The sequence below is a fragment of the Arvicanthis niloticus genome, chromosome 2 (assembly GCF_011762505.2).
Source record: "Arvicanthis niloticus isolate mArvNil1 chromosome 2, mArvNil1.pat.X, whole genome shotgun sequence".
Lineage (NCBI taxonomy): Eukaryota > Metazoa > Chordata > Mammalia > Rodentia > Muridae > Arvicanthis > Arvicanthis niloticus.
In genome coordinates, this window is record NC_047659.1 from 141280105 (window position 1) to 141350368 (window position 70264).

Genomic DNA, 70264 nt, shown 5'->3' on the forward strand with positions numbered 1-70264 from the left:
GACAAACTACACACACTGGTGTCTTCAAAGCCTGCCGCAGTTTCCCTTCTGAGGACCTACCTTACAGGGAGGGGCCCTGGAGACTTTCAATTCTCTACTGCTTGATTGCTTCCTTGTGTTGAAGAGTTTGGTAAAGGATCTTCCTGCAGAAACTGGTTCATTAATTGTCCCAGTCTCTGTGTCACAATCTGATGTTAAGAGAAAGTTTTAGGCTAATTTACTGTTTAAGAAATGTAATAGTCTGAGCGCTGTTATAATTTTAAGGGTTTGCATGAAAAATTTAGACAGCTCTCTCTCTCTCTCTCTCTCTCTCTCTCTCTCTCTCTCTCTCTCTCTCTCTGTGTGTGTGTGTGTGTGTGTGTTTGTGTGTGTGTGTGCCTATGTGTGTGACACACACATAGGCACACACACACACAAGCAAAAATTGAGTTTGGGAAACCAGAACACTCATCTAAAAGTTGTCACTGTCCTGTAAAGAAGTTGATTAAGCACTTGCCACACAAGCCTGAGGACCTGAGTTTGGTTCACAGAACCGACAGGAAAGTGAAGCTTAGTAATGTCCATCTCCAACCCCAACACCAAGAAGGCAGAGACAGGAGATCCAGAGGGCTCCATGGCCAGCCAATCTAGCTGGAACTGCTAGATCCAGGCTCAGTAAAAGATCCTGTCTAAAACACACACACACACACACACACACACACACACACACACACACCAAACAAATAACAAAATAAAACACCAAAACTAAAAGCAGTGGTGAGAGGATTAAGGAAGATGTCTGGATGTTTATCAACCTGTAGCTCCACACATGTTGGCTTAGGTGAGAACACATGCATACATAGATAACACACACATCACCAAAATACAAAGCATAAGTTTCCTATCGGAGAATTCTCACCTCTCATGGTCAGTGATTCTGTAGCAGATAGATACTGTGTGTGTTTGTGGTATGTGTTTGTGTGTGTAATATGGGCACGTGTGTATGTGTATGAGTGCATGCATGCATGAGTGTGTGTGGTATGTGTTTGTGTGTGTGGTATTTGTGTGTGTGTGGTGTGTGTATGTGTGTATAATGAGTTTGTGCATGTGCGTGAATGAGTGTGTGTGTGTGTGTGGTATGTGTGTGTATGTGGTTATATGTGTGTTTGTGGTATATATGTATATGCATGTGTGTGTGTGTGTGTGTGTGTGTGTGTGTCCATCTTCTAGCTCTTCCCCGGCATCATGCTATCCTGGAGGTCACTGCTTCATGAGCCGGATGTCCCTTCATCCTTCTGCACTTAGATGCTTGGCTCTTATTAGTGAATACTTAAGGGTCTTTAAATTACAGTGGAGGACACACTGTAATGCATAACCTTGAACAACGCTATTCTGTCCCCGGCAATAGCTCCCGGAATTAGAACTGCAGGCTCCAAGGCCAAATGCCTTCCACATTTAATAGATTTTCCAAATTGCCCTCAAAGGGGATTTACCGGTCTAATTTCCCTTCAATAAAACCACCGAATATTTTAATAAGGCCACTGTGTTATTCCCAGAATTGAAGCTATTAATTTTTCTCTTTATTAAAAACGTAAACCCATAATCATGAAGTGCTTCCTGGCTCAAGAAGTTCACGTCTATGCCACAAATATTCTTACAGGTCCAAGTGAGTGGTTCAATCCATACCTTCACGCTTGTTCAGACACTGTCCAAAGGCAGGTGCACTGGGTGGAGGCTTTCGGAGGGCTCCTCTGCCTTGGCTTTGGCCACCCCACCCTCTCAATCATTAACATGCTATCAGAATCGAAGTTCCCTTTCATCCCAGAACAACCTCATCTGAACAGCCCAGAACAAACACCTACTTCAAAGATCAAAATTCCCGGGGAAATGGAAAATGCCAAGGCCAGAACCCATTCACATTTCAGGTACTTTCAGGGAAGAAATACTAACTCCGAGTTCCCAATTTGCCGAAGCAATGGCTCATTAAGGCAAATTGAGATGAGGCTGCGACTGCCCATTTCCCTTCACTCTGAGCAGAACGCCCCATGCTTTCCAAATTGGACACTCAGTACCAAGAGCATCTCAGAATAAAAGGGAGTCTGGGTAGAAGCAGAGGGAGAGGAAGGTGAACCTGGATGCATCAGAGTCGGCCTGAGTATTTTGAAGAACTAAAAATTCAACTAAGCTGGCTTTGGGGGAAAAATGCTCTTTTCTGAGCAAGATCATTTCACCAGGCAGTTTGATTCCAGTGCGATGTGGTCACTATTCCCAAACGACCTCCCCCCAATAGCTCTTGGGTCTCTCCTTCATGTTAGCATCCTCAAGAAAGATGGCTGACAGAAATTGAAGAATAAAAGCTCAAGATGAGGGCATATGCATTTAAGAATGCATGCTGCTCTTCCAGAGGACTCAAGTGTGGTTTTCAGCACCCCCCATCAGGGGGCTCACAACAGCCTATGACTCTGGCTCCAGGAATCTGTCCACCTCTGGCCCCAGAAGGCACTAGTACTCACATGTGCATATAATGCATACACACATACACACACACACACACTTTATTTAAAAACCAATATGCAACTATTTGTGAATTCCAGAAATATGTCTCAGTAGTAAAGCACCACAGACTGAGAATCAAAGCATAGAAAATAGTATGCAAATAGAATCCAAAGTCAAGTTGGCATAGTAATTCTGATATTTGATAAAGCAGACTTCAAATGAAAATTAGTCAGGAAAAAAAAAAAACAAAGCCACTTGTAATGGTGAGCTTTGATTGTCAGTTTGACACAATCTAGAATTACCTTGGGAGGGAATTACTGAGAGATTATTTATATTGGGTTGGCTTTTGTGCATGTTTGTAGGGGATCATCTTCATTAATTGATGAACAAGTTCATTGTGGGTGACACCATTCCCTAAGTAGGAGATTCTGAATTGAGTATGAATGGAGAAGTCAAGCTCAACACAAGCAAGCAAGCGAGCGAGCAAGCATGCATCCATTCATGAGTTCCTCTCTGTGAATGGCTGTTTATAGATGTGAATGGCTGTCTCAAGTTCCTGCCACTGTGACTTCCCCAAAATAATAGATGGAAACTTGGAGTTGTGAGCTAAAATAAACCCTTTATCCCCTGAGTTGTTTTAGTCAGGGTGTTTTTCCACAGCAACAGAAATGAAGCTAGAAACACCACTACATAGTAATAAAGGCTGGAATTCAGCAGGAAGAGGTAATGATTATAAATATATGAACATGAAAAACTAGGAGTCCCAATTTCACAAAATAAACACTAGTGGTCACAAGATGTCAGGTAAGTCCTGTTGGAACAGTGATGGATGACTTCATATTCCTTTCTCATTTCTAGTCAGACCATTCAAACTAAAGATCAACAAGGCAAACACAGAATAAACATAGAGCAAATCCATGGAACAAACAGACTTAACAGATGTATAACCCACGGGGTAGTATTGTAGACATGAGTCACCACACTTTGACTTAACTCAGCACGGTTTCTGATAGAAGACACACTCTTCACTGGTTCCTGGCAAAGTCTACTTTCTGTGCAAGGTTTTTTTTTTTTTTTAACTGAGTATCCCTGATTGACATTGGCTGGTTGTCTGCATTCCTTGTCTTAGATGACTCCCTCTTCAAAGCTCACCGAAATACCATTTCTACATTTACTTTAAAGCCTTCCAAGAAGCCTTCAGTAAGTTCTCACCCATCTGATATACCTGCTTCAGGTCTTCACACAATTTAAGATTCACAGTGAGCTTGTGCATTTACATACAACTTACGATTCACAATGAGGATGGTCACTGACTGGCTTACTCGTTGATGTTCAGTCTTAAATCAGTCAAGGATGATCCTGGTTGCCATATGTAATCTCTGCATCCTCAGCTGCTCCTATCAGAGGGCCAAGCCAAGAAAGTGCTCAGTAATGTGTGTGTGTGTGTGTGTGTGTGTGTGTGTGTGTGTGTGTGTGTGTATGCATGCATATGTGCATGTGTGCATACATGTGTCTATGTGTCTGTGTATGTGCATGCATGTCTGTGTATTTAATATTTATTTATGCATTGGTTTGTTTGATGAGTTTGGGAAGGCTTGGAAGGAGGAAAAGAAAGAAAAATGATACACTTATATTTTGATTTCAAAGATTTTTTTAATGTAAGGACATGAGCAACTGCTTCTGACATGAGACCAGAAAGTCAAAAGTGGCAGAGCCCTGCTGACACTGGGTTACATCACCCCTTGTTGTGGGAAAAGTCTTCCTGGGCATTGTAGGATGCCCCTGGTATTCCTGCCCTGTTCTTGCTAGAAGCCACTATAACTTCTCTAACACTTCATCCCCAGATATTCCAACCACACATATCCAGTGCAGGATCAAAACCATCTTCCCCTCTACCTCTCACTCCATGAAAACTGCAAAGCTCTCTGTGTGTTAGTGTGATGGTTTGTATATGCTCAGCCCAGGGAATGGCACTATTAGAAGGTGTGGCCCTGTTGGAGTAAGTGTGTCACTGTGGGTGTGGGACCCTCATCCTAGCTGCCTGGAAGCCAATATTCTGCTAGCAGCCTTCAGATGAAGATGTAGAACTCTCAGCTCCTCCTGCACCATGCCTGCCTGGATGCTGCCATGTTCCCACTTTGACAATAATAGACTGAATCTCTGAACCTGTAAGCCAGCCCCAATTAAATGTTGTTCTTTATAAGAGTTGCCTTGGTCACGGTGTCTGTTCACAGCAGTAAAACCCTGACTAAGACAGTTAGTTACTTTCTTTCATTGCTGTGGCAAAGTTCCTGACAAAAGCAACTTAAGCAATGAAGGATTGATTTCAATTCATGGTTTGAGGTGTGTCTTAGTTAAGGGTTCTATTGCTGTGAAGAGACACCATGACCATGGCAACTCTTATAAAGGAAAACATTTACTTGGGGCTGGCTTACAATTTCAGTCCATTATTGTCATGATGGGAAGCATGGCGACATGCAGGCAGACATGGTGCTGGGGAAGGGGCTGAGAGGTCTACATCTGCATTGGGCAGGCAGCAGGAAACAACTGTGATCCACTGAGCTTGGGCTTGAGCCTCTGAGACCTCAAGGCCCATTCCCCTCAGTGACAGAGTTCTCCAGCAAAACCACACCCACTCCAACAAGGCCACACCTCCTAAGAGTGCCACTCCCTATGTGCCAAGAATTCAAACACATTATCTATGGAGCTATGCATATTCAAACCACCACAAGGGGATACAGGCCATCATGGTGGGAAGGCATGACATGTGAGGTCATGTCACACCCATGGTCAGGAAGCAGACAGAGGTAAATGCTGAGGCTCGGGTCACTTCTGTTTTTATTTTTGTTTTATTCAGTGTGTGACCCCAGCTTATGGAATGGTATCCACATTCAGGATGGTTCTTCCTCTGTTAAGCTTCTCTGGAAACTTCCTCATGGATCCACACAGAGCTGTTGACTAGTGAGTCTAAATCCAGTCGAGTTGATAGAAAATTAGCGTCATGGTGTGACAGAGTCTAACCCCTAACGTCACAGTCTCAGACTTGCGAGAATTTTTAGCTGGAACAAGAAAATATACTACCAATGTACTCTCCTTGCCATCCCGTCCTGTATAAAACTGATAAATTCTGTTTCCAGAGAAATAAAGAGGAGAAGGAAAGAGGACCCAGCAGGTCTCCACAAGACAATTCTGGCTTCAGACACACATGTAGCTAGGGGAAGTCCCTGAAATCCAAGCTGAAGAAACTACTGTGTAGTTTTCCAAGAGGATGGCTTGGTTAACTTGTGCAGCCTATCTAAGGTGAAGTCCCTCTGACAAAGAATTCGAAAATATCAGCCTCCAGCAATTAGGATTTCTAACATTTGAAATGAAAACACTTGGAACACAGCGGGGAAACAAAGCTATGACCCACTGAAGGGCACACTTCCTCTGTCAGTCAAAGTTCCCCATTGAGCCAGGCCTGGTGACTCACACCTGCAACCCCAGCTCCGGGAAGATTAAGGCTGGAAGACTGTTGGGAGTTTGAACCCAGGCTGGACGACAAGCCAGTTTGATCTAGAAAGTGAGGCCATTCCTCAACCAAACAAACTGTGCTCAACTGAAGAAACATGGGGACCAGGCTGGAAGATGCTCAGTGGTTAAGAGCACTGGCTGCTCTTCCAGGGGACCAGAGGTGGATTCCCAGCACCCAAACAGTGGCTAACAACCATCTGTAACTCCAGTTCTAGAAGATCTGATACCCTATTCAGGCCTCAACTGAGGCCCGAGGCACCAGGTACACAAGTGTTATGTAGACATACATGCAGACAAAACATTCATACACATAGATAAGTTTTTTTTTCTTTTTCTTTTTCTTTTTCTTTTTCTTTTTCTCTTTGGACAGGATGAACATGCACTTTAATGAGAATGGTCTCCTCAGCAAGTGCATCTGTGAGCAGAAGCTGCATGGCGTCAGGACTTTGCTTCTTGCTCCACAGGCTTTAGATGCCACTGCACAGCCACCTCCCCAGTGCTCTTGAGGCCAGTGCTGGACATGGTCTCTTCTGTGGGAAGTCCCTGAGGCAGCTGCAGGGGCTGGATGCATATCAAGAGTTTAACCATTTTCAGCTTTGCATTCTTGTGAATCTCAGGGCTGTGTGCCTTCTGTAGTCTGAACATCTTGATCGTATCTTTTTCCCAATATGGACACATCTTTGTACTTCTTATTCTTGTAACAATGTGCAGTTTATGAGGGTTCTGGGGGTCCCCACCATATTTTTCATGATCTCCAGGTCTAGGCTGAAACACTTTATCTGGAATTCTTGATCTGGTAAATTTGTGACGAATCCATTCTGTACCAATGAGAGATTCTACACTTTTCTTCACAGTCTGTAGTCTGCCTGGAGGCCTCTGAAATACTGTGCGCAGAACCCCAGCCATAAGTATGGTAATTCTTCTCTTTAGAGGCTCTGCCACAAGATCAGGGATGTTTAACACCAATGGTGACCAAAGTGGACAGCATTCCAGTCAGGACTGCATAGTGGGAACCAGAAACCACTACATCCACTCCAAACGTCCCCGCAACCCAAGTTTTTTTTTTTCTTTTAAAAAAAGAACTTTAAAAGAGACACATGGACCTCTTTCCCTCCCGTGTGTGTGTGTGTGTGTGTGTGTGTGTGTGTGTGTGTGTGTGTGTGTGTGTGCATGTGTTCACGTACTGGCCTGTATGTATGTGTGAGTGTGTATGCAGTGGCATATGTGCATGTGTGTATATCAGTGTGTGCATGTGTGTGTGCATGCGTGTATGTGAGTGTTCGTATGTGTGTATGTGTATATGTGTGCACATGTGTGTTCACATGCATGCATGTGTGTTGGAATCAAGCCTACAGAGAGCAAGTATACTTCACCAAACTTTTTAAGTGTCCCTGTGAAACTGCTTTACACCCAGAACCTTACTCTCTTCGAGAGTCTCTTCTATGGGTTTTCTCTTTAAATTGCCTTGTTAGTAGACCTGAGTCTCCCTGACTAACAACCTCAAGGAACAGCACAGACTCAGCATCCAACACAGCATCTCAGGCCTGCCCTTCCTCCCCTCTCATGGGACAAGAAGGAAGGATGCTGGGATGGTAAATGTCAGGCTCCCTCTATGGGGCTGCTCTATTGGGCAGACCATCCAGAAGAAAGACCAAATGCACACACAGGAAGGTTCTATTCAAGAATGTTCAGGTCGGGGTTCTGGAGCCTTCTGCTTGAACATGACCTATTATTTATAGACCAGGAAACATGCTGGGCTTAGGGTGCTGTTGAGGGTAGCTTTTTAAATGTTTGCAATGAATGAGACATTTTCTTCTGATAAAATGTCAAAGAGAAATTCAATAAAAGGAAACTGTGGATAGAGGCCTTTCTTAGCAGAAAAATGAAAGCTCCGAGAAGCCACTCAAGCCAATGGTTAGCCCGAGGCTGCTCCAAAAACGTCACCTCATGGAATGACTAACATCGCGGTGCTCTGGGTGACTGGGCTTTGGGCGTGGATGGACTTCCGTGGACTTCTACATGATCCAGAAGCATCTAGAACTAACTGTTCCATTTGTCCCCCAATTCTCCTAGGAGCCTCTTCTGCTGTTTGGGTGCAGAATTTCCTGCCAAATAACCCACACCTGCGTCCACACAGAGCAGGAACCTCAGGGTCCCAACTGTTGGTGGTTGGGAGACCCAGAGTTGGCTATCTTGTGGGGTCTGGTTAAAGCTTGGCTGTGCCTGTCTATCATGGTTGGTTGGCACACACGCGCATACAAGCTTGATGAAGATGCAGCGTATAACAGAAAGTGGGGCAGCAGGGAAGGGCAGAGGTCAGCTCCCCGCAAGCCGCAGTGGGGTGAACTCGGAAGAGTACAGGAGCTCTGCATTATCTACTTTTCTCGTTGTTATAACAGAAGCTACTTTAAGAAGAAAGGTTTATTCTAGCCGGCGTCTTGAGACAGTATCATCCTTCATGGTCAGGGGGCATGGCAGCTAAATTGGCTTAGTCTAGGGTGGCAGTAGGCAGTGGCTTGTTAAATGTCACCAACCAGGAAGTAAAGAAAACTCAGGCAGAAAATAGGCAGCCTATAACCATCAGGTCCTCGCGCTAACTCTGAGTGTCCAATATCCTCCAGTTAGGCTCCGCCCCTTCCATGGCCTCCCAAACAGCACCCCCTGCTGGGAACTAAGTGTTCAAGTACAAATTTGCCCATATTTGAACCGTAACAAACTTTAAATTCAAAACTCCTAAGTCATTATAGAAGTATTTTATCAGAGTACAAGAACTGGGTGCAGGCTATTTGTTGGGTCAACGAGTAACATGGAAACATTTAGATGTACAGAATGTGGGCCCATTTGTGCTCCAGAGAAACGTCCACACCAGTGTCAAGGGTGGGTGAAATATCAACACAGTCTCTGGTGGAGGTTGCAGGGAAGGGCTGATTGTCATGCCATCGAGGCCCTTAGCATCTCATGATGCAACAAATATGGGGGCCCAGAGTGACACACAAGACTGAGCCTCAAACCACAGGTCGTACAATGGTTAGTGCCAGTGGCTTGACACAATCTAAAATCAACCGAGATGACAGTCTCAGTGAGGAATTGTGTAGATTAGGTTGGCCTGCCCACATGCCCATGGGGACTTTTCTCAGTTGGTTTAGCTGAAGAGGGAAGGGCCACCCTGAAATTGGCCAGCACCTTCTCATGGGCTGGGCCCTGAACTGAGAAAGCTGAGCTCTGGCAGTCATATAGGCAGTAGTGCTATCTCTGATCTCGACTGTGAATGTGACCAGCTGCTTCCGGTTCCTACTGCCCTCACTTCTTGACTATGATGGGCAATAATCTGGGATAATCTGGGAGCTAAAACTAACCTTTATCTCCCTAAGTAGCTTTTGTCAGTGTGTTTCATCATGGTAACAGAAACTAAAAACTGAGACGGGTGTCCTTAGATAAGACTTTGAGGGACCTGGGAGAGAGACGTGAGGGTCCACAAAACAGGGCCCTGTGTGCTTCAGGAGCTAGGGACAATAGAGAGAATAACGGGAGTCTTGGAGGATATCATGGGAGTGTGGGCATCCAGAGCCAACAAGTGGCAATTCCTAATCTCCTCACACCAGATGAGCCCTCAGAATTCAGGCAGCACAGAGAAGGAGCCAGGGGCCAGAGACACAGCCAAGAGCCCAGCTTCAACGGCAATGCATTGAAGGCAGACAAACTCAGGGTCTCTCTCTTGCATGCCTGAGTGATGCACACACAGCTTGGGCTCACGGTGGCCTTGTTCCCAGTCTGGAAATAAGATATAGCATAAGATGCTCCACCATGATGTTTGAACCGTGACTGCAAAGACCACCTTTGCCTGAATCGGTCTACACAGGATCTGGAGCTAGAGTTGAGAACTATGACCCTTGGTATATGTGCGTCAAGTTCAAGCCTTCCCTGGAGAACATTTAGACTTCTTTTTTTTCGATCTGGGACAGAATCTAGTTTGTTGGTTGCCTGGGAGACAAAATGTACTGCTTTGTAGTGCTTCAATGTTAAGAGGGCTTCTGTGTTGTTCTGCAAAGAATCTATTTACCCTGCACCAAATTCCACAGCCCTCATGGTGGTACAGACTAGGGTATTCTCTTTCGTTACAAACTTCTTAGGAAATGAAGATGATGGGGACTTGCTTCTGTTAGCTCTTGCTTTTTACCAAATTCCAAAATAGTTGCAGCCCAAGGTTGAACGCATCAAATCCACAAGGTCATTGTGACTTTGTATTTCATATTAGGCCTGATCACCATCAGCTAAGTACCAGATCTGTGCAAGCTGTGCTTTCATTGCTGTCTCTCTAGTCTACTCAAGCCCTCGAGATGAACAGTGCTGTTCCCAGGGAAGAAACTGAGGCTCAGAAATAAGGGACAGTGCATGAGAAAACAAGATTGTAATCCAGTCCTGCATGATCCCGAAGCTGCCCTCCGCTGCAGCAGGCAGCACCCACGTATACCCTCCAGCCATGTGAGGTTTCATGGCGGGCTGGCCTCAGGCCCCTGCTCCTGATGGTACACATATGGGCTGTGTGCAAGCTTCAGCTCCAGCCCCTGCATCTGCAGAGAAAATGTGAATCTAGATGTCACTTAGGGTAGCAGGAAAAAACTGACATGGATCTTCCTGTGTGTATGTGTACATGTAAGAGTATTGGTCCTTGCCTTCTAGCCTGTTTGAGACAGTCTATAGTTTGCCACTGGTTAGACCAGAATAACCAGCTTCTGGGTACTCTCCTGTCCCCTCCCCCAGCCTCCCCCTCTAGAAGTGCTAGGATTGCAGACACTAATGCTAAGCTTTTATTTGGGTTCTAGGGTTTCAAAATCGGGTCCTCATACTTACACAGCAAGTACCTTTACCCACTGAGCCATCTTCCCAGTCCAGAACTGCATCTCTTATTTGACTGATAGATGCATGCCTCCTCTCTCCGAGCATAACGTTTCTCGATAGCTCAGCCCTTTTCTCCACTGAGACCAGGCGACTTTAGGTTGCACCAAGCTGACATTTAAAACTAGTTCCATGAGCCTAGTTCCTTTATAACTTGGCCAGCATGAGTCACTGCTCTTTCTCATGACAGTCATCCTAGTTGGTAAGTCTTGATTTTGACTCAGAAATACTGCGTTGAGGTAGATGTTCCGGCCACGTGGAGCTGTCCGCGGCCGTGGTGCTGAAACCGGAGAGGAAACGCGGTTTGATGCCTCATAGCTTCCACCAAATGTGGGCGGTGCGAGGGAGGGAGAGGGAAAGGAGAGAAAGATAAGAAGCGAGTGAGGATTCATGCATTCCCATCTGCTCTTGACTGTGGATGTGGTGTGACTAGCCACTTGAGTTCCTATCTCTACCAGCCTCAAGGATGGACCCTGGATCATAGAACTAAAGGCCAGCTAAACCTTTTCTGCCCCCTAAGTACTTTTGTCCGGGTATTTTAGGCCAACACCAATTGTCCTCTCACCCTTACCACTTGAAGTCCCTCTTGTCTGCGTTTTACCTTCTGTAGCTTATATCAAGATCAGACACCCTGCGTATTCCAGTATTCTCTTGTTTCACCCTGTCTGAGAGATACTCACCCAGCCTGTTCTTGGAACCCCTGCCCTAAGGAGGTTGGTCCAAGTGTCACCCAAACCTTAGACAGTCCCTGGTGCAATCCACACATATTAGGTGGTTGGAAGGAGTAAAGGATGAACAACAAAAGCCAGCTTTCTAAGTGTGGGGCCATGTTTTGTACAGATGGAAGGTACTGCATGTATTTTGATGGTATCTAGGTTGATCTGAATCTTCTTGCGCCATGGGTACCATGGAGACCTCCAAGAAGCCGTTGCTCTGAAATAGAATTAAAAGAGGAAATTAGTCATTTCATTTTAAAATATGCACGCATCTGTATAATTAAATGTAAAAATAAAAAGCCTGGAAAGATAGACATTCGTTCTATAACCAGCATTTTTTTTTTTTTTTTTTTTTTTGGTTTTTTTAAGACAGGCTTTCTCTATGTGAACCAGGCTGGCCTCAAACTCAGAGATCCGGTTGCCCCTGCCTCCCAAGTGCTGGGATTAAAGGTGTGCGCCACCGCCACCCAGCTTGTTTTAACTTTTTAACACTCAAACTTCTGATGATTTATCCTGCTTTTTCTCAGTCAGGCTGAGGGCTTTTGGAGGCTGCTGTGATGGTCCAGGCTTCTGTATAGAGCTGAGAACCTAGGGAAGTAATGAATGCAGCTGACCTGTCACTCCTTCAAAAGTCATGCAGTATACACACATAGAAAGAGAGAGAGAGAGAGAGAGAGAGAGAGAGAGAGAGAGAGAGAGAGCAATGTGTGTAAAAATAGAAGATAGTATTAGCCATGTCATACCTGGAGGCCATTATACCATGGCACATGACAAACAAGGATTGTCTTACTTCCTGTGTCCAGAGCTGACACTCTGCAGCTCTCCTTCCAGGTCCCTCTGAATCATGTGCCCTCTGACCCAGGCCCTAGGCATTCAGGAAATATTCCTTAGGATCCAGGACCCAGCATGTCCATACCTGAGCTGGAAGAGAGGAGCTCACACCTTTTGACAGAGCCACTGTCTAACTCGGCTCCTCATAGGTATGGCTCACTTCTTCTGGGAATGTTCTAGAACTTCACGGTGTTTTTCTTGCTGTTATTAGTTTGTCTTGTTTATTTGGTTGGGTTTGAGGCTATTTCATTATGTAGCCCACACTGCCCTTAAATCAGCTATGTATCCCACGCTAGCCTCTAACTCAGGATCCTCAGACCTTGGCCTCTACAGTGCTTGTACCACAGGTGTGCCCCACCATGCTCACCTCAGCCTCTCCTTTTCCCCACAGCATCTGCTTTTGTAAAACACCTGTTAACTCCTGTTTCTCTTTCTCTGTTCCCCCTCCCTCCCATCCACTTCACAACCTGTCAAAAATCCCTTGGCTTTTGTGCTTCTTAACAGCTTTTATAATCCCTTCTGAGTTCACGGTCTAAGTCTTTCACGTTTGCCCTGCAGCTTGCCTCTAAATGTTTAACACCGATAAATGACTTCTGTGTTATTGTAAGATTGTGTGAAGGGAGTGGGAGTGGTATTGCTTTTAGTGCCTGGAAAGGTATCTATTGTTACTGGTTACCAGTATTTTCATGAAGTGAACACCAGGCATGTGTTAGCCAGCCTCCAAAGGGGTCCCCACTAATCCTTACCTCCTGGAATCCACACCTTTATGTGGCCTCAGCACTGAACGGCGGCACTTAACTAATGGATTATTACAGGCCAGCGGTGCATGGGTCTCAAAGCGAAGTTACAAACAGCATCTTGACCTCTGCTGTGTGCTCTTAGGGTGACCCAGCGCTCTGCATGGTCTAGAGAATGACCTGGGATAGCCGTGCTTTCAGTTCTGAATGGGTGAGTTTATTAAGTGTATAGCAAGCAAAAGTAAAAGGGATAAATAGCAAGTGAGGAGTAGATGACAGATGATAGACAGACAGACAGATAGATAAAAGATAGATATAAATATATCAGTGACAGATTATTGATAGAGATAAATTCATACATCGGTGACAGATTATTGGTGAGATAAATACATCGATGACAGATTATTGATTGATAGAGATAGATATAAAGACGGACAGACAGACAAACAGAAAAACATCAAGTCAGGTGCTCACCATATCCAACAGAAAGAAGCCCACTGAGGAAGCTGAACTATCAGCTGGAGTTCTCAACCAAGCATTCTTGCCACAGCTGGACATCTCACTGGACATCTCACTGCTGAGCATCTCACTGGACATCTCACAGCTGGACATCTCACTGCTGGACATCTCACTGCCAGACATCTCACTGCCAAACATCTCACTGCTGGACATCTCACTGCCAGACATCTCACTGCCAAACATCTCATTGCCAAACATCTCATTGCTGGACATCTCACTGCCAGACATCTCACTGCTGGACATCTCACTGCTAGACATCTCACTGCTAGACATCTCACTGCCAAACATCTCACTGCTGGACATCTCACTGCCAAACATCTCACTGGACATCTCATTGCTAGACATCTCACTGCTGGACATCTCACTGCCGAACATCTCACTGCCGAACATCTCACTGCTGGACATCTCACTGCCAAACATCTCACTGGACATCTCATTGCTAGACATCTCACTGCTGGACATCTCACTGCCGAACATCTCACTGCTGGACATCTCACTGCCAAACATCTCACTGCTGGATATTTCACTGGACATCTCACTGCTGGACATCTCACAGCTGGACATCTCGCTGCTGGACATCTCACTGGACATTTCACTGCTGGACATCTCACTGCTGGACATCTCACTGCTGGACATCTCACAGCTGGACATCTCACTGCTGGACATCTCACTGGAAATCTCACTGCTGAAATCTCACTGGACATCTCACAGCTGGACATCTCGCTGCTGGACATCTCACTGGACATCTCATGGCTGCACTCCCTTTCCACCATGGTGGAGCATTCCATGGTTGAACTTCTCTTGTCTCCTTAATCTTCCATTACAGGAACTTTTGTATTATGAGATAGACAATAGTAACTTCAGTCAGAAACAATTTGCCTTCTTCTTTAGCTGTTCTTGGAGCACGATATTTTTGTTCCTGGACTCTTCTACTCTTCTCTCCCTTTCCCCCGTGACAGAGTTGCGGGACCAGCCCATCCCCAGACAAGGAGCTTTGGAGGACACTTTGAGACAAACGTGGTTGGCTCTGAAATGAGGAAGGAGGCAACCCTGCTTCAAGAGCCAGCTTCTCAGCGAGCTCAAGGTGCCTGGCCCATGTGCTGGTGCAGCCTCAGGGGCTTCCTTGAGCATCTCGCTGCTCTGACAAAATGCCTGATGGAAGCAACTGAATTGAAGAAAGATTGATTTGGGCCCGTGACTTAAAAAGGAATACCATCCCTCATGGTCAAAAAACACAGCGGTGGCAGCATGAAGCAGCTCGTCGCGTCTGTGGTCATTAGGCAGAAAGAGATGGATGTTGGGTGCTTAATGGCTTCCTCCCTTTCCTCCCTTCTTTCTTCTGTCCAGCATCCTCGGCCAGGGAAGAGTTCGAGCCATCCTTAGGGTGGACCCTCCTCCTCCATTAAACCTCTCTAGAAATGCCCTCACAGTTTCTGCCTAAGCTGTCCCCTTGGATGGTTCTAAATTCAGTCAGACTGACTATGAAGATTTACTGTGACACAGACCCATCGAGTTAAATCCTTTCTGGGGGGGGGCAGGAGAGGTGACTCAGTGGTTAAGAATACTTGATGCTCTACTCACAGTTGAGAGAGAGGGCCACTAGAAGGCTTCTGTGACAATCCCACCCCGCCCCAGAAAATAACAGCCTAGACAGGAAGCCATGGAGGAGAACTCTTAAAAAGCATGGTAAGGATGCCTAAGTGAGAGCTGCACAATTGATTGCTTCTGGCGAAGAACTCTTAAAAAGCATGGTAAGGATGCTTAAGTGAGCGTTGCACAATTGATTGCTTCTGGCAAGGGTGTGGGTGGAGAAGGGCTCCGTCTTCTTTAAGGGGATGGCCACTGGGAGTTTGACCGGGCTCCAGTAGGTGTATGGGTAACACAATCAGATTTGTGTGGATTTGTTCTGTTGTTTTCTTTCTTCTTTTTTCTGGGGGGTGGGGGCAAGGGTAGTCACAGGGTGAGGAGTGGAGGTGGAAGAACTGAGAAGTAAGTGTGATTAAAGTTCATTATGTGAAATTCCCAAATAATCAGTAAAAATATTATGTTGGGGGAAAAGTGCTTAAAAAACACACTGAGTCATTATGAATTTCATCCTTTTATACAGAAGCTGTTTCATATGTCTTGAATTTAAGTGCTTATATTCAACCTCTTAATTAAAAGTATATGGACATATTTATGAAGAAATAAAAAAAAAATACTTGCTACTCTTCCAAACAACCATAGTTTCGTTCCCAGCACCCACTTCAGGCGGCACCCAGGCCTCTGTAACAGTAGCTCCAGGGAACTGCACACTCTGTTTTGACCTCTGCCACAGCCATACGCCTATGGCATACACAGAGAGATAACACACGCATACACATAAAGATAAACAAATACGTAGATTTCGTCTGAACAGCTGACCAGACAGAATATGACTGATAAAAAAACGTCAGTACAACTTTAAGTTCCTCCGTGGCAGGGGAGCTCACTACACAGGAATTGATAATCGTTTTAATTTACTAGAGAGTCAGCCATGTTTCAATAACACAAAGTTTATTCTAAATGACAGCATCCTAAATCAGATGGAGGTCTCTCTGTCAGAGTCAGTCCTTTCTCCCTGTGAGAAGTCAGCTTTTCTTATCAAACAACTCTCTCCTGAGAGCCAAGAGTGTAACTTAGTGATAGGGTATCTGCTCACCATGCATAAGGCCTGGGCATACACACACACACACACACACACACACACACACACACACGAACACGAACACGTACACATGCATACACACACATGTACATTCACATACATGAACACACACACACGAATACGCATATACACATTCACATACATGTACACACATGAACATACACATGAACATGCACACATACACACACACACACACACAATTCTAGAGGTCAAATCAAAGCCAGTTCTCCACACTTTCTAGGTCATACCCCAGCATCTCAGAGACCTTTAAGATTCTCTACTTAATAAGAGACTCACCTAGGAGCTCACCACTGGGCAGCACTGCCTCCTCCCTCCCCTTCCAGTGCACTCCAGACAGTCACATTGTTTGCCACAGACTCAGAACCTGTGACTTCAGCTCAGACACAGAAATGTGTGGTTCAAAGAAGCCCTTCTACTGTTCTTGCCCGTGTGATGCTAGCTAGGTGGTCCCCTGTCCCAGGTAATGCTAGGTAGTCAGTCCCCTGTCTTAGATGATACTGGGCAGGTGGTCCCGTGTCTCAGGTGATGCTGGACAGGTCCTCCTTTATCCCAGATGTGTTAGGCAGTCCCCTGTCCCAGGTAATGCTGAGCAGGCAGACCCTTGTCCCAGGTGATGCTGGGCAGGTGGTCTTCTGTCCACACCTGAAGATAAGACGCTCTAAAAGCCGATGCTGTTCTTATCCCAGCCCCTGCTCTTATCCCAAGTCATTTGCTCAAGCAATTGCATGGCACAAAATGGGAACGACACTGAATGCATTTACCTGCACAAACGAGCTGTCTTGTGGAATAGAAATGACATTGAAAGCTTTTATGATCACAAAGGAGGGCCTTCTACAAGTCTGAAGCTGGAGGACAGCAAGCTGTGCCACACTGTGTGACATCACGAGGTGTCACATTTCTCTGCCTCTCAAGGCCATCCAGCAAACACCTCAAGGGTCATCTGCAAGAGGCAGGGGCCACTCCCTTCTTCAAACTTTTTGTCCTCTTTTCTACTTTGGCGACTCTAAAAGAATCACATCTGTTTCTTAGTGGTTGGCGTTTATGACCAAGATTATATTTAAGACCTTTTTAGTGTCTCCAAAACTAATGTAAAGGCTGGGAAGACGGCTCAGCTGGTAAAGCACCTGCTGACTTAAGACACGCGAGCTATGAAGCTAGAAAGGAGACAGTGAGAGGGGAGAAGAGGTCTTAGGAAAAAGGGGACATCTTTAAGTGAAGCTAGTAAAATACAGCCTCACTTGTGAGGTCAAGGCAGAAGGGGACACTACAGGGAAGAGAGAACCCAGCAAGATTGGGGCAGGACGGGGGAGACAGTGGGCAAAGGAACTAAAAGAACAAAGTATGTTCAAAAGTCATAATGACGCCAAAATTCAAAAGCATATATTGCTTCTACACTTTTCTGACATGATACTTTGTCCTTTTCAATTATGGAGAGATAGAGAAACAGAGACAGAGAGAGAGACAGAGAGAGACAGAGACAGGCAGAGAGATAGAGAGAGACAAAGGCAGAGAGACAGAGACAGGCAGAGACAGAGAGAGACAGAGGCAGAGAGACAGAGACAGGCAGAGAGACAGAGAGAGACAGAGGCAGAGAGACAGAGACAGGCAGAGACAGAGAGAGACAGAGGCAGAGAGACAGAGACAGGCAGAGAGACAGAGAGAGACAGAGGCAGAGAGACAGAGACAGGCAGAGAGACAGAGGCAGAAAGACAGAGACAGACAGAGACAGAGACAGGCAGAGAGACAGAGAGAGATAGAGACAGGCAGAGAGACAGGGAGAGACAGAGGCAGAGAGACAGAGACAGGCAGAGAGACAGAGAGACAGAGACAGGGAGAGACAGAGACAGACAAAGACAGACAGAGAGACAGAGAAAGACAGAGAGAGGCAGACAGAGACAGACAGAGAGGGGGTACAGAGAGAGAAATACACAGAGATTTTACATCCCCCAAGTCAATTAGCAGATTCTTCTGTGTGACAAACCAGCACTTCACGATCTGCAGAGATGGCTCCGGCTCAGCAGACATCATCAGCTACCCAGGGGCACTTAGCTGGGGTGTCAGCCTCCAGCAGGCCAACCAGGCTTGAGCATGAGGTGGTCACTGTTCTAGAAACAACAGCAGGAACAGGGAAGGCCTTTGTGGGCTGAGTTTAAATCACACGGGCCATGACTTCTGCTCAACCCTGTTGATCAGAGTTTGATCTACATGCTAAGCCAGAGCCAGGGGATGGAGAAACAGACTCCAGCCCTGGGTGGGAGGAGACTTATCTGTCCATTTTGACAAGCTTCTCTATGAATGGGTCACTTGAGGGATGCAAGCCAGGGAGTACTGGTCTGGAGCAAGGGAGCAATGGCTCCTCAGACACACATGGTCCCCAGCACAGCGCTTCACTCTGTTGATTTGCTCAATTACATAAGCTTTCAGTGCACAGGACATGGAAATATTGACCACTCGCTATCCCAAAGTGACTTCCCACCCAGTATATCCCAGATCTCAGACTGACTTCCACCCAGTATATCCCAGATCTCAGACTGACTTCCACCCAGTATATCCCAGATCTCAGACTGACTTCCACCCAGTATATCCCAGATCTCAGACTGACTTCCACCCAGTATATCCCAGATCTCAGACTGACTTCCCAGCATATCCCAAATCCCAGCAACCTCCTGCCCTGGTCTATTCTAAATTCCAGAATGATCTCTACCCCAGTATATCCTAAATCCCAGCGTGACCTCTGACTCCAGTATAATCCAAATTCCAGAATGACCTCCCGCCCCATTGTACGTCAGTTCCCAGAGTGACCTCTACCTCAGCAAGCTGCAAAGAGCCAGCACAACTCCAGCTGCACCCTGAAAATGCTTTGTTTTCCCAAGAAATCTCTCCATTCTTCTCACCCTGCGTCCTTCTCTAACCAACAGCCAATGGAACAATCTGCACGGCTAAAGGGCCTTAGTTGGTAACCTATAACCCGGATTGTGAACAGGCACTGCTCTGGGATGGGATTTACATGCTACCGTGTTGGTTCCTCGGCTTGCCTCTCACTCAGGGTCTCTCAGGCCCAGAACCCGTGCCCTCAACTGCAGATCTGTGCATGCTGTGTTTGCATAATACTCTTTGGAGATATGTTCATTGATTTGTACATTTTGTACAATCACCGGTTCGTTTTGAATATGCTGACAATGTTCAATAAGGAAATAAACCAACAATGGTTCGTTTCTCTGCATTTAGCCCTGTGTTCCCCCAGTGTGATGGAGGAATGGCAGCATCCCACAAGAAGCAATTTGCAGTCGCACAGAGGCGTTTGGTTGAAAGGTAGAAAGACTCCATAACTCAGGAAAGTCGTCTTAAGTACTTACATTTGCAAATTACAGCTTTCACAAAACTACTTGAGGCTGTATCGCTGCCTCTGTGATCATGGCCATGGGAGAGCCTACAGCGCCACCTTCTGGGCACTGATGTCTGCTACAAGGGTACCCAGCACTGAGAGCCGCTCTAGTGGTAATTGCCCAAGACAACGTGCACCTGATAGGCTCAGAGCCTCCATCTTCCAGGGCGTGGCCTCTGCAGTCCCCTGAAACCTCTCACCAAGTGCCTTCCAAAAGAGTGAGCAGCTCTCATCCAACAAGCATGCCGGAAATGTACAGGAGCAGGAAGGGCTCCCAGGAGCTGACCAGTCACGTGGGGTAGCACCCTCATTCTCCTTCACGTTTCTGAGGCCTCAGTTCTCTCATTTGAAAATTTAAATGATAGCTTTTGGGTTCTGGTGCCCAGAACCAACAGCAGGTAGTAACATTAAGCTTGAATTTCCTCATGGCCATATCAGCAACAGCACTCCTTATAGTGGGAAGAGCGGGGCACCATGGGATTAAGCACCTGACAAGCGCTGAGAATAGTTGTAAACCTTGTCATCCCGTAGACGCGGGGGTATTTCTGCTCCATTCACCGATGGGGGGGAAACTCATTAAATAGCTTGTTCAGTGTTAACGAGAGCCCTTGGGAATGTTCTGTTTTCCTCTGAAGGTCCGATGGTTTTAGTACAAGCAATAAATAGACAATAGGCAGACTCACAGGAGAGAGACGTGCAGGTTTATTATTGTGCAGAAGCGCAGCAGCTAAACAAGGTATGGGACTCAGAAGAGAAGGGCAGACTGCTGAGGTTTAAATACCTCTTTCTGGCAGGAGGGAATGGAGGCACTGGTACAGAGAAGGATTCAGGGTGGACGGGTGCAAAAAGAGTCAAAGCTGGGGCTGAGTGCCCGGGATGTGTGACTCTGAGGCTCCCTTCTTGCAGGTCAAATTCAGTCTTCCCTGGTTAATGAAGTTTCAGGCAGACTGAAGGCTGGAGCTGAGGCAACGTGCTCCCTAGTGTGCATGAAGTCTTGGGTTCCATGTGTGCCAGGCAGGGTGGTGCAAGCCCGTCGTCTCAGCACTTGGGAGGTGAAAAAAGGAGGATCAGAAGTTCAAGATCATTCTCAGGTACTTAGTGAGTTTAAATGCATCCTGGACTATATGAGAATCTGTCTAAATGAAAGGAGGGGGAGGAGGAGGGGGAGGAGAAGGAAGAGGAAAAGAGTAGGAAGAGGAAGATGAGGAGGAAGAGGAGGAGAACTAAATGCCTTCTCCTGGCAGGTCTAGTCTAGTAGAGAAGGAAACTTTGATTATCACCAACAGCTGGGAAATTGTGTAGCAGGGCCATAGGGATTTGAGAATTTCTTGCGGTACATGTAATCATATTCTTTCCTGTGCCCCAATTCTTACCAGATCCTTCCCCACTTCCTACTCACCCAACTTCATGCTCTTCCTCTCTCTTAAATAGAGAAAAAGAAAGAAAGAGAATAATCAAAAAAAAAAAAAAAAAAGCTACTGAAAAACCCAGAGTCCAATTTGTATTGGCCAACGACTCCCGAGCTCGAGTCTTGGCCTTGGCTGTGGTGGGCGTACCCAGTGTCACTCCATGGAAGGAAACCTTTCCCCTCCCCCAGCAGCTCTCATTTACAAACAGCTTCTTGGCCAGGGCTAGGCCTTTTGTATCCACAGCCACTCCTCTGTGCTGGGAATTCAGTCTAGCTTGAGTTTATACAAGCTCTGCCTGTGTTGTACCGTCTCTCAGAGTTCATTTGTGCAGCCAGCCTCCTTGCTATGTTCCCAAAAGAAACCCCACCATTGTTAATCTGTGTAGTGGTTTGGATGATAATGGCCCCATAGGTTCATATGCTTTGTGCTTGGTCCCCAGTAGGTGGAAATGCTTGAGAAGGATTGAGAGGATGGGCTTTGAAGTTTTAAAATTTTACACTACTCCCCAGTTAGCGCTCTCTCTCTCTCTCTCTCTCTCTCTCTCTCCCTCCCTCCCTCCCTCCCTCCCTCCCTTCCTCCCTCCTCTCTCCCATCACGTTTGTGCACTGAGATGTAAGCTATTACTCTACCTCTGGGCTAGCCTACCTTCTGTCATGCTCACTGCCATGAGGGACGAGGACTCTTAACTATCCCTCTGAAACTGTAGGCCTCAGACAAAACTCTTTCTTCTATAAATCTCCATGGTTATGGTGTCTTGTCATAGAAATAGAAAAGTAACTGAAGCAGCAGTTGGCAGCAGTTGGGTATTGCCGTGATTGCCCTGCCACGATGCTTTTTAAAGGGATGCAGAGACTTCAGGACTTTGGACTGGGAAAGCAGATGAATGCTGTGACATTGAATGCTGTGAGCATGGCTTACTTAACGGGTCATGCTAGTTGGAGCCTGGAAGGCTATAGTGCTGAGACCAACGTGGACTATGGAGGCCCTGCTCACAAGCTTTCAGAGGACACCAGTATTAGCGACTGGACTAAAGACCATTCTTGAGATACACTGTGTGGTTAGTTTTTGCCCTTAATGTGGGTCAAAGGGAACACTCCTCCATTGCTGGTGGAGGGGCAAACTTGTGCAGCCACCATGGATATTAGTATGACAGTTCCTCAGAACGATGGGAACCGATGTACCACAACATCCAGCTATCCCACTCTTAGACATATACCCAAAGGATTCTGCCACAAAGGCACGTGCTCAGCTGTGTTTGTTGCCATTGTATCCATAGAGGCCAGAAACTGGAAACAGGTTTAAATATCTCCCAATAGAATGGATAAAGAAAATGTGGTACATTTACACAATGTACACTTACATTGTGTACAATTACACAGTATAGTATTACCTAGCTGTTAAAAAAAAATGACATAATGAAATTTGCAGGCAAATGGGTGTAATTAGAAAAAAATCATTCTGAGTGAGGTAGCACAGAGCCAGAAAGATAAATATGTTGTGTATTCACTTATATGTAGATATTAGCTGTTAACTACATGATAACCAAGCTACAAACCATAGACCCAGAGAGGTAAGGCATATCAGTGGCTCTCAACCTTTGTAATGTTGTGAACCTTTAATACAGTTCCTTACATTGTGGTGACTCCCAACTATAAAATTATTTGTGTTGCTACTTCATAACTGTAATCCTGCTACTGTTATGAGTCATAATATAAATATTTTTGAGATAGAGGTTTTCTAAAAAGGGTTAAGAACCACTGGTATAGAAGAAGGGGCCGGGGTGGGAGATATATGGAAGTGAGGAATAGAATAAGTTTTATGGGTGTGCTTTAGCCCTGAGGGGGACAGGAACAGGAGGATCAGAGGTGAGGAGGAGGGGAGATGGAAGTGAGGGAGGGAATGCACAGAGAGACAGCTAGAACTGAAAAGAGGATCTGCTTGCTGCTAAATCGAAAAGTTTGGGACAAATTTCATTGACAGATATTAACTCTGTCGCACAGTTATTAATAACTATTCTATTACATGTCTCTAGTGGAAAACAGCAGGCAGGGCAAAAAGAAATACCAAATGCACAGTCTGGGGAGAAAAAGCACACCAGGGAATTTAATGTGAAGCCAAGGCTTGTGCTGAAAGAGACAGTGACCCAATTCCATGTGAAAGAAAGAGGGCGGCCCTCCAGAGCAAGACCCCTCCCAGCTGGTGGAAAGGAAGAGGTATGAGAAAATTTCCATTCCTACAAAGCAGCATCAGATCAAAGCTTATGCCAAGGAAGGGGTCAGGCTTCATTCCAAGCAGGAAGCAGGCACACTTGGCAGCTTGGACCATGAGGTTCTGGCCTTACAGTCACGAGGGATCCAGGAGTAAAAGCTTATAGAATCGTTAAGGGAAGCTGCTGAGCGCAGGCACCCCTCGTGGAAGCCCTGGGGGGGGGGGGTGTCAGAGCCTACAGCTGTGGGAATGTAACCTGGATTGCATTGAATGTTGGAGGTGTCAATTCCCTGAGATGAGAGAGAGAGAGAGAGAGAGAGAGAGAGACAGAGACAGAGACAGAGACAGAGACAGAGACAGAGACAGAGACAGAGACAGAGAGAGAGCACTCACACAGAGTGGAACCAACCCAAGAGAGATGGAGGGATGCTGAGCCAGAAGGGTGGAGCCGTCTAAGTCCTCTGACAGTAGACAGGAGCTTCGAAATTGGAGTTTGGACCTTGCTTTGACCCTGTATCTCCTCGGTGTTCCCCCATTTCTCCTTCTTGGAATGAACTGAGAGGATGTCAAGATGCGGTTATTGAATAACTAAATAAACTCACTCCCAGTCGTAGGGAAAGCTCTCTCTGCCTACGTACTCTCCAAAGCTTTCATGACGCGAGTCTGTGAAATAAACAGGCAATACGTAAACCAGCCAGGGAAACCCCACTTTCTGCATCTGCGCACGAGACTCACGCAGATAGGAAGCTCACAGTCGAGAAAGATGGCTGAAGCTCATACACCGCTCTGAGCACAGAAAGGGCTGGGTGCCCGGGGTCTCGCGTCAGAAAAAGTCATCACAAAGTCACAGAAGTGACAGCATGATGCAGAGAGAGACACAGCTGGGTCTTGTCTCTGGGAACAGGTCTCGTTATAGAAGCCTCTCCCTACTGCTGCTGTCCTAATGGGATTCTTTCAGAGGTGGTCGTCGCTTTTGCAGAAAGTCACCTTTTTAGAGCTGTCCCCATGTCTGCAGTGTCCCCAAAGAGCCAGCTCAAAATAGATCAAAGAAGTGAGGGGCACATTCTGCAGACCAACACCGTCACTCTGTCAAGGGATGGTGGAACACAGAGGTGTCCTGGGTTCTACTAAGTTTGATTTGAATTTTGTTTTTTGCAATGAGCAAGTTAGAGTGATGATGATGGTGGTGGTGGTGATGATGACGATGATAACGATGACCATTATGATAAATTTAGTTTTTAAATCTCCCACAGTTGTGGTAGAACAGGCTGGCCAGCTTTTCTGATATCGACTTTAGCCCGTCATACCTATGCTTCTCAGACCTGACTCAGAGTTCCCTCCGCCGGGTGTTAGTAATGACTCCCACATCACCATTAGTGAGCATCTCATACAAAACACCCATCAGACCTTACCGGCCCAGTTCTTCTGGATCGTCGTGCCGGAGTACCGAGAAATGATGGGCTCTTTCTGAAAAGCTGTATAATTCTCGGAATGCCCCGTAATTCTGTCCTCCAGTCAACAACTCCCCTGCTACTGATGGGCTTACAATCAGCACCTCTCCCCAAACAGCTCGTTCCAGGTACCTCCAGCTTAGACCAGACAGGCCTATCACCTTCTTCTCAAAATAGATGAGTGAGCAAAGCTGCAATGGACCAGTATGCGCTGATTTAATGGTCTTGGGGAGATGGCATCCTGGCTAATGTTGTGCCCACACTCTAAGTGTTCTCTCTCTGGCGCTCTTCCCTCCCCCTTCCCTTCTCTTCCCCCTCCCCTCCCCCTCCCTCCTGCTTTCCCTCCCCCTCCCTCCTTCTTTCCCTCTCCCTCCCCATCCCTTCCCCTCCTTCCCCATTCCCCTCCCACTTTCCCATCTCCCTCCCCTCCCTCTCCCCTTTTCCGCTCTCCCTCCCCCTTCCCCCTCCTTCCCCTCTCTCCTAACACAAGTCCCCTAAAACAGAGACTGTCTTTGTGCCTAGTCTGCAGAAGAGGAAAGTGAAGGTCAGGTGTGGACAGGTTTGCTTACAGGGAATGTGTGACCTGCAGCTTAGGCAACCAGAGCCCTAAGCCTGAAGCTGTAAAAAGCCTTTGTCTCCATGCACTGGGCTGATCTTCCCCCTGATTTGTAGAAACAGAAAGAGAAAGGCCACGGGGAAGAAACTGGGAGGAAGACCAGAGCTTTCTGAACAACTCTCCTTGTCTATGTTCTTCCCTTGTGGTCTGCCCAGGCTAAACACACTGGAGATAGCACCCGAACGATGGCCTCCCACAGCGTTTGCTACAAGCAGAGGAGAGCAGGCATGTAGCCAGCATCACACTAGGAACTGGTCAAGTCAAAACCCAGCCAGCTTGTGTTTATAGCCACGACTCTTCCTCCAAAGCAAGGAAGAAAAATGAAGAGAATCTGGAATTCAGTTCATATTCAGGACTGGGAAGATGGCTCATGGAAGGGCCCAAGTGTGAGTTCTCCAGAGCTCAGGTAAATTCCAGGTGTGCATGATGTCCCATATGCTACTCCAGCATCATGGACCAGAGGCAGGAGATTTCCAGAGCAGTCTAGCTAGCCAGAATAACCACATCAGTAAGCTCTGGGTTCGATTGAGAACCCTGTCTCAATAAGGTGAAAGGGTAAAGAGAGATGACTCTTGGCATCAACTTTGGGCCTCCACATGCATGTACACACACCTGAACATGCATCCACAAGTGTGCTGACGCACACACAAACATGCATACAGACACAGGCACGACACACACACACACATGAAAATGGAATGGGAGGGTCTGTCCTAATTCAAACAGGGAAAACTCTTTCACGGGGCCAACCACACAAGAACAATGCAGTAGCAACATGGGGACAGTGGTCACACTAGCTTGCAGGGTGGGGAAGCCCTGTGTCCAGGGTGTGAAGTGTCCCCCACAGGTTCATGTATTTGAACACTTGGTCCCCAACTTATGGTACTGTTTAAGGGAGGCCTTGGAACCTTTAGGAGGTGGAGCATGGCTGCAGGAAGTGGATCTCTGGAATAGGGGTGTTGGCCTACTTCCATGTCTATCTCTGCTTCCTGATGGATGAACCCAGATGTGAGCAAGTTCCTGCTACCAACAGCTGGGACCTCTCTTTTTGCCATGCCCCCCACCATGATGGATTGGCTGTATCTTTTAAGCCATGAGCCAAAAATAAATCTTTCCTCTTGATGTTGTCTTAGCCTCATATTTTGTCACAGCAGGTAGGAAAAACCACAGGCAGTTCTTGAACTTGCAACATGAAGGAAAAAACCTTGAGTTCCCGTGATGGTTTATATATGCTCCGCCCAGGGAGTGGCACTATTAGGAGTGGCCCTGTTGAAGTAGACATAACCTTGTTGGAGTAGGTGTGGCCTTGTTGGAGTGGGTGTGGCCTTGTTGGTGTGGGTATGGCCTTGTTGAAGTGGGTGTGGCCTATTGGAGTGGGTGTGGCCTATTGGATTGGGTGTGGCCTTGTTGGAGTGAGTATGGTCTTGTTGGAGTGGGTGTGGCCTTGTTGGAGTGGGTGTGGCCTTGTTGGCATGGGTGTGGCCTTGTTGGAGTGGGTGTGTCACTGTGGGTGTGGGCTTAAATACCCTCATCTTAGCTGCCTGGAAGCCAGTATTCTGCCAGCAGCCATCAGATGATGTAGTAGAACTCTCAGCTCCTCCTGCACCATGCCTACCTGGATGCTGCCATGCTCCTCCCTTGATGATAATGAACTGAACCTCTAAACCTGTAAGCCAGTCCCAATTAAATGTTGTCTTTATAAAACTTGCACTGGTCGTATGTTCACAGTGTATGTTCACAGCAGTAAAATCCTAACTAAGACAGTACCCATGCATCATAAGATTGCTTTCCAGAAGTCACAGAGATGTGTGTGTGTGTCATTTCCACATTGCAACAAGAGAGCTGGGGTTCAAGGGTTTTTAAGAATTATTGACAATTATGGGGGGTACACATGTGAATGAGAATGTCCAGGGAAGCCAAGAGGATGTTGGGTCCTCCAAGGCTCAGGCGACAAGTGGTTGTGAGCCAGCCAATATGAGTTTGGGAAATGAACTCAGTTCTTCTGCAACGCAGCAAGCTCTCTTCACCTCTAAGACATCTCTCTCCTGCCCCTCAAGCTCTCTTCCAATCGTGGGACCACATGGCTAGTAGTCACAAGCTCCAGAATTTAATTCTGATCTGTTTGCCTCCAGAGATCCTGTCATGTAGCCATCCTAGGATATTGTCTGGGTAGGGAGAAGAATCGGAGCACATGATGGCTGTAGGTATGTGACATGTACTGACTGAAGAGATAAGTGAATGTGGGAGAGTATCTCAGAGAACGGGGTGCTGGCAGGAACTGAGGGCTCGGGACATCATGAGTAATGGGAACTATAAAAAGGCCAGTGGATTCAAGCTGGGCGCTGACAACCAGCTGGAAGAAGAGACCATCCATGTACTTACTACCAAGAGATGGTCTTAATCATGGGACCAGTGGTGGTTTGAGTGAGAGTGTCCCCCATGGGCTCAGAGATTTGAATACTTGGTCACCAGGGAATGACACTTTTTGAAAGGATTAGAAGGTGTGGACTTGTTGGAGGAAGTGTGTCTCTAAGTGTCTTAGTTAGAGTTTTACTGCTGTGAACAGACACCATGACCAAAGCAACTCTTATAAGGACAACAACATTTAACTGGGGCTGGCTTATAGGTTCAGAGGTTCAGTCCATTATCATCAAAGCAAAAGCATGGCAGCATCCAGGCAGGCATGGTGCAGGTGGAGCTGAGAGTTCTACATTTTCATCTGAAGGCTTCTAGTTGAAGCCTGACTTCCAGGTAGCTAGGACAAAGCCCACACCCACAGTGACACACCTACTCCAACAGGACCACACCCTCTCATAATGCTACTCCCTGTAGCGCGCAGCCTCGCCGATAAGGAGCACGCCACACTCAGGATTCTTCTGACAGCATTTATTGATAGCTCTCTTAATAGTGAGGTGGAGGAAGGACCCCTAGCTCAGAAAGCCCGCTGCTTAAATAGAGCTTTGTGAGACGTGCAGATCCCTCATTGGCTCAAATCTTTCATCCAATTGTCATACTCTGTTTTCGCGCCATGCGCAGGCGCATTCTCAAGTAAAGCTTCCGTGAAGAACCAGGAAGCAGAAGCCTGCGCCATCTTTTAATGGCAAATTCGGCTCCTCACAACTCCCTGGGCTGAGCATATACAAACCATAACACTAAGAGTGGTCTTTCCATAAAGGTAAGGTACCAAGCCCAGAGTCTCTCTCTCTCTCTCTCTCTCTCTCTCTCTCTCTCTCTCTCTCTCTCTCTCTCTCTCTCTCTCTCTCCCTGCTGCCTGAGGGTCCAGTAGAGCCCTCGGCTACTTCTCCAGCACCATGCCTGCCTGTGTGCTGCATGCTCCCTGCCATGCTGATAATAGACTAAGCCTCTGACACTGTAAGCCAGACCCAAATAAATGCTCTCTTTTATAAGAGTTGCTGTGGTCATGGTATCTCTTCACAGCAATAAACACTGATGAAGAGAGCACCGCAGAGTGTCCCACATCTTTGGAAATAACTCTCAAGCACACTAGTCTCAACAGCAAAAACACAGGCAACGCTACTAAAAGGAGCGGTGATGTCAGAGTATCCATGAACACGGTCTGACTCCATTTTCATCCATTCCTGGGTAAGTACTTCAGCAGCAGAACTCAGGCATGTGCTGGCCTCCTGACCATCAGGTGGTGACTTGACAGACAGCCTTGCTGGGAAGAGCGAACAGCAAGCAAAGGGAAGCAGAAGAAAGTGGTAGTAGCCATGTTGTCATGGCCCCTGCCCTTGTACGGCCCAGGCCCATAAGCATTTGTCTTACTTAACCTTCTGCTATCTCAAACTGCTGATAAATAGACCTTTCCTCTTTATGAGTCTCTTGCCTCGTGTATTTCATTGTGGTAGATGACGCTGACCAATGTTCCTTCCGTCTCAGCAATGCTCTGAGAGAGATTCCACAGGGACATGGTTACCGGGAGTTGGCAATTTACAGGGATGTGAGTACTGGGAGCCAGGGGCATGAACACCAGAAGGCAGGGCCACTCCTGCCTCAGAGGCCACAGAAACTGGGCTGAGCACCTGCTTCCAAGGAGCTTCCAGTGGGATAAGGGATAACATTTTGCTCTGCCAACCACAGAGAACCAGCTCAGAGTCTGAGCCAAACCGGGCTCCTCTCCCTCCCGCTACAGAAGGAAATCATTTTCTATAATGAGGTCGTCAGGCTGCTCCCTCAGAAGGAAGGCTTGTCATCCGTCACTCAGCCTCTGCCTCATTACTCGTGAGACGCACGGCCAATTTTCCTGGGTACGGATGTCTTCCCTCTGTGTCGCACAAGTGTGAGCCTGATCTGCAAAAAGCCATCCCCTCATAATCTGACCATCAGAGAGGCATTGGGGGGGGGGACGGACGGGGAAGCTACCAATCAAAGTTCTGTTCTAAATTGCAATAAACTTGAGCTGAATCTTGAGATTTACAGCTGCTTGTTTCCATCGGCTTCCCAGGAGAGTGGCTGTCCTGTCTGTACCTATGTTGATTTAATATCTGCGTGTTTGCTTATGTGTGTGTGTGTGTGTGTGTGCGCGTGCTCACTCACACACTTGTGTGCATGTGTACAAGTGTGTAATCACACGCACACACACACACACACAAAATAATACACATGTGTAGGTCAGAAGAAAATTTGCAAGAGTCAGTTCTCTCCTTCCACTAGGCAGGTCCCAGGGATCAAACTCAGTCTGGCAGTCTTGGTAGCAAGCTCCTTTCCCCGCTGAGCCATCTCATTGGCCCAACTCTTTGTTTCTCTTCATGTCATCTCTCTTGCTGTATCTGCATGAGACCAGACCTGTAAGAGCTGCAGGAATCTCGCCATGTCTTACCACAGCTTCTCCAGGATGGCACACAACACCCAGGAGCCACATGAAGAAGGGCACACACACCAACCGGATAAAAAGCCCAAGGGAGAAAGAAAAGCAGGACAAGTAATCAGCAGCCACTGGCTCCCAGCTCAGCTACGGTTCGCCATGGGCCACACAGGAAGGATGCCACCAGAGTGCCGCTGGTGTGAGATTCAAGCCAGCTCCATGGTGCGTGAATGATCCTTATTTTGTGTGTTTGCATCTTTTCTTGAAACAAATTAAATCATACTCGGAGTCCCCATTAGCCCACCATGACTAAAATTCCATCCCTACATCCTGCATAAATGCCCCAAGGGTGGTATATAGAATATTCCAGGATGTCTTAGTTAGGGTTTTACTGCTGTGAACAGAACCATGACCAAGGCAACTCTTATAAGGACAACAATTAGTTGTAGCTGGCTTTACAGGTTCAGAGAGTCAGTCCAGTATCATCAAGACAGGAGCATGACAGCATCCAGGCACGCATGGGGCAGACTGAGCTGAGAGTTCTTCATCTGAAGGCTACTAGCAGAATATTGGCTTCCAGGCAGCTAGGACTAGGGTATTAAAGCCCACGCCCACAGTGACACACCTACTCCAATAGAGCCACACCTTCTAATAGTGCCACTCCCTGGGCTGAGCATATACAACCCATCACACAGGAGAATCTCAATATCTTCAGTACAGTACCAAGAGGCAATCTGAGATTTGGAGGGCTACTAGGTGTTCAGTTTAAATCAACATAGAAGATAGTTAAGGTACCCCATCTCCACCTCACCCCTATGAGTGTACCTCCAAAATGTCCCCTCAGTTCAGGTCCACCCAGCATCCCTAGCTAGTCTAGTTTCATTCTGTTACTGTGGCAAATGCTATGACCAAAATCAACTTATGAGAGAGGGAAGGGTTTATTTTACTTCTGCTCACAGGTCACCATCCATTATTGAAGAAAGTCAGGGCGGGAACCCAAGGCAGGGACTTAAATCAAAACCGTGGAGGAATGCTGCTGGCTAGCTCACTCTCTGGCTCACCTTCAAGCCCAGTGCTGGTTAGTTTTCTATACAGCCCAGAGCCACCAGCCTAGGTAGGAACCTAGGGAAGAGACTAGGCCCCTCTTTATCAATAAATAGTGGAGACAATCCACCATAGACATGACCACCACAGAGCAAGCAGACCTAGACAATTCCTCAATCAAGTCTTTCCACTCAAATGACTGGGCAAGTTGAAAGTTAAGGCTAAGTAGACACCAGCCACCCTCTATACACTGGTCAATTCTGGCGGCTCGTGTAGTACCATGGAAGCCTCACAAGGCTCAGTACTACAGCTATGGCTGAAAGACTTAGCCATGGAAGATAGGTTCAGCCCATCTGGGCAGAGCTAGGAACTTAGCCTGAGACTGTGGTCTCAGCCAGTCTGTACCACACATCCTCCAGAACCATCGTAGAGCACTTCTGTTAGTCATTCTATTAGCCCAGAGACATTCCCTTAACTCTGAGTGGGATTCTCTATCTTCAGTCTAAGCCGAGGGCTACCATTCCCTTCTGTAAGGGTCATGGCAAGGTGACACTCTGGAACAAAGGAAGGCTCAGCCTCACAGTTGGTGCCCAGGTCACACTGTATTTAGACAGAGAGAGCTCAGTGACCCTGGTCAAGCAGTGTAAGCCCCTCAGGTCTCAGGCTGCTGGTCTGTCCAAGGCACAGCCTCCCTGTCCTTGACTAACCAGGCTAACACATAGGATCTGGAGCGAGCATAGCAGACCCTGGCCTTGAGCAGGCCTGCAGGTGGTGCAATGCCCACTATTTGGCATTTCTAATCATTTTGGAAGAGGGACCTTTCCTTTTCAATGCAAACTGAGTTTGATGTTTATTTCCACTTCGTATCATGCTTGGCCCTCCCCCCCCCCAGTCTGTATTCCCACCAGGGTCTGAAGGAGCTCTTGTAAGGACCCCTTGCATCCTTCCCTATGTGAAACAGGTTTTGCCACCGTGATTTTATCACAGGGATGTTGGGAGCCGACTTTAGTAGAAAGCGGCTAGATCAACTTTGCAGCCATCTGGAACCATATACCCTGATGAAGACTTGGTTGTCAAAAGCCTATAACAGCTGAAGCACACTCTGATAAATATATTGTTTATCCCACATAGCTTGTTTTGCTGTTTAGTGACCTCAGCTGTATGGTGCACGTGGTAAAGTGTTTTCACCTGTGTTCTCCTGCTTGTGTATATAAATACCTCAGAATTCCCGTCAAAAGAGAGACTTGAGAAAATAGAAGAGACTGAATCACACCCTGTCTTTTCTCCATTCTTCGCGTCTCTTGCCCCAAGAGCCACACTCTCTCTTGACCAGAGCACTTAGCACCAAAGTGTTGAGGCAGAGTGTGGGCCTCAACACAGGGACTCTTCTCACTGGGTGCCAGAATATATAACAAAGCATGAGACTTTCCTTTTTCTTTTTAAGAAATGTATTATAATCATCATCACCATCACCTCCACCATCATTTTAGACAGGTTCTATTATTGTTATTATTATTATTATTATTATTATTATTATTATTTATTTATTTCATATATATATGAGTACACTATAGCTGTCTTCAGTCACACCAGAAGAGGGCATCAGATCCCATTATAGATGGTTGTGAGCCACCATGTGGTTGCTGGGAATTGAACCTCAGGACCTCCAGAAGAGCAGTTCGTGCGCTTAATCGCGGAGCCATCTCTCCAGCCCTTTAGAAAGGTTCTTACATAGCCCAAGCTGGCCTCGATCTCACTGTTGAGCTGAAGACGACCCTGAGCCTCTGACCCTTCTCCCTCCACTTCCCAAATGTTAGGCTTACAGCTGTCCCACGGTGTGCCTGGCTTACTTTCGGGTTCCTTTTGTATATTCCTAGCGAGTTCTGGGACGCAGGTAGAAGGAGCCAGTGCAGCTGTAACAGGAACACATAATGAACAAAAGCTACTGTGGCCACTTCTGCCCGATGGTGGCAGAGGTCTGGTGTGCTCTTAGTATCAGCAGTGGTTGGCAGTGCTTCACTGGTCAATCTGCTGAAAGACAAGGACCCGGACAGAAAGGCTGAGAACCCTTCCTGGAAGGAATTCAGCCCAACTCTGTGGGAGTCCCTGACAGCCAGTCCTTAAAGCACTGAGACCTGGTCCCTTGACTCAGCCCTTTACAGCAAGCACTGAGGAGTCTCACCAGGCCTGGGCCAAAGACAAGGATGGAATGAGGGCCGACTTCTAATCCCTTGCAGATGGTCCTCCTACTGCGGGATCTTGGTCTAGTGGCTGAACTCCCGAGGCCTCAGTTCCTCCTGTACAAAATAAGGGTCTGTGGCTAGTAGGCATTACTAAGCCCTGGACTCAATGGCCAGCCCAGAGGGGAAGAGAGAAAGACCACAGAGCAGCCGGACTGAGTCTTTTGTCCTGCACAGCCTTGGTTCTCCTCTAAAGAGTTTGCGATGTTGGTGGCTGCGGTTTGTATTCTTATAAAACTTTGAACTATTGTCTGCTGACGTCCTGTAGAAGCAGAATGTCTGTATTGTCTGAGATGTGAGGACATCATCCACAAGGTGGACAAAATGAAATTCAAAGCATGGACTCCCAGGTGGGCTTAGCCTAAGATCTCCCTGGATACCTTCTCGGCCATTTATTTATCAAGGGATTTATTGGTAGTAACTCTTTAACATCTGTCACTTCACACCTTCCTTCCTTGTGTGGTCGGATCAAACCAACTGGGACAAATCTCACCCCAGCCAAGAGGGACAATTGAGACCAAACTACCAGATGGCTGAACAGAGAGGTCTTCAGAGAATACTGTTCAGAAACAAGAGGGAGAAGCTGTCAGATCAAAATGAAGTCAGACTGTGTACAGTGACAGTTGCCTGTAATCTCAGTGTTCAGGAAACCAAAGCAAGGACAATTATAAATTTGAGGTCAGACCCTGTCTGAAAGCACAGGGACCTGTGTCAGCCCCTCCAAAAATAACTCTAGTTGAGACATTACCTGATGTGGGTACCTGAAGTTACTGAAATGTTCTCTAGCCTCAGATCATATTTGCATGCATTCTGTTTGTAGCTCTGATGCAGAAATATCTTGGAGAATTTAAGACTAACTCATAGCTGCTCTGATGTGCACAATCATGTACCAGAAAATTCTCTTACTGAGGAGAAGCCATTCCGCCAAATGAGTGTGTCCATGTTGGAAGGATGTTGCCCTCCACGTGGCACGGAGCTAAGTGTGTGCACGATGGAAGGGTACCATCCTCCGTATCACACAGAGCTCATAGATATCAGTTACTACTACTAGCAGTGAGGGATTAAAGAGGGCAAAAGGGAGGAAGAACGCTTTCACTTGCTGTATTCTGGACACACCTGTACTTGGGTGTGTGTACCTTAAGAACATCTGCACACATACATTATTGATCACTTAATATGAACACATGGTCAAAGGCTGGCAGTGTTCCACTGCACTCCTCATCCTCTGTGAAATTTAAAGGGAAAAATTTAAATGTGTTTCTCTCTTCCCCAAGAACCATAAAGCAGAAATCGCAAACTCAGTCCCTAGGAAGCCAGAGCAGGAGGCCTGGGTGAATAAAGGAGACCCAGACACAAGAGCATTGTGGGACCGAGGAGACCCTTCAGATGAAGTGCTAGAAGCCCTCTCTGACCCTGGGGACTTGGATAAGACACCTTTGAGACATTCCAGATAAAATGCCTGCTCTCTTTGTGCACCCGGCACTAGGTAATGGCCTTTTCTAAGGTCTATGTGGAGACAACTCCAGTCTTGCAAGGGAGTCTATTAGTGTCTCTTCATTTTACAAGTGAAAAGGTGAAGCTCAGAGAGGCTGACTCCAGATCACACAGCTGGAGTTGGAGGATCAATGTGACTGAGGACTATTCCTTTAACTAGTCTTTATACCTTGAACACCCTGAGCAGAAGCAGTCCACACAGGCCACCCTGCCTCCTTCAGACACTGGTACTCAACCACCATAAACAGAACGTATGCATATCCAATGTGGTTTCTGACTCTAAGAGCTTTGCCCAGCTGAAATGCAGCTAGCACATCTTGAGAACTTTAGCTTCATACATTTTATTCTTTTGGGTCCAGGAGACTGAGCTTGGGACTGGTCTGGAGCTCCTGCCTCTACTTCCCAAATACTGTCATTTTAAGCCTGAGCCAGGGTGTCTGTCCTGAGGACTGTTAACATTGTTTCATTGAAATATGATTGCTCTGCATAAAAGTGAACTTTGCTGAGTGCACTGTGGGGACTCCCCCCACTGCGGTCATCCCCCTGCTCCTTGAAGTCCCACCCACATCCCACTCTCAGCCATAGATGGCTGCTGACCTTTTTGGGGGGGATTCAGAATTTTGCCTGTTTTGGCATTCTGTGAAAATGAAATCCTCCTGTATGTTTTATTTGTGACTGGGATTTTCCATTTGGCACAGCAGTCCTGAGACTTGTCCCTGGAATGAAGGTGTCCATTTGTTACTTTTAAAATATTTTGTATTATTATTGCATGGAGGCAGGGAGCAGGTGTTCAGGTCAGAGGACGACTTTGTGGAGACTGTGGTTCTGTCTCCCCCGCCTTGTCTGGGTCCCAGGGTGGAACTCAGAGCTTCAGCTTGCATAGCAAGTGATCCACAGACTTAAGTTCCATTCCCCAGCTGACAGACATTTGCATTGCCCTGCTATAAATATTGCTCCTCTGTGCATGCGTGTAAGACAGGTTCTCCTGTGGTGGAGGCTAGCCTTGAACTCCTAATCCTTCTGTCTCAGCCTTCTGAGTGCTTGAGTTACAGACCTGCGCCAATCACCATGTCAAGATAACAGTTTCTTTCTTAAGTTATGGAAGCAGAAGGGTTAATTTTGGCCCATGGTCCTGGAGGTCCAAGGTAGAGGGGCCACATCTAACGCCAGCAACACCTTCCTGTGGGCTCAAGTCCCCAGGCAGTGCAGAGTCACCAGGTGAGAGAGCGTGAGTTCTTGTCAGATTTTAGTCCGACATAGAAATGTGAGTCGTTGCTTCTCTTGAGACGCTATGGGAGTTGAGTTGCTAAGCAACCTTGTTTGTGTACTTTTAACTATCTGTGAAAGTACAAAAACTTGTCTCCACAGTGGCTGTTTTCTTGTTCACACCCACGATATAGTAGAGTCATTTAAAGGGCTTCTTCAAGTGAGAATTAATTTCTATAGTCCCGTTCTTCTTAAAAGCGGTCATGTAAGCATCAGTCTAACAGGTTTCACCCATTCTGCTGAGAGGAAAAACAAAGAATGCATGAGCCCTCGCATGAAACAGCCGCCAGCCACAGTCTACAGTCCGGAAACTCAAAATCCTGGAAAGCCCTGCAAAAATGCATTCCACAAAGAACTGGCCTGAGGTCCTGAGAACTGGACTTGACAGGTCCTCAGCCCCGCCCACTCCGCTTCAGGAGGCGGGACTTAGCCAAGGAAACGGGGCTGAGGAGGCGGGAACAAGAGAGAGCGCGCGTCTCCAGATGCCCCGCCCGCTCAGGGATAGGCTGCTTCTGCGGAAGGCGGAACTGTTGGGTGGAGCCCAAAGCCTGCGCTCCGCTATAGAGCCCCGCCCACCTCGCGCTCAGCTCCGCTCCGGGGGCGGACCCTGGAGAGATTGGGGCGGGGCCTGGGAGGGGTGGAGCTCGAGGCCCCGGGCCCGCCCACCGCGCTGTTTTGGGGCCGGTTCCCGAGTGGGCACACCGGAGCAGCGCTAGCGGCGCGCCATGGCCCGGGTGCTGGCGCTGCTTGGCCCGGCGGGAAGAGTGGGTGCCCGACTGCGGCCCTCCGCCCCTTGGCTCCTGGGAACTGCTACCTCCTGTGCTCCACCGCTCTGGGCCTTGGCCTTGTCCCGCCCGGGTCCGGACGCCCGGCTGCTGCGCACGGCCCGCGGGGACTGTCTCAGCCGCCAGGTAAGGCTCCCCACACCCACTCGGACCCTGATCCCCAAGTAACCGAGCTCCGTGCCAGGGCCAGCCCTAATGGACGGTTTTTACATTGCACCTGCCCGAAACGGGTCACCTCCGAGGGTCCCTGAGTTCTCAGATCCCTAGAATCCGAGAAAAATCTCTTTCGATTAGCAGTTGGAGAAACTGAGGCTGGGAGTGGTATGGTGCGCTGCCCAAGGTCACGGAGTCGAATTGGAGCCCCAATTTCGAAAGCCAGGACAGTGTCATTACCGAGCCGATCGCAAGGGGCCTGAACGCGATAGGAACTTCCAAGCCGGCCCCTAGAGTTGTTTCTTTTGAAGTTCAGTTCAGGCCTGGGCACTGGGCCCAGGAGGCGGCTTCGCAGGGTGCCGGTATATCTAACGCTTCCCGGTGCTCGTTGCTCCACCCTTTTTATCTAGCTGGAAGAGCAGGCTCAGGGCAGGCAGTCAGTCCACCCCGTTTTGTTGTGATTACTTTCCCTGGATGCTAAGAGTGAAAAGTAGCTTCTACTCAGACAGCAGCGCGTCTCAAGTAGGACTCTTGAAAATAGTATTTTTGAGATCAGAAGCGTCAAGGTCTGGAGGAGGCTGGAAGACCACCATCATGAATCGGGCAGTTCTGAGTACTGTCTGCTCCTGTGGCTTTTCAGTAAGTAGTCAAGGGGATTGGTCCCTTTCCTTGGGTGCCTCGCACAAACATGGATGGACTTCCTTCCCTTCTCTCCTGCCTGGCAGACAGGACATTGGCCTCAGCTTTGCTCCTGAGCACAAGGCAACATGCTCAGATCATACCATGCTTCCTGGTGATTCTTCAAGGCACAGCATAGCTTCCCTCTCCTCCAGAAAGTCTTCCCTGAATACCAGCAGTGTGCCAGCCCTCCCCCCCCCCCCCACCCTGATACTGTCTGTTCTCTTGCACTAAGATCTTTACTGCCTTCACAATCTGGTATAACCTCTCACCTTGTTGGCAGCCTAACCCTAACCCTAACCCTAACCCTAACCGACACTCTGCCTTGACAGGTGTGTGTTTACTGCAAGGATAAGTCTGGTCTCAGGCTCTTGGGATCTGTGCTTGCTGAGTCAATCACTTTGATCAGATGCTATCCCTTTTCCATGTCTGTAAAATGAGGTGTTACTAAGTCATTTCCCAGAGGGTGAATGTGATAGGAGATAGCATACTAAGCTGGCATCTGGTACATCATGCCGACAACAGCGACTCCTGTCATCAGAGCCCAGGAGCCGACCTTGTACTTCTGCTGCTTGATATATAGAATCAGAGTGGGATCAGAACCTAACAGAAGGTTAGAACAAAGACACTCCTTAAGAAGCCAGCTGTGGGGGAAGGGCCTGCCCTGGGCCCCAGTCCAGCATCCTACTCCATCTCCAACCTGGCTGCCTTCACTGGGAGGCCAGCTGGGGTCTCCAAATGTTCTAGACAGTAAATCAAGTGTCTGAGTGACATGCCGACCTCGTGCCTACAGCAAGGACTGCATTGTGCCGGAGAGGGGGAGATAAACCACACAAGAAGCCTGCCCTTTCACATCTCATGGTTCAGGGTCACATAGACCAAGTGAGTGGAGGCCACTTGTGACCCTGGGGCCGGGGTGGGGGTGGGGTGGGGGAGCTCATTTGCAAGTGAGTTGCTGGCTTCCCTTATCTAAGGAGCAGCTCCCTCCTGACTCACTCCTTGCTTGTCTTGGTGTGTCCCCTCCTTAGTATTATTTCACTGTTCATTCTCCTCTGCTCCCTAAAGTCAGAGTCTCCTTTGAGGCCTGTCTGTCTGGTTTGTTGCACTGTCCCCTGCTCTGGAACACTCTGATCCAGAGAAGATACAGAAGGCAAAGTGCCGGGTCTGGGATTGGGTTGTGCTGCCTTTGGCTATGTGCTCAACCCCCCTGGGCTTTGCAGATCCTCTTCTGTTCATGGGGATGTTGTGAGGACTGCACGAGCTAAGATTTCCGTGGCATTTGGAACACTGCCTGGTCCAACGTCAGCACATACGGTGCTTATCAAATGAATGGGGAGCAAGTGCCGCCACACAGCCCCTTTTCTAATACGGCTGCCTCTGGTTGTTTTGAAACAAGGTCTCCTGTATTCCAACCAGGCTGGCCTTCAAGTCGATAAGCTTGAACTTCTGACACTCCTGCCTCCACCTCCAAAGCTCTGGGGACTATAGGTTTTATACGGCCAAGCTGGGCTTACGACTGTGCTGGAAATGAAAGCTGTGCACATGCTAGACACTCTCCCACCAAGATGCATCCCCACCTGAGCACTGTGAGGTCAGTGTGTCAGTGTCACACTCAGGGCAGTCGAGAGCCCTTGCAGCAGTACTTCGTGGGGGAAAGAGTGTCTGCCAATGCCCCATTGCTTGCAAGCCAGTCGCATGAATCTCTTTGCTTTGGCTTCTTTAAACCCCTCTAGGACTTGGAAGAAAAGTGCATGGTCCTTCATGTCCTGCAAAAGCAGCCATTCCTTACAGGAGAGACTTTTCCAGAATGTTCTGGTTCTGGAGAACAGAAAGAAAAGCTGCCACTGCTTTCTTTTATTGGCCAGCCCTTGCCACTCTCTCCTCCTTGAGGCATGCACTCCCCTACTGAAATGCTTACAGGGGCCCTGGTTCTTTCTGATAAGTAATCCCCTCCCCTGGGCTGCAGATGGGGCCCGGTGAGCTGATATCTGCAGACCCTCCCAGTGCCTGCACCTCTGTTAGACCAGTGTCAGTCAAAAGCCCATTGACACTTGGCCCAGACAATCTCAGTTATGGCCCAGTCTCCACGCCCCAGAACAGCCACAACTGTCTCTGCTGAGGCCCCCTTTGTCTCATACCCTCAGGTTTGGCAAAAGGCCTTCTGGCCCAGAAAAGAGACTAGAAAGGCAGCCAGACTTCCAACTAGAAAATAAACAGCAGCTTCTACCAGGCTGGAAGAGCAAACATTAGGGCCAGACATTTGTTTGTTTTAGAGAGGGGAGTAGGCTGGAGAGATGGTCTGATGATTTAGAGTCCTGGCTGCTCTTACAGAGGACCTGGGTTCAATTCTCATCACCCACAGGACAGCTCACACCTGTCTGTAACTCCAGTTCCAGGGGATTTGAGCCCTTCTGGTGCATAGATATACATACATGCAAACACCCATACACATAAAATAAATGTTAAAATTAGAGTGGGGAGCCTTGAAAAGCCCAAGGGAGGTACTGTTTGAAGGCTACCGTGGAGGGACTCTCGAAGGAGGTGACATTTCCATTTCCATCCCACATGTGGGACGGACACATACACAGTCTATTTCTATAGCACATCCTGTGTTAGCTGGGCCAGCACAGAGGTCAGGTGAGCCGGGGCTTTCTTCTCTAAGCTTAGTGATTACTTTTCAGGCACCTCCAGAAATGATGACAAGGCCCAGTCCTCAGGCCTTTTCCCAGATCTTCAAAGATCATCCCAGATCATCCAAGGTGGGCTCAGAGGCAGAGGTACAAACAGAAGAAGCCTCCGGCTGCTCACCGCTCAGCAGCCCCGGAAAGGAGCATTTGTGCACCTGGAGCTGGCGAGGGACACGGGAGGGGAGTGAGGACCCAGAGCTGGAGCAGGTGGCTGTGAGGATAAGCCTGTGGTCCCCTGCATGGGACACAGCTGGCTGTGTAGCTGCAGCTGGTGGATTTGGCCATTTCCTCTCAGTAGAGGAGTCCTGTCCCATCCTGGGGATCCTGGGTTGCCCATTTCTTGCCCTTGCAGAGTTGCTCAGCTGCAAAATCAGGGAGTAATCTGCCCAACTGCAGGATCAATAACCGGAGGTGACATCAAGAGCCAAAGACTCAAAAAAATTCCATTGGTCAAAAGCATTCTCTTGCGGAGGTGTATTTTGTCTATTCCAAGTGTGGCTGGGATCTTGGTTGTCCCAAACTTTGTAGACTCACAGGGTTCCCGTGTGACCAGCAAGATGGCTTGACGGGTACAATTCTTGCCTTACATACCTGGCAACCCTAAACCCAAGTCCTGGATCCCACTGTGTGGTTTAAATGAGGATGTCCCCATAGGCTCAGGCATTTGAACACTTGGTCTCCGTTGATGGCACTCTTCGTGGAGTTGCAGCCTTTCAGTGGGCGTGGCCTTTGGGTTTGTGGTCCCGGCCCACTTCCAGTTTGTTCTAGCTTCCTGATAGGGTCTCTAAGCTTCCCGCTCCCACCCACCAGGATGGACTCATCTGTCTGGAACCGTGGGCCAAAGTGAACTCTTTCACAGCTTGCTATTGACCACGGTGTTTTATCACAGCAGCAGAAAAGCAAATAGGCAGACACAAAGGTGGGGGAAGAGAATCCACTCTACAAAGTCGTCCTTTAACTCCGCGTATATACCGTGACGCGATGCCTGTGCGCACGTGTACACACACACACACACACACACACAAAGATTGCTACAGCGTAGCTAATTTCTTCCCACACCCTGATCAGTATTTTGCCTAGGAATCGGCCTGCGCTACGGTGTTTCCTGTCTCAGCGAAGGCGCATGGCTTTTGGCACTCCGTCCTGTTCCAGCCCTCCTCCCCGCTCGCTCGGGTAGTGCGAACCAGGAGTTATATGCTCAGTCCACAGACTTGGATGGTCTGAACTGTCACATTAGCCACTTTTCTCATTTCTGTGACCAAATATAGTGCAAAAACAACATCAGGAAGGGTTCATCGAGGCCCAGGCTTTGAGACTATTCCATCTTGGTGATGTCATGGCGGGGGTGGGGGGATATCAACACTGGTGCTTAGCTCACTTTCTTCATATTCAGCACCAGAACCCTGCCCAGGGAATGGTGCCTCCTACATTCGTGGTGGACCTTCCCTCCCCCTTGGAAGTACTCTTACAGACCTACCCCGAGGCATCTCCTAAACTTACCCCAATCAAGTATCACGCTTCCAGCCTTGATAACAAGCCTGTGTCACTCCCCTGGTGCTCAGCACATTTATTAGGTCCTTTGCTAGAGGTCAGAAGTCCAAACCTTGCCTCACTGGGCTAAAGTCAAGGTGACAGCAGGGGACAGTTTGCTTCCTGAGGTTCCAGGGCAGAATCCCCCTTCTGCCTTTTGCAGCTTCTAACAGCCTCCCGCCCCACCCCTGGCCACACCCACATATCAGTAAGCCAGCAGTACAGCATCTTCAGACACCTGCTGACACCTCCTCCCCTTGGATTCCAATTCCTGCCCACTCCTTTCTGTCTAAAGACCCTTATATGTTTTCACTGGGCCCACCCAGTAAAATCCAAGTTAGGATTCCCATCCCAACATCCATGGCCAGAGTCCATCTGCCAAGTCTTGCGCTAGGAGATGACCTGGACATCTCCCGGGCCACTGTTCTGCTGACCTAGCCTGGCTTAGTGGGAGTGGTGGTAACTGACATCTGAGTAGGTAGGCAGGGGTGCACAGATCAGATAAGGGTAAAAGCCAGTGGCAGCTACCAACCTAACCTTCCTTTGGTCTGTGAACAGGAGCCCAACAGAACCACTGAGCCAAGAAGCGGTGCTGACAGCGGCACAGAGAAAAAGCTAAGCAAGTCGCAGCAGCTGAAGAAGGTTTTCCAAGAATACGGGGCCGTGGGCGTGTCAGTGCACGTTGGGATCTCACTGGTCTCCTTGGGGATATTTTACACAGTTGTTTCCAGGTACAGTTTTCATAGGTGTTCATTATTGTTTGTGGTTGTGTTTGGGAAGTTGAGACTGTAAGTTCCAGGGCAGCCTGGGCTTCAACATGAGGTATATCTACAAGTAATAGAAGGGAGGGAGGGGGAAGGGGGGATGCTGGGGGTGCAGCCCAGTTGGTAGAATCACTTGCATTCACAAAGCCCTGAGTGCCAGCATCAGCTACACCTGTAATCCCAGCATTCAGAAGGCGGAGGCAGGAGGACGGGTCATCCATCCGTGGTAACACAGAATCTGAGCCAGCTTGGGCTCCGTGAGACCCTGTCTCAAAAGCATTTTTTTTTGTTGTTGTTGTTGTTTTAGTTTGTTTGTTTTTCTGCTATAAGCTAAGCTAATATGTGGATGAATTCTGTTATCGTTATTGGTTTGGTTTTTGGCTGGGAGTTTTTGTCTCATTTTCGAAAACCATCTCCTCACCCAGTTCCTTGTATTATTATGTATTTTTAAAATATAGTTCACCTGGGTCAGTGAGATGGCTTGGCAGGTTAAGTGCTTGCTGCACAAGCCTGACTGCCTGGGTTTCAGCACTAGAACCCACAGTGGAAGGAACTGACTCCTGACCTCTGACCTCTCTGTTGCCCTCTGACCTCCACGAGTGCATTGCCCACACTCACATAAGTTTTTTTTAAGGGGGGGGGGGGCGGAGGAATACTGTTAACCTAGACAAATCAGTTTCTTCCTTTAATCCCTGCTGTAATGTTTTCTTTGTCTCTTTCTCCCCCCAACCTCACCCCCAGTGGCATAGACATGTCTGCAATCCTGATTAAGCTTGGCTTTCAAGAGTCACTGGTACAGTCGAAAATGGCAGCAGGCACCAGCACGTTTGTGGTGGCCTATGCCATCCACAAGCTGTTTGCACCCGTGAGGATCAGCATCACCTTGGTCTCCGTGCCCTTCATCGTCAGATACTTCCGCAGCATTGGGTTCTTTAAACCTCCAGCCACCAAGCCGTGAGGCCAGCTTCTTCTGAGCTGCAGGATTCGGGTCGCTTGCAAGGTGGTTTTCTTTTTTGGTGGGGGGAAGGGAGGGGCAGAGGCTGATTGCTAGGTCCCGTTCCCTAGGGGTTAGTTTTACTTTTACCAGCAAACATCTGGTGTTTTAATTTACTTTTTTTTAAAAAAAATGCTGTTCCTCATGCGTGTGACTTAAAATGTCACCAAGGCATCAAAATGAGTTGACAGCGAGGCCTGGTGGCACAGGCCAGTAGAGCCAGCTGCTCTGGAGCCGGAGGCAGGAGGATCTCAAATTCAAGCCTGCTTGAGCTACTTAGTTTAGGGTCAGCTTATCAATTTATAAAGCTGTGTCTTGGTCACCAGTGAAGAGAGGGCTGAGGCCATCACTCATAAAGCCCCACCTGGCACAGAAGATGGCCTAAATTCAGTCCCCAGCACAAAATGAGACTGCCTACAAATTGTTCCTCTAGACCAGTTGGGTAGAAGTGCTGTCTGCAAAGTCCCTCTGGGGGCTAACCTTTGCTCAGGTTCTTAAAAAGCAGTGGTTAATTTGCTGGCTTTTCAAACCCTGCCTGCCCTGATTTGCCTCTGGCAGCAGCCTGCAGTTTAATATGCAGTATTCAGCAGACAGCTGCCAGCACTACAATTAATGAGGGGAAAATTAACAATCCATAACCACGATCCACATTAACATCAAGCCCTTGACATTCACAGCACTTGCTTTGGGGAGAGCGGGCCGAGAGCTTCTCACGGGCGTCATCTACTGCAGAGCATCTTGGAGGCTGCATGGGATAGGGCTCTATGTCTGAAATGCCACTGGTACTGGGCAGCATTGTTTGTAAAATCCAGAAATGCTGCCCAGTTGTAATGTCATCACTGGGCTCCTGATGCCCCTATTCTGGGGACCTCAGAAGCAAAAAGCATCCTGGCTTTCTTAGACAATCCACTTAGCTCTCTGAAACTTGAGGCATTCCAAACCTGATATGTTTACAATGTACCAATGAAGTTTTTTAATTGAATTAATCAGATGCATAAAATATTTGTACCACTTTCCGGGGGGGGGGGGGGGAAGGAAAATATTGCTCGTTCTAACTGTAAAGAAACCAAGAAATAATACAAGCTAGGGAGAAGAGAGATGTCTTAATTAGGGTTCTATTGCTGTGATGAAAAACCACAACCAAACTCACAATTCCATATAACAGTTCAGCAGAAACAGGGAGGGCAGGGACCTGGAGGCAGGAGCTGCCGCAGAGACCATGGAGGAGGGCCGCTTACTGGCTTGCTCATCACGGCTTGCTCATCATGGCTTGCCCAGCCTGCTTTCTTACAGAATTCAGGACCACCAGCTCATGAGTGGCAGTGGTTCTCAACTTGTGGGTTGCAACTCCTTTGTCAAACCTTTATCTCAATTCAAAACAGTAGCAAAATTAATTACGAAGTAGCAATAAGAATAATTTTATGGCTGGGGTCACCACAACATGGGGAACTATAAAGGGTCGCAGCATCAGGAAGGTTGAGAACCTCGGGTGTAGAGGCAGGTTAGAATAGATATTCAAGCAGAGACTCAAACTGAGGCTTCCTCCTCCAGGAAGCCAGGAGCAGTCAGAGGAGGAATTGGCTCCATCACTCAAGCCTCCCCTCTGAGCAGACTGACGTGGGGGCACTTGTTCTGTCAGATCCAAAGGAAACTCCATTCCCTCAAGGAAGCCCAAATATCCAGAAACCGATTCACCTGGACTATTGGATTCCTGGTGGTTAGATAAAGACAGCATTCCTCGGGAACTTGTGAAACTGGTTCTCTCTACAAAATGGAGTCATTTCTGTTACTTCTGGTAGAAAGGACATATGGCTCCCCCAGTAATATATACCTGTGGCACCTAACAACGTATCAAAGGGCATGCTGGTATCACAAGAACCTGATACACATTCCAGTGTCCCTAGCCCTTCTCATCCCCTCCTACCCTAAACTGCCCCCAGCTCACAGGCTTCCCTTCCCCCAGCTACTCGTGATTATAACCCAGCTGTTCTCTGGCCTCTTGTGCTCTAGTCTCTACCCTGTGCTAGTCTCCCTTCTCACAGGTACCCCTGGCCATGTTCAGTCTACTCTCTGAACTCTTCCAGATGCTTCTGGCTGTTCTCTATCTATAATAAGAAACCCCCCCACCCCAGCCCCCGAAACCATACCATGTCGCTCTATAGTTCTCCCCTGGGGAGCTAGTGTTGGAACTTCCAAGTCTGCTCGGCTGCACAGTGGAAAGGACATTTTTTCTTGCTCACAGTTCCTTTTAAGTTACACTGACAGCCAGAAGACAAAGGAGACAACTGTTAACTGGTAGAGTGCATTTCACAGAGCTTGGGCTGACAGTCTGAGCCCACGGTTACCTGAGTCAGCTGTCACAGTTAACGCTTAAAGGAGTTTTTGTGAAACAAATTCTCCACTCGTGACATCTCTGAAGTGGGATTGTCTCATTTTTCAGCCCACTGCCGAAAAGTTTTCCTGATTTCTAATCAGGATGCATTACAGAAACGAATTCCAAGGACATCCACAGAGCTGAGCCCCAGGCCAGTGACGGGATGGGCCCTCTCCAGTGTTTCAACGGCCATGTTAGCTTCAGGCCCTGGCTCCTCACCCCAGCGGCTCTCCCTTCCAGTTCCTAAGCATCGCCTATGCAAAGAAAACACATTGAACGCAGCAATAAAGCTGGGCCAGAGCTAACCCTGCGCTCAGGCCTGAGCCCAGCAGCCGGACGCGGGCAGCTCAGGCCGAGCAACTGAAGCACCATATAAACCAGCAAGACATGGAGATCTGCTTCTACCTATGCTAGCGTTAAGTGGAACTGGAGCAAGCAAACTATTTTAAGATGGAAGTCAATTGTGTGTCTCTAGTTTTTTAAGCAGACCAAGTGAATGGCTTAGAGTCTGTGAAGCAAATAAAAATCTTTGTACAAGTATGTGGTCTGTCATCTGGCAGGAAGAGTGTCATGGGAATGTGGCAGTCACCTACACATAAGGACAATCACAGACTAGCATGAGCTGTAGGAGGCAGTGTCCCCTGCTCAGCTTGCTTCCCTGTCTTACGTCTCACCTAACTGCAGCTTGGGTAGACAGACTAGTGATGTTGCTCCTTCAACAAAGTCAGGTAGTTTAGCACAGGACCAGGGACCAAAGGCCTCTTGCCTCAAGAGGATGGCTTCTGTAGTTCCACTCAGGCATGTTCTCAAGTTCCTGATGGTGGTCCAGTGGACATGACATTTTACCCTGGCCACTGCATTACAGTCTTCTGACATCTAGTGTCCCAAGTTGGCCATGTTTCTCTAATTCCAAGTTCCCCCTCTGGTTGATGGACAGATGGCACTGGCAGTTATAAACTGTTAGCAGCATACCCAGCAGGCCAGAAAACCACCACAGCTGCTCATGGCTAGCTGCCAGAGAAGAGATGCTCAAATGATTACCCATGCACTCCAGGTAGATATGATACATATAGTTATATATTTAACAAGTTTGCATACATGACAGAACTCCAACATAAAACATAGCCTTTAACATCCAGAGCCACCTGAGTCAGGTCCCAAGACAGAGGTCGGGCACAGGCTCCATAACAGTGGTTGAAGATCCGAATCCCACGTGGGCTTCAGAAGGCTGAAAACAAGAGGCCCTGAATGGGTGTCACTTAAAAACAATGTCTATACAAACCTTTATTTTGACACTTAAAAGATAACATATCCATTCAAACAGTTTCCCCAGGCCTGGTGACCCAATAAGTTACACACACACTCTGGCACTTAAAGGCTACAACGCAGGTGATCCCTGCTAACTTGCCCACAGTGAGACCCCCACAAGGACACCTTGGGGCATAGGCCAGGGATGGGGGTGAAGGGGGGAAGAGCTACAGTGGAACCTTCCCTCCAGATTACTAAATCAGGAAAAGCAGCATGGTTCTTGGGGGCTGGGCAACAGGTGGTGTTTCCTGGATGTAAGGCCAAGGACGAGTTGCTCAGCAAGGCACCCTGAGGGCAGCGCCACTTCCATGGGGCGAGGCTTCAGTGGGTCGTTTCTCACAGTTGCACAGTGCCCATGGCTCCAGATTCCCTAAGATGATTGGCTGGTTGGCTCTTTGCTTTTGTGGCCAGTTGGAGGTTTGGAGGAATTAGCTTTGATCCAAGGGTGTTCAAGGACTTCTGCTAGTGTTAGCCTTTGGCTTGCATTGTGTTTTAACAGTCTTGAAATGAGGTCCCTGGCCCCCTCCGTCACAAAGTCAGGGAATCTGAATTCAACCTGCAGAACAAATGATAAATCGTGGGTCAGAGGTGAACACAAATAAACACCAGCCCTTGGCAGAAGCCTGACAGCAGCAGCTTACCCGAGATATCCTTCTGTATGTCTCCTCATAAGTCTGTGCCTCAAAAGGAGGTACCCCCACTAGGAACTCATAGCAGAGAACACCGAGGCTCCAGAGGTCCACCTTCTCATCATGCATACGGCCTTCAATCATCTCTGGGGGCAGGTAGTCCAGGGTGCCGCACAGTGTGGTTCTCCTGAAACAGACACACTTACTATGTGGTGATGTGACATGAGTGCTCCCTATGGCAGGCCAGTGCTCTCAGACAGGTGCCCACCTAAATGGTCAGAGGGAAGCATGTAAGATCACACACTAGCCACCAACCTTCCCCCAGACCCGTCCAATTCCAGAACCTCTTAGGAACTCCAGGGAAACAGTGACTCCTCTCATCCCAGTAATATCATAGAGGCTGAGACAGGACAGTGACTTCTGGAGGCCAGTCTGGGCTTTGAAGCAAGATGACATCTCAGAAAGCAATGACAAAGTTGCTCTACAGTGCTTGCTCTGTAACTGCATCTCGGGGTTCCGCATGGGCTCTCCGTGATGGAACACCACCATTTTAGGCTTGGTTTATTGACTCACACCTATAATTCCAACATCTGGTAGGATGAGGCAGGAGGATTGCCAGAGGTTCAAAGCCAACCTGGGCTATAGTATGAGATTATTTCATTTACAGGGGGATAGAAAGAAAAGTCTTGGAAAGGGAAGAGTCTACAAAATGAAAGAGGTAGCCATGTACTTTATAGGAATTCACTGGGTTCTTCAGTACTTTGGTTGTTTTGGTTTCGGGATCTAAAGATTTTATTTTTCTTTTGCGAGGTATGGGTATTTTGCCTGCATGTCTACCTGTGAGCATGGATGCTTAGTGTCCAAAGAGGCCAGAAAAAGAGTGTCAGATCTGGAACTGGAGTTACAGATGGTTGTGTGCCACCATGAGGGTGCTGAAAACCGAATCCAGACCCTCTGCAAAAGCCCCCAGTGCTCGAAACAGCTGAGCCGTCTCTCTAGCCTCCTTTTCTTTTCAAGTGCCTTGCTATGCAGCCCAGACCCTACTCCAAGCAGGTATTCTCTGGCCCCAGCCCTCTAGCTGCTGCTGGGCTCACAGGCGTAGCCGCCACACCTGACTAAGTACTGTGTGCTTACCAGACTAACCCTGAACTCGGGATCCTTCCCTCTCAGCCTCTCAGGTGCTGGGATTAAAGGATGCACCAGCACCCAGGGCTTGGTTATGTTTCCCTCTTACCTTCCACAGAGGTGTGTGTGTGCCTATGGCTGCTTCTACTTAAAGAGTACTGATTGTAAAGCAGCTATAAGATTTCATGGACAGCTGGAGAAATCAGTGTGAACAAAATACTAGCTAGAATTATGCTAACCTTCTTGGAGGTCACAGTGGTGGTGACTATGCAGAGCACAGTCCCCTGTCTCAGGGGATGTACACTGAGACAACACATCATGATGACATAACTGACTTTAAATGTCCACAACACTGCCACCAGTGTCCAGGGCTCTAGAGTGGAGCTGTAGACCTCGGTGCCACCATCACCAACTCGGCATTTTCTATCCATTTAGGTTTTGAAAAATAAAAGCTGGAATCAACCAGGAAGAGACAACGGAGACTACTGTGGGATTCTCAAAGGATGGTCCCCAATAACCAGGCAGCTATGATGGGGACTGAATCTGAGGCTGCTGGAGTAGCTGACAAGAGTCACACCTATGATCTCTCCTGAAACCTGCAAGCTGAGTCTCTATCCTGATGCCACCACTAGACAGGTTAACAGTCCTGCTTAATCATACAGCCCCATGACACCTACAACTCTAGTGTTTGTGTCACTGGGTAACAGGAGCTACCACTACAACAGCCTGCCACACACAGCGCTGCTGGAGATAAACAGAGGCGACCTTTAACTGCAAGATTTTTTAAGAATACAGGCTGTAAATTTTTTAAAACTGCAATTCTTTGCATGCTTGTGCCGTGTGTGTGTGTGTGTGTGTGTGTGTGTGTGTGTGTGCGCGCGTGTGTGTGTGTGTGTGTGTACGTGCTAGAGAGAGAGAGAGAAGAGAGAGAGGTGACAGGTCTTGAACAAGCACCTTAGCCTTCTCATCCGACCTCAACAGGCTTTTAAAAACCATTGTTTGGTAATATTTAAAAAGTAGTCCCGCCGGGCGGTGGTGGCGCACGCCTTTAATCCCAGCACTTGGGAGGCAGAGGCAGGCGGATTTCTGAGTTCGAGGCCAGCCTGGTCTACAGAGTGAGCTCCAGGACAGCCAGGGCTACACAGAGAAACCCTGTAGAAACTAAAAAGTAGTCCCTAAGCCGGGTGGTTTTGGCTTTTTCCCAGCACTCGGGAGGCAGAGGCAGAGTCAGGCAAATCTCTTGAGTTCAAGGCTAGCCTGGTCTACAGAGCAAGTTCAGGACAATCAGTGCTACGTGTGTGTGCACACACACTCACATGCACACAGAACCCTGATTCAGGAGCCCCCACAGCTGGCCACACCCTGACAACAGATGCACACTTTATGGATACCCCATTCAAAGGAAATGTCAAAGGCATTCAAACCCAGTCATTTTTCAAAGTTTGAAAGTGTGCCTACTGTTGAATTGTTGCATTGGATAATGTCTGTGTTTCAGCTGTAAAGGGAATCTTTACAGCCACTGACCAAATAGCAGGAGACAGGCATGCCCAGAGCTGCACCCACAACACTGGTTTTGAAGTTCCAATCAACTGGTGCCCAGCTTCACTCTCCACCCCCAACCCCACCAGGTCCAAGTCCCTCCAGGACACACCCATGTTTACCGGCCATCAGCCATATCTCCTAGTTCATGGCCCTCTTCCATTAGGCTCTAGGACACTCAGCATCCGTAAGCCAGAGTGCAAGAGAGAGCCCAGGTCACCAGGTCTAAATTGCTCCAGTGTTCCTAGGTCAGCCAAGACCTCTTAGACTAGCATTTGGTTAACAGTGCTGCCCCCAAACCCCCCCCCCCCAACTACTACCCCACCCAGGGCTTCTGCTAACCTGGGATCCCATACCTGGAAGATGGAGCGTGAACAGACCACCCGAAGTCTGCGATCTTCAACTCTCCATTTGACCCAAGCAGCAGGTTCTCTGGCTTAATGTCTCTGTGAATCACTCTCTTTGAATGACAGTAGGACAGAGCGTTCGCCAACTCAGTGATATACTGTAGGGAGAAAAGCACAGGAGGCCCAGGGCTTAGTTATCCAAGGCCGCCAGGCAGCTGACAGCTAATCCAACATGGACTAACGGGTGAGTCTGTGAATACCAGACTGATAGGCTCACTCAGGGCTCAGCTAACACAATGCCCACACGAGTAATGTAATCTTGAGAGGCAGGGAAGGCACTGGCTGTAAGCTGCACTTACAGAACTGCACAGCTAGTGACAGGAACAGTTAAGCAATTTTCCGACATTTAAACGGCGCTGACCAGGCGTAGACCTTGAGCTCCCGTAGCCCCACATCTGAAGAATCTAGTGCCACTCCCACAGTCTGCTGTGCATCCCTTACCAGGATATTCAGGATGACTATGCTAAGTTTTAATCTACGTGAAAATTAAATAAGCAAGGACGGAAAGCAGTTGGTGTTTTTCAGCAAACCTGTCTATTCGCCTCTTGTTGAGCCTCCCCAGCCCTGGGGTGAGGTGGACTTCAGTGGTAGCCACTTCCTCAGCACGCACAAGACACCTCAGCTGTAGTCACCGCAGGGCAGAGCTGAGGAGGGCATACCATGGTGCTCACCTGAGTGAGCCTGAGTGAGGCATACCATGGCTGGGTGCATCAAGTGCGTAATTGGCAAAAAAAACAAGACCAGACTTTGGTATTGTTATTTTTATGAAGCATGACCTGTCTCAATGTTTTGTAAACATTCTCCATCATCCTTCTATTTGGTTTAATAAAGAACTGGCCAGCCTATGGCAAAGCAGGAAGGGAGGATACACCTGCAGGACGCACAGGACAGGAGCTGAGGGAGCTATATAATACAACAGCAGTGTCGCATGCCACTGGAAGCCACTGACCAACAGAGAGGACTACCCTGTCAGAACCACTGATGCCCAAAACCATGGTGGCAAGTGCCTGAGGAGTGCTAGCGTGGAATGACAGACTGCCACAGCAGACGCCAGCACACTGTGAGACCCAGGCACACTATGAGACACATACATACACAATTGAATTCTTAACAAGGAGGCAGCGGGCGCTGCTCTCACTGCTGGGTGCAGTGTACAGTGAAGCCCAAGAAGAGAGAGAGGGTGTCCACAATGTCCCTCATACAGTGGACAAGCTCAAGACGGATGAACACTGATCACTAAACAAACACGCACGAGCCCCACACATTCTCCACAGCTGAAGACCTAGAAGCAACAACAGCCCAGCAGCAAGAGCTCCCAGGAGCCCTCAGGTCCCAGTGACACTCTCCAACAAAGGAGCCAAGATCCCTGAGGAAGAAATGGCTGCTTCTAGGACCAGGCCTGGAAGTAAAGATGAGACCAAGTACTCGGCACCACAAAGAAACCACACACAGCCAAAAGTGTTTATGTAGAAACCAGGAAGAGCAACCGGGAGACAAGGCTGGAACAAAACAAAGTAGCACGGGCCAGACATAAAACAAGTCCTCTGTTAAAGACAGGAGAAACTGCTTACTTCCAGAGGACCCAGGTTCAGTTCCCAGCTCCTACATGGGTGTTTACAACAACTCTAGTTCCAGGGAATCTGACTCCCTGCTCTGGCCTCTGTGCACAGAGAAAAATGCAAGCAAAATATCGACATGGATAACACAAACCTAAAAGACACTAACAACAGGAGGAGCGAGCAATCTCCTACACATGGCGCCAAATAAGTCCCACTCCACTCTTCCCTCAGGGAGAGCATGCTTAACTGGGTGAGAGTTCGGCATGGGAAGGGGGACACTGACTTTACAGGAGAAGGACAAAGACCACCCAAGGCACAGGACACTAGCTTACCACCTAGCAAGCAGTCACACTATGAATACACAGTGGTGACATGTGACAAAACTGCACTTTAAACCAAGATCTTCTCAGTGCCCACACCCTTTCTAGTCAAAAAGAACACATAACACTGAAGAAAAGCGCGGGCGTCAGCACAACAGTCATGCGCCAGTGTTGCTTAGTTCTAAAGAAAGTATAAGAGAAGCAAGTTGTGGGCAAGCAGAAACTATGTTCAAGTGAACACACACACAAACACACGCGCACACACACTGATGACTTGGTATAGAGGAAACTAAGCTGCCTTGACTTTCTTCTGCTTCTAATATTTGATGCTATAAAGCCCTTTCTCTGAAGACAGAGTCAAGCCCAGCATAAAGAAGGTGCATTAGGAAGAGGAGAGCGAGGGGAGCGAGCACTTACAGTAGCCGTTCTCTGCTCATCAAACTTGGAGAGTTTTTGAAGCTCTCTATAGACTGTTCCAAGGGGCGCATATTCTAGAATGAGATACACTCGGGTGGCATCATGGAAATACCCATACAGCCTGAGGATGTTGGGGTGCCTGCAACAAAAAACAAAGACGGTGACACCTGGCTTCAGAGCCAGCTCAGCACGGGCTGACTGCTGACCCATCAAGAAATAAAGACAATTGGTGTCACAGAGCACACACGAGGTCTGAACCCAGATCTGAGCCCACCCAAGAAAGGGACACCTTAAACATCTCCACACATGGATTTCAAAACAGAAGCAGATAGAGTTTAGTTCACATTGCCCCTTCCAGACTTCTTTATTCTTAGTGGGAACATGTCAGCTGACACCAGTGTGGAGGGAAAAGTGCTTCTGTGCAGGAGCAGGCCGTGCAAACAGGAGACACAACCAAGGCAGACAGGGTGGCACTGGGTGGGTGTTAAGTAGCACACTCGATGCCCCAGTCCCCACCCTGCCAGGTGATGGCAAGCCAGACAAGCAGAGGACACCCGAGCCTCAGGATTGGCATCTGTATCAAACTTGGAAACGCTGAAAGCCAAAAAAGAAAACCAATGCCTCCAACTCATCCAGCATCTTCCTCTAATTCTCCTCCTGATGAAACAACCCTAGTACACTGCTTGCGTTAAGCCCTTGAGCTGTTTCCTGAGGGCCGTGTCACCTATGTCTATGGCAAATGTCAGCTTCAACCATTCCCTGGGGTGGCCTCAAGCTGGAAGGGGGCCCTGCCTGGCTCCCCAGCTCCTCCCGGGGAGGACCACTCACCGCAGGTGTGACTGGATCTCCACTTCTCTCCGCAGCTGGTGCTCCACACCAGCCTTCTCCAGCTGTATTTTAAACAGCACCTTCAGAGCCAGGATGAACTTGCTCTGCTTCTCCCTCGCCAGATAGACATTTCCAAACTTCCCTTTTCCTAGTGGGCGGCCAATGTCAAAGTCTTCCAGAGTCCACTGCCTTCTACAAAGTAATGCAAGCAATTAAAATAAGACATCACTAGCCATGGCTCAGAGCCATGCCAATGGGCAGTCAGCCTGGTCATGCCCAGACGACTTTCAGACGCACCCTCAACAGCATCAACCCAAACCCACCAGAATGAGCCACAGACTTTAGAGCCCGGCTTTCCGGGGCCCGGCACTGGGCTCCAGGACAGACTAACTGACAAACCTCGCCACCACAGGGCAGCAACAGTACTTAGACAGAACAGCCTTTCAGGACCATGTGGGGACCTCCTCCCTGCATCCCCAGAGAAGCTGTGGGGTGGAGAGTCACTCTAGCGGGAAACACAGAGCCACTATCACTGGTGGGAGCAGGGAAGAGCCAACAGGCCATTCCAAACGGCTACCCAAATTGTGTACAAGTTCATGGAATTACAGCTTTTGGCGTGAGATTCTTCTTTTTTTTTTCTTTTTTTTAACTACTTTTTAAAATAAAGTTTTAACAAAAATTTTCTATGAAAAAGTAATTAAATAAAAATAACTACTTTTGAGCCCCTGATAAGTTTGATTTTAATGGGGATCGCATGAAGATTAGTGTCCCACAACCAGATGGGTGTTCTCGTAGAAGAGAAAGAATGCTTACTTTTTTGTGTCTTCAGTTTTCTGTATGGATGCCTGCTCCTTTTCAGAATTATTTCCTATATAAAATAAGTTAAAATACTGTTTTTAGAGCAACGAAATAAAGTCCTTTTAAAAAAGAAAAGAGAAAAATCTATGAAGAGATGAATCAAAGAAAAACCACGAACACAAAAAAACAAAAGACAAAAAATAATCCATCACCAAAATACCACAGGGACATACTAGACCTGGGCTTTTCATTTTCCTCACAGGGGAGACTACTAAACCATAAACCATAACGCAATCCTGCCACATAGAGTAAACATGAACAGGCCCTCCCTCCAAGTCCGAGAAGGTCCATCCTCTCCCTGGAGGTTTCTCAGGAACTTCCACGGGGAGCAGCCCCACCCACAAGCTCCCACTGTCGCCGCCTCCACCTGCTGTGCGGGCAAGCATCACTTCACAGGAATTTATCCACATGGGAACAAAACACAAGCAGTCACCCTCCTTCCAAAGTCTCATAAGAAAACAGAAGCCGTTAACTCAAGAACATGTACCACAGTGCCACACCACAGGGACCATGGATGCTATTCCAAAAGTTGCCCAAGTGTGAGACTGAAACAGTTCCACTCAGGCTTTGGGAATGAATACAGGTCCAGACTGGTTTCTCCTTCATGATTCATTATCTCCACTCAGGCTGACAAGATCACTACTGCAGGGGGACAGGACCATGACCTTTTGCTGGACAATCACCCTCTAAACCCCAAGGTTGTGCTATTTACTGGAAAAACATGTTTCTAGTTGTAATGTGGCTCACCCGTAGCACACACCTTTAATCTCAAACAATGAAGGTAAAGGTAGTTTGTAGAAGGAAGCAGCCATGTTTGAAAGTCAGAGAAAGGTTGACAGAATAGGATATGTCCAACTCAGGAGAAGAGAGAGGAACGGGAAGTGCAGAGAAAAGGAAGGAGAGAGGAAGGAGGGAGTTGACTGGGACAGTCTACAGAGAGCAAATAAGCCAGGGACTGAGGAGCCAGAAGATTAGAACATTACTTTGAGGTCAATCAGAGCAAGTGATGAAACTGGAAGAAGCCAGACTGATCAGTCAGCTTGGAGAGGAGTTTGAGCCAGAATAGGTGAGTTAAACCAACCAACAGAGTTCACAAAGAGCTAGAAAGATGAGCTTATTTCAGTCTCAGAGGCTGAAAACATTCTAGGCCTAGAATCCTAGAATAGATTACACAGAGGCTACAAACTTCCAGGACTAGGCCCAGGTTAGCGGACGGAGGGGGTAAGCCTCCAAGACAATTACATCCGGTGAATAAAAGTTACTTTTACAATGACCCCAAAATATGTCTTGAAACCAGGAGAAGCCACCCAAAATACACTCCAACCTAGTGTGTTTCTGAAGGACAGACATCAGAATAGATGGTGGAGGGACAAAGAAGGCGGCACAGGCTTTCTTCCCTCCATCCCCTCCTCTGACCCCAGAGCTCTACTATTGGAAGACCCGGGCACCTGTCCCTTGCTGAAGCTCAGGACACTACATAAGCTTCAGCCATCTGGCCCTTCCGGTTTCCTGTTTTGTGACTGGTATACATGCATGAAATTTAAATGGATTTCCTCCAGACTGTGTCTGCCTTGGCGTATTTGTACAGACTGTCATACTTCCTTATGAGGCCCAGCCGGCATTCTCTCCCTCCTCACACTGCTGCAGCTACCTCCTACCAATCCATCTCTCAGGTTTTACCACACAGTGGTCTTGCATCTGCTTCCAACATGAAGTGGCAGATTTGCCCATACCTCTCTGAGTTCTGGAGTTGACCTGGAATAAGTTAACCGCTGAGTTTTAGACTTCTGTGTGTGTCAGCAGCGTTGGGAGGATGCAGGTCAAGGCTATCTCAAAGGCTCTGTAAGCACTCACCAGCTGCCAAACAATCACCAACATCAGCCCTGTTCTGACACAGCCACACCCACTGAAAACAGGGGGAGTCATGGAGCTGCACAGCTGCTTGACACAGGTCCAGTGATGCTGAGCAGACTGCTACAGTCACTGTCCTCTCTCTAATCTTTGGGTTTTGGTCTCTGTATTATTGTGTATTATTATGGCTGCTGTATTATCAAGGACTTTCTGCATTATGATTCAATTTAGTCTTTTTCCTGAGAAAAACCATGTCTGAGTCTTTTTAGGAAAATCCTAAAATTAACTTTACCTGGACACTATTTGGAAGTCTTCCTTATGCCCCGGGGATCATGAAGCACAGAGAAGCACAGAGCCACATGGGGCTGTTACTCAGGAATCTTCCTGGCTGGCTGTCCCTGAGCAAGCTCAAGCCGTACAATTGACACAGGGCAAACAGGGACAATTGACAAACTCTGACTGGCCAGGAGAACAGGCTACAGATTCAAGGCCTCTTTTTAGTATAAGCTTAGAGGTCTCTAAAAATGTAGTTTAAAAATAGGGGGTCATGCGGGGTACACTCCTGAAGGAATAAAACTCAGTAAATAGACTGACTAAAATAAGCTTTTATTACTTTATAGCATAGATGATAAAACTTATAGTAAAAGAAGTTAGGTATTAGTATTTGCTGTTCATAAAAAGATCGGTTCAGATATTTTCTGTTTGTCTGGAGTGCTTTCAAACAGCAAACACTGCCAGCCTAAAAGCAGGCTGTCGTATAGTAAATGTGTTTGCTGTGGAGGAGGCATTCTTTAGATTCTTTAAATTGGAGTTGCAAAGTTAATAATAAGACTAATCTGTTCTGTTTACATTTTCTAATTATGACTGAACTTGTGACCCTGGACATGTAAAGTCAAACACTCCCCTGACCACCTCACCTGGATCATCCCCTCCTCTGCCAGCTGTCCTGTCAGGAGGACCCTCTGACTCTGCTCTCCTTTCATGAAGGACCCCCCCGACCAACTCTCCTCTCCATGCTGGGGAAGACCTTGACACAGTTCCAGTTGGTGCCATCCGAGTTCAGCCTCCCTTCCGGGCCCTGGGGACCCAGGAGTCTCTCCATTACATCCAACATTTCCTTCTGCTCCCAAGGACCTGCAGTAGCTTGGCCTTGGCTGGGCCAGCAATGACATCTGTATGCCCAGCACCGGTGGATCCCGGACCCAGACACACCATTATACTTGAACACGGACATGTCATTCTTTCCCTCCTCCTCAACAGACATGGTACAGAGACTAGGGTGGCAAGGATAAACACCAATCCATGCATTTGAGCATCCAATACAGTAAGGACACCACTTACCTGAGGCTGCAGGCTGCTCAGTCTTCTGAGGGTTACTGAGCCGGGACACAGGGTGAGGAGCACTGGCAGCTGGCAGCTGCTTTAGCACTGGCTTCTGACCTGCAACAAGTTTCTGGGCTTGTGGAGGGACACGCTGGGAGTTGGAAGGACACAGGACCCGCTGGGCCTGGCCACTGCTAGCCGATCCTAGGTTCTGAGATGGAATCTGCTCAGTCACCAAGACTCGTTTCGGACCGAAGGGGACTGTGGTCTGAGACGGAGAGAAAACAGGCGTTACAGTCTGCTGAAAAGGTTGATGCTACCCTGAGAACCAAGTTTCCTTTGCAGTCTAACAAAACTCATAAATATCTTGAGTAATAAATGAGAAGGGGGGCAGAGGGATGACTGAGCAGCCGGGAGCACTGACTGCCCTCTCTGAGGCTCTGCTTCAGTTCCCAGCACCCACAAGGTGACTTCAGCCATCTCCAGATCCAGAAGATCTGAACTGCTCTTCTGGCTACATGCAGGCAAACATTCACCTACAAAAGATATAAATAACTCCCTTTAATAAATAAAGTCAAAGGGAGGAGGCTGAAGCCACTTTATTGTGCCTGCGCCCTAGGGGAGAACTTCACCTACTTAACCTGCTTCTTTAGCCACTCAGGAATAAGCTCGCAGCCAGTAATGGAAACCCAGATGGATGCCCGGAAGCCAGGACACCACACCTGGAATCCAGCACTTGAGGCTGAAGCAGGAGGAGCACTCAATTCAGCCTCCACACCTGAGGCAAACTCAATTGTTATTGAAGCTTTATATCAAATCCTTGCAGCAATTTTACGTTTAGGGGGAAAAAAAATTATAGAACTGGTGACTGGATTATCCTCAAGCAATTTTATAAAACAGTCTAAATCTCTCACTGTGTAATTCTGCCCAGTCCCAGACTCACTATAAAGAACGGACTGGCCTCTATCTCAGTCTGACCACTGCTGCCTCCTAGATACTGGAGGCACCAAGCCCCACCCAACAGAAATAATTTTTAAGAATGTAATCTTCAAAACTAAAATGCAGAGAAATTACTGAGTTTTCAATAGAAAAAAAGGGACAAAGAGGAAAGACGCGTAAGTGCCTTGAAAAGCAGTCACTGCTGCCCCGGAGGACTTCTGAACACTGTCAGCCTTCATTCTTAAGGCCCACGGTAATCACACGCAGACAAGTTGGGACTTCCTCTTCCTTAAATGAGGTTCAGGATCCACCATGAGCTCAGAGGGTATGAGGTTTCCAGGGCAAAGCCATCTCCTGCATGAATAGAGGCTCAGGAAGCCTCCAGGCAGGGTCAGAAAGGGGCCTTTCCACCCAAAGCCACAGTGGAAAGAATTTGATTACCAGAACAATTTGCACATGAGCTGTTCAGGTTTGATCACTGATCAAGGACTCTTGTAGCCAAGCTGGGGACCTGGGTTAGAGTCCCTAGACCCACAGGATAGAGAGAACCCACTCTGGTAAGCTGCCCTCTGACCTACACAGTGACATATGCATGGGTGCACACAAACAAAATGCACATCATTTTAAAAATACAATTGTGGGGGCTGGAGAGATGGCTCAGAGTGCTGGCTGCTCTTCCAGAGGTCCTGAGTTCAATTCTCAGCAACCACATGGCGGCTTACAACCATCTGTAATGAGATCTAATGCCCTCTTCTGGTGTGCATGAAGACACATTCACTTTCATAAAATAAACAAATTGGTCTTTTTAAAAAAAAAAAAAAAAAAAAAAAAAAAAAAAAAAAAAACGCAATTGTGAATACAGGTGAGTCTGTTTACCTTAACAGGCCTGGAGACACAGTTTTCTTTACATCTGTCCATGTCACCTGAAGAGAGAGACAAGAGCCTTTCATCTTAGCTTGGTACAAGAGAAGCAAGCTGACAAGAGACACCATCCACACCCTGCACATTCCTGAGGCCCTTCCCTCTCACACTCCCTGCGTCACGTCACCCCCTCTCCTTCTCTTCCCCCTTGGACATCTTCTGCTTTAGGACACCATGTTCAGCACTCACAGCCTGCTTGGAAGACCTCCTACCTTAAAAAGCATTGCCTCCCAGCTGCCTCAGGCCATGGTCCCATCTCTCCTCTCTCTCGGAACAGCAAAGCTCCAGAACTATCTACCCACTATCTGTCCTCCAAGCCTATTCCCATTGGGCCTTTTAAATCCCACAGTGCTGCCAGTCTCTCAGCTTCCCCCAGTGCGGTAACCCCTGCTCGCTTACTTATATTCCTATGGAACAGGTTTCTCTATTACCTTGCTAGCAGTCATTTCCTGCCCTCCCTGCTTGGCCTCATTCCTCCCCCAAGTTCTTCACCTTTTGCATCTACACCAAATGACCTTGACAGCTCTCATCCAGCTCAAAGATTTACTATAAGTAAGAAAATTGTTCATGCCACAGCAGGCTGAGGCTGAGGTTCAGGTTCCCCTTTTCAGGTCAGGGAGGCTGGGCAAGAGGCAGAAGCCTTAAGGAAAGGACAGTGGCTGCAGCTACCTCACCAGAAGCCTGTTAGGAAATGGAACTCCTGGGCCCAAGGTCAACTCTAATAAAGAGCCCGGCATTTTAGCTTTCCCATGATAGCTACACCAGCGTCTTAGCCCTAAGAGATTTCTATTTCCTGTATCTGCAGTGAAGCCAGGATTTGTTTGTTAGGTTTGGATTTTTTGAGACAGGGTCTTCCTGTGTAGTCCTGTCTGTTTTGGAACTCACTATGTAGACCAGGCTGGCCTTGAACTCACTGATATTCTACCTCTGCCTCCGAAATGCTGGCATTAAAGGAATTCCAGACCACACCTAACCTTTGTGGGTTTGGGACAACAGTTTCATGGATCCCGGGCCGCCCTTGAACATGCTATATACTGTGGAGGGTTACTTTAAACTTCTGATCTCCTGCCTGCAGCTCCTCAGTGCTGGGATTACAAATGTCATCACCATCCTCAGTGTTTTAAGTGCTGGGAATGGAATCCAGGACATGCTAGGCAAGCTACTAACAAAACTACATCTCCGTACAGGCTCTCACATTGTACCTGAGGCTGGCCTCAAATCGAAGGCTATCCTCCTGCCTCAGACTGCTGATGTGAGCAACCACGCTTGGTGTGTGGTGTGGGGTGTGTGTGTGTAGGTGTTGAGTCTGGGACATATGTAGTTAGGCTGGTTTTTCGGACCTACTGTCAAAGGATGACCTTTGACTTCTGATCCTGCCTCCGCCACCTTACTGTTGGAATAAACAGCGGGGCCCACCATGAAGGCAGTGTTTGGGGTCAAACTTAAGAGCTTCTGGAATATTCTACAAACTGAGCTTTACTGGGTCTTCGCTTTGAACCAGACCCTCAAGTAGTCCGGACATAAACTGCTCAGAAAGCTGCGGTGAGAGCAGCACCAGCCCTGGGCACTCGACGAGAGGACTCCCGTTCATCCACAGACTCTTCGACTCGACCTAGACTCCAACTCTCCACCCGAAGTAGTTAGTCCCCACTAAGCCGCAGTTTCCGCATCCACAATCAGTTTGCAAATTACTCGGTTAGCTAGTGGTCTGAGTCCCCATTCCCACAAGAACCTAAACCCAAGCCAGGAAAAAGCCGTCTGGATTTTTCTTAAACGGAATGCAAACCCATTACCCCGATGTCACTCAACCTTCCCCTTCGGTTTGCAGCATCCAGGCTCGCCCTCACCAGCCAGGTCCCCTTCTTACTCACAGGCAGGAACCTGCTTCCGACCGAAGCCTCCAAGCGATCCCGGTAGCTCAGCCGTTACAATTCAAAGGTTCTCCTTTTAAAATAGGAGTTAAACCCTCTTCTCCAAGAGCTGATTGGCTAGAGCTGGAGCGACGCCGTTCTGTGATTGGCTTACCGTAAACGCGACTATGGGAAGCTCGTTCCCTGCCGTAGCTGGGCGCAGGCGCACTGAGCTGTCGGAGCCCGGAAGTGGTGCATCAACGGCCCGTCCGATCTGCGGCCGTTCTATCGCCCGTCGTGCTCCCCAGGATCAGGCGTTTGCCGGTCACACACAGCCCTTTGGATTCAAGGCTGTCTCGGAGGTGATCAGCTCGGAGAAGGTGAATGAGCGTCTCGAACGTGCCAGTGAGTAAGATGGCGAGAAGGGCAGGCTTACGAGTGAGCCGGGGTTGCTCGGCACTCGGCTGCATGCCCTTTGCACGTGCGCACTGAGTGTGCTCTCAGAGCGATCGATCGGGCACGATTCGCGCCTCCATTTTTCTAGAAGAGAGCGGGAGACCGAGACCCTGATCAGCGGGTACGGGGTCGAGGGGGCGTGAGGAAACGGGCTAGTGCGGTTGTCTAGGGTCTAGAGTGGATCACGTGACGGACCGGGGCTAGCGGAGAGGATGGCGAAAGGCGGTTCGCCTCAAGTCCGTGTCCTAGAGTTGGCCGGCCTGGCCTGCACCCCGGGTCTCAAAGGGCCTCGGTCCCAGTGGGTCCCCACCTTCCGCCCTGAGCAGAAGTGGTCGCGCGGCTTCGCCCTGGGCCCCCTGCATTCCTGGGTGTTAGCTTCCCGGGGTCGGGCTCCTCCTGTCTCGTGCCTCGGTGTCCCCTCCAGGAAGGATATAAGTAATCTGTGCCCTATTGGAAGTTCAATGGGGAGTTAAGTTAAAGGCTCAACATCCACCCCCGACCCCGTTTTCTTTAAATGTCGTGATACAGCCCCAGATGTTTCCTGGCAGGAGTGAAGAGATGGTAGTTCAGTGGTTAAGTTCTGGGCTCCGCAGTGTGCATGTTCTTCCTCAACTTTTGGGGGACTTTAGCTTGAAAGGATTCTTGGAACTCATTTCACCCTCTGTTGTGTCCCAATGTCTTATGCAAGGGTAGATTTGTATACATTTCTGTCTAATGTACACGGATATATTGAATCGCTTCGTTTAGTGATCGAATGCTAATTAGGTACTTGGCAGCTTATCTGGCAGTAGGAATTGCATGGTGTTATTGTTAAGGACTCTGGTCAGTACGGTGCTGTGTGGCCTTGCTAGTCTTTTTTTTTTTTTTTTAACTGAGCCTGGGGTGTCTGTCAGCAAGTATTGTAAGTATTGGCTGTATCTCCAGGCTACCTTCTTGCTTGATGTCCCCAAGCTCCTATAGTCAAACATCTAACCACATACATACTTATCAAACTGTCTACCCAGGTTGATTAAGAAACCATCATCTTCAGTTTTGTTTGGAGAGCGTAGATCCTTCCAAATAAAGATAAGAGCATAATGTGTCTGATCTTTACACTTCTTATTTGTTTTGATGGTAATCATTTTTTGTTTGTGATAGGGTCTCACTGTGTAGCCCTGGCTGGCCTATGATAGGGATATGTAGACCAGGCTGGCCTCAAAATAGCAGGGATCTGACTGCCTCTGCCTCCCAAGTGCGGGGACTAAAGACATGGGGCAGGCATTTGACACATTTTTATTAAGCAATTTAATAACTTATAGGATCTTCCCAAAACGTCGAGCTTGGCTTATTTTTCATTTTGTGATCCTCATTTGTGGTTTTTTCTTTTTCTTTTTTTGTTTTTTGGTTTTTTAGACAGGGTTTCTCTGTGTAGTCCTGGCTGTCCTGGAATTCACTCTGTAGACCAGGCTGGCCTCTAACTCAGAAATCCACCTGCCTCTGCCTCCCAAGTGCTGGGATTAAAGGCGTGCGCCACCACTGCCTGGCCTCATTTGTGTTTTCATGGTGTATTTGTGTGTTCATGTACGACCTCATCAAGCTGTGTAACTATGATAACGAGCTCGGTTGCCTGAAAACAAGTTTTAAAAATAAACATAACAGTCACTGGTAGATTTACATTCCAGCTGGTGTAAAGTGGTCCAGGCATCCAACAAAACAAGGCTGACTGCCTGTGCAGTCTGCCATTGCAGACTCCACTGCTAACAGAGATGTCAGAGGAATAGCAACAGAGAATAAAAGTTGCAAGTGGGTAGTTTAGCAGCGGATTGAAAATGGTCAGGGAGTCTACTGTATCCGTCACTGACATTATTTGAATAATTTCTTTATGCAGTTTGTGCACCATTTTGATTAACCTCCAGTGACATAGGTACTAGCTGAGGAACCTGAGCTTAGAAAAACAAGGTCACCATCCAAAGATAAAGCAAGATAATCCAAGCTGAGATTGGAGTGTGTGCTTATGCCCGGCCTAGGAGGCCTGTGTTTCCAGTACCCGGGGCGTGCCTCTCTGCCTTTCACTCAGTGCCTGTTTGTTCTCTCTTGCAGCAGTCAGGGAAACTGTCATCCTCTTCTGCAAAATGTACAGAACCAAAGTGGGTTTGAAGGACCGCCAGCAGCTCTACAAGCTGATCATCAGCCAACTGCTCTATGACGGTTACATTAGCATCGCCAATGGCCTCATCAATGAGATCAAGCCGCAGTCGGTGTGCGCACCCTCAGAGCAGCTCCTGCATCTCATCAAACTAGGTAAGCTGCGCGTGTGGATTCCAACGATGCTTTCCTTGCTTGCCCGGGGCAGTTTTTTAGACTCATTGTCATGTTTGCAGGATACAGTGTTGGGTACTGAAAGGGTGAGTGGGATCCAGGAGATGAAGCTGCCTCTTATGTATTTGTACCCATCTGCTGGGCACTCTCTTTAAGTGCCAGCTCAGGACTCCTGGCACGCTGGCTCTCTCACCCCTGTAAAGACAATTATCCTGTCTCCCCCATGCTGCTCTGCCTGGTTCCTCTGCCACGGGGGCTTCGTTCCCTTCTTAACAGACACTGTCGGAAGCTCGCTTTGTTCTTTGACTCAGTTCCACACAGTCCTTACCTTCCCACTACATACTCACCAGGAAGACCACAAACTCTGTTGATAGCAGGATCATGTGTTAGCCAGTGATACCTGTTGAAATAAATAGTGAATAAAGGGTCCCAGCAGCAGCAAGTTCCTGCTACCCGCCTCAAAGATTTACACACACACACACACACACACACACACACACACACACACACACGGCCTTTATATTTTGACATGCCTTCAGCAGCACAGCCCCTGGATCACTTCCTAACCTTACTAAATTTATATTCTACCTTAGCTGTCCTGAACCCAGAGGGCTGCCCACTGGGTACACTCTCCTGGCTCCTTCCTATGCCAGCTATGCCTCCTTTTCTTCCTCTTCCCATTCCTCTTCTTCCTTCTTTTCCTCCTCCTCCCCCACCATCACCTCCTCCTGGCATGGTGGATGACCTTCTCCCTCTTCTCTCAGTCTGGAATCCTAAAAGTCCCACCTCTGTCCTGCCCAGCCATTGGCTGCCTGTATGGTATCTTAGTGTCTTACTTTGGACACTGATGTAAGCAATTGGGGATCCAAATCAACATTATAATGGGAGCAAGGGGGGGGGGCAAGCCCACTGTAGATCCTGCCCCACCCCTCAGTGGCTGTTTGAATCCCCACTGCATCCAGACATTACTCCCAATGTTTATGGGAAGTTTGTTTTGTTTCAGTTTGCTCTCAGTTTGCTCCCTGCTTTCAGCAAGTGATCACCGATACACACACACACACAGATCTAGTTCAGGACACATGCACATAACAACATAGGTGTTTTAAGACTTTAATTCTAGATATCCTTAAAAGTGTATAATGCTGCTCTGGAGAGATGGCTCAGTGGTTAAGAGCACTAGCTGCTCTTCCAGAGGTTCTGAGTTCAGTTCCCAGCTACCACGTGGTAGCTCACAACCATCTGTGATGGGGTCTAACACATAGGATATATGCAGGTAGAGCATGCATATACATAAAATAAATAAATGATCTTTTTAAAAATATATATGATGTTGAAGCAATATAATGTTGAAGACTTGTTCTGATGTGTTTTATTTTAAATTTTTAGACCACCAAGCAAGTCCCAAGTTATAGTTGAGGCCTGCTTTTGTTTTGAAAAGCAAGGATTTATGCATGAGAAGAGACCACAAACGTTCTTCAAGTGTTTTGATTCCTCCTGTACCAATTACTATTACTGTTGATGTGATGTGTGCGGTTATGTTTAAATCCAACCCTTTTCTGTTTGTTAGGAAGCATGATTTTTATTATTACTATTATTTTATTATTTTGTGTGTTTGGGATTTTCCCTGTATGTGTGTGTGCGCGCTATATTGGATGCACAGAAGGCCTGAAGAGGGCATCACCTTCCCTGGAACAAGAATTGCAGACAGTTTGTAAGCTGCCATGTAGTTACTGAGACTCGAACTATCTCCTTTGGGGGACCAGCCAGTGCTCTTACCGGCTGAGCATCTCCAACTTCTGGGCTGGCTTTCAGTTGTCAGTTGGTTGATTAGTTGGTTTGTTGGTTTTAGGTTTTAGATTTTTTATTTTCTGTGTATGTGTGTTTTGTCTGCATGTATGTGCACATACCATATGATGCCTGATGCCCACAGAGGCTGGAAAAGGTCATCCGGTCTCCTAGAACTGGTATGGATGGTTGTGAGTCACCATGTGGATAGTGGGAACTGAACCAAATACTCTAAACCATTGAGCCATTTTTCCAGCCTCTTTGTTTTGTTTTGGAGACAAGGTTTCACTATGTAGCCCTGGCTAGCCTGGAACTTAAATTATGTAGACCAGGCTGGCCTCTGCTCAACCTGCCTCTGCCTCCCATGAGTGTTGGGATTAAAGGTGAGCACCATCATGCCCAGTGCTTTATTTGCCTGCTTGCTTCCTTGCTGCTTGCAAGCAATAGGATTTCATGTCTCTCAGGCTACCTTGAACTCAATATGTAAGTGGTGGATCTTAAACTCACTATCCTCCTGCTTCAGACTCCAAAATTCTGGGATCACAGGCTTCTGTCATAACAAGTGTCGTAACAATGTACTGTTTATAAACTTCATTATATTTAAGCATGGCATTCTTTCAAAATCTTTCATTAATGTTAGTAGTATAGCAACTCAATCAAATCTGCTACTAACCTATCACAGCCCTAAAGATTAGAATTCAGGGCTGAGGAATGGCTCAGTGAAAGGCTGTTTGCCTGGCACGTGTGAGGCCCTGGGTTGTCCTCAGCAGCACAGTACCATTTCCATTCTGACTGGGAAAGATGAGTGAACTGCCGCTGCTGCTGTGGTTGCTCTTTGCTGCTGTGTTAGAGCGGACGGCGGTGGAAGTGTGAATCCCTTCTCTGTCCGCAGAGTGTGCGCCTTGCGTAGATAGCATGGGCAGGGCTCGTGATCCATCCAGCGGTCGGTCCTGCCGGATGTTATTTTCACTTCCATTCCAGAACAGATCTTTGCATTAACAGATTTTCTCATGCTCTTCACCTTGATTCCTTTAGGGATGGAGAACGATGACACTGCAGTTCAGTATGCCATTGGTCGCTCTGACACGGTTGCCCCTGGCACAGGGATTGACCTGGAGTTTGATGCAGATGTCCAAACAATGTCACCCGAGGCTTCCGAGTATGAAACCTGTTATGTCACTTCCCACAAAGGCCCATGCCGAGTGGCCACCTATAGCAGAGATGGGCAGTTAATAGCCACAGGATCTGCTGATGCTTCCATAAAGATACTGGACACAGAAAGAATGTTGGCCAAAAGTGCCATGCCAATTGAGGTACCATTCCCTCCTACCGTTGCTCCAGACAGCGCAGCTGTGTTGTCACCAGCTCTGGTTTGCCCCGTGGGACTGTGGGCTTGGACCACATGCCTCTGTGCCTTGAGCATCTATCTCTCCTTTTCTTGTTGGTTCAGGTCATGATGAATGAGACTGCGCAACAGAACATGGAGAACCACCCAGTGATTCGAACTCTTTACGACCATGTGGATGAAGTCACATGTCTTGCTTTTCACCCAACAGAACAGATCCTGGCCTCAGGCTCAAGGGATTATACTCTAAAATTGTTTGATTATTCCAAACCGTCTGCGAAAAGAGCATTCAAGTACATCCAGGTTAGCTATATCAGGGGAGCGCTGGACCTTTAGATACAGTATTGCATGCCTATTTTTCCAAGTGGTCTCAGTGATCAGCCTATAAAGGACATGCCCTACGTGGCACTTAGATGAGATGCCATTGGTGTAGGAGTCACTGGCTGTCCTTTGCCCAAGTAAGACTGCAGATGAGCTGGGTTTGGTAGATCACACTGTAATCCCAACACTCAGCAGGACTATCACAAGTTCAAGAACAACCTGCTGCATAGTCAGTTTCTTGCCAGCTTGAGCCATAGAGGGAGACCCTGTTTCAAAAGGGGGTTTGGGGATGAGTCACTTTTATGACACTGTGGGATCAAGCCTCAGGTCTGGGGGTGGGGGGTGGAAAAAACAACCAAAACAATGAAGGGGAATGGGGTAGGGGATAAGGTGGGGAACAAAAGAAAACCCTGCCTTCCTTAAAAGTGCCTTATAGCCACCAAAGTGCTCAGTAAAAATAACCTAGGCCTAGTCCTGAAGCTTCTAGCTTCAAACAGTCTGATCTAGGCCTAGAAGCTTACCCTTTCTAGCTGGCTGGTTCAGCTCAGCTGTTCTGGCTCAACTCCTCTCCAGGTGGACTGATGCAACCTGGCTTCTCTTGATTCTTCCTGAATTACTCTGCTTGGCCTCATACTAAGTCTGGCAATCTGTTCTAATCTACTGGCTCCTCACCCTGTAACTTCACCTGTGTCTAGCTTGTTACCTCCCACTGTCTCTCCAAAACTCTCCCCATAAAGCTGCTTCTCCTCAATCACTGCCTCTCAAGTAGCTTCCCTTTCCTATCTCTTCTCATGAGAATTGGGCATATCTCATCTCTGATTCATTCTGTCAGATCTTTCACTGATTCATCATTTTGCCATTAGACAGCACTTTCGAGCATGAGTGCTTCCTTCTACAAACTAACTTTACTGTCATTGTTTGCGATTAAAGGTGTGTGCTAAGGGTCTGTCTGTATCCCAGCAGAGGGATTACAGGCGTGTGCTAGGGCTGAGCCACACCACAACTGGAAACAGCATTTCCAGTAAACAACAGGACCTCGGGGTTCACAGTGTGATCAGCTGCCCTACAACAGTGCCAGCTGGAAGTGTTGATCATCTGAGAAGAGCGACATGTGACCTCATCTGAGTCTGTTGCATAAAGACTCATGTTTCAGAAGCAGCTTCTGGCCCTCATCATCTGGGTTTTCCTTAGAATTCCCTAGAGCAGATTACGGAAGCTTTCTTTGTTCATCTTTGGTGGCTGCGTGAATGTGGCTGCTCTAGTGCCTTGGTAAGGGTCCGTCCGTCTGATTCCATCCCATGTTCATTCCCAAGGGAAGTTCCTGGCTGCTGTTAGGAATATGTGATCAGTAACTAGTCCCAGAAAGTGCTTTTGCTTTCTGCCCCTGCAGCTCAGTCAAGTGCAGGTGACTGACACTGTGCCTCTGTCCTCAGGAAGCTGAAATGTTGCGCTCCATCTCTTTCCATCCTTCTGGAGACTTCATCCTCGTTGGAACTCAGCATCCCACGCTTCGCCTGTATGACATCAACACCTTCCAGTGTTTTGTCTCTTGCAATCCCCAGGACCAGCATACCGATGCTATCTGTTCCGTTAACTATAATCCTAGTGCCAACATGTACGTCACTGGCAGCAAGGATGGCTGCATCAAGCTGTGGGATGGCGTCTCCAATCGCTGCATCACAACCTTTGAGAAAGCTCACGATGGGGCAGAAGTCTGTTCTGCCATTTTCTCCAAGAATTCCAAGTACATCCTCTCAAGTGGAAAAGACTCTGTAGCTAAACTCTGGGAAATCTCCACAGGGCGGACACTGGTGAGGTACACAGGTGCGTGAGAAGGTGGTGCTGGGATTTCTCAGGGATCACACTGCTGACGAGAGGCACCGGAAGA

General features: G+C 47.9%; 3 protein-coding genes, 1 long non-coding RNA gene and 1 pseudogene across 15 annotated transcripts in view; 3 read left to right on the forward strand and 2 right to left on the reverse strand.

Moving 5' to 3' along the window:
* Window positions 1-6377: 6377 nt before the first annotated feature.
* Window positions 6378-6918, reverse strand: LOC117704598 (large ribosomal subunit protein uL30m pseudogene; annotated as a pseudogene).
* A 13553-nt stretch (window positions 6919-20471) lies between these two features.
* Window positions 20472-26585, forward strand: LOC143441220 (uncharacterized). The gene is made up of 2 exons (XR_013108448.1): window positions 20472-20870; window positions 25619-26585. It is a non-coding gene; the product is annotated as an uncharacterized LOC143441220 (long non-coding RNA).
* Window positions 26586-36972: 10387 nt separating this feature from the next.
* Fam210b (family with sequence similarity 210 member B) lies at window positions 36973-50172 on the forward strand. 5 transcript variants are annotated; one of them, XM_034493651.2, is made up of 4 exons: window positions 36973-37243; window positions 42724-42896; window positions 43671-43929; window positions 49795-50172. In XM_034493651.2, the coding sequence occupies exons 1-3, from the start codon at window positions 37058-37060 to the stop codon at window positions 43885-43887; spliced, it is 576 nt and encodes a 191-aa protein (XP_034349542.1). In that variant the 5' UTR covers window positions 36973-37057; the 3' UTR covers window positions 43888-43929; window positions 49795-50172. The 5 variants fall into 5 exon arrangements, with proteins under 5 accessions (XP_034349542.1, XP_034349540.1, XP_034349538.1 ...); XM_034493649.2 differs by lacking the exon at window positions 49795-50172 and adding an exon at window positions 44601-46837; XM_034493647.2 differs by lacking the exon at window positions 49795-50172 and adding an exon at window positions 45475-46837.
* Aurka (aurora kinase A) lies at window positions 47326-62482 on the reverse strand. 3 transcript variants are annotated; one of them, XM_034493646.2, is made up of 9 exons: window positions 62347-62482; window positions 60277-60323; window positions 58480-58729; window positions 55243-55297; window positions 54430-54621; window positions 53602-53740; window positions 51255-51403; window positions 48247-48421; window positions 47326-48161 (listed from the first exon to the last, which is right to left on the reverse strand). In XM_034493646.2, the coding sequence occupies exons 2-9, from the start codon at window positions 60316-60318 to the stop codon at window positions 47976-47978; spliced, it is 1188 nt and encodes a 395-aa protein (XP_034349537.1). In that variant the 5' UTR covers window positions 60319-60323; window positions 62347-62482; the 3' UTR covers window positions 47326-47975. The 3 variants fall into 3 exon arrangements, with proteins under 3 accessions (XP_034349537.1, XP_076786432.1, XP_034349536.1); XM_076930317.1 differs by lacking the exon at window positions 62347-62482 and adding an exon at window positions 62115-62209; XM_034493645.2 differs by lacking the exon at window positions 62347-62482 and adding an exon at window positions 62193-62302 and having other exon boundaries at window positions 47327-48161.
* Window positions 62414-70264, forward strand: part of Cstf1 (cleavage stimulation factor subunit 1) — a 12180-nt gene continuing 4329 nt past the window's right edge. Inside the window, exons 1-5 of one of the 6 annotated variants that reach the window (XM_034493641.2) lie at window positions 62414-62551; window positions 64707-64907; window positions 67746-68023; window positions 68161-68358; window positions 69810-70200. In XM_034493641.2, coding sequence (XP_034349532.1) covers window positions 64739-64907; window positions 67746-68023; window positions 68161-68358; window positions 69810-70200 — 1036 coding nt within the window. In that variant the 5' untranslated portion in view covers window positions 62414-62551; window positions 64707-64738. Of the gene's footprint in view, window positions 62577-62609; window positions 62749-64706; window positions 64908-67745; window positions 68024-68160; window positions 68359-69809; window positions 70201-70264 lie in introns of those variants that run through there. The other 5 variants (XM_034493642.2, XM_034493640.2, XM_034493639.2 and 2 more) reach the window with 5 other exon arrangements.

Excerpts from the sequence above, each read along its gene's own strand:
- Fam210b (XM_034493651.2), top strand. The coding sequence starts at position 37,058 with ATGGCCCGGGTGCTGGCGCTGCTTGGCCCGGCGGGAAGAGTGGGTGCC. Across the intron at positions 37,244-42,723 it reads GGGACTGTCTCAGCCGCCAG|GAGCCCAACAGAACCACTGA; the intron begins GTAAGGCTCCCC and ends GTCTGTGAACAG. Across the intron at positions 42,897-43,670 it reads TTTTACACAGTTGTTTCCAG|TGGCATAGACATGTCTGCAA; the intron begins GTACAGTTTTCA and ends CCTCACCCCCAG.
- Aurka (XM_034493646.2), bottom strand. The coding sequence starts at position 60,318 with ATGGACAGATGTAAAGAAAACTGTGTCTCCAGGCCTGTTAAG. Across the intron at positions 58,730-60,276 it reads GTGTCTCCAGGCCTGTTAAG|ACCACAGTCCCCTTCGGTCC; the intron begins GTAAACAGACTC and ends TCTCCGTCTCAG. Across the intron at positions 48,422-51,254 it reads GTTCACGCTCCATCTTCCAG|GAGAACCACACTGTGCGGCA; the intron begins GTATGGGATCCC and ends TGTCTGTTTCAG.